The sequence below is a fragment of the Drosophila biarmipes genome, chromosome 3L (genome assembly GCF_025231255.1).
Source record: "Drosophila biarmipes strain raj3 chromosome 3L, RU_DBia_V1.1, whole genome shotgun sequence".
Lineage (NCBI taxonomy): Eukaryota > Metazoa > Arthropoda > Insecta > Diptera > Drosophilidae > Drosophila > Drosophila biarmipes.
Genome location: NC_066613.1, coordinates 10,025,364 through 10,097,452, shown reverse-complemented (window position 1 = coordinate 10,097,452; position 72,089 = coordinate 10,025,364). Strand labels below are relative to the sequence as shown.

The following is a 72,089-nucleotide window of genomic DNA, read 5'->3' as shown; positions in this document are numbered from 1 at the left end:
TTCTGCATTTACCAGAAATAAAGATATTATTTCCCATAGATTGAACCCTTTTGAGGGTCTACAAATGTACAACGGATGTTCATCAAATTTATTATCCAAATCAAATCAGAAATTGACAAATTTCCCATTTGGGACAGCAACTTTCACCACGCGGCTTAACCTTGGGTGCGAAAGAGGGAGTGACCTCCTAACCAACCACTTGAAATATTCTCATGACCTCGAAATACAATTTTCTATGCTCAATACAAAGAATTACAAAGAAAATGATTCGAGGCGATCTGGGACTTTCACACAGAAATTAGCAGGCAGTAAATGCAGTTTAACTTGCATTAGCACAGTGTGACATTTCATCAAGATCCGAAGGGAACAGAGGGGGTGCCGAGTACCACTGACAACGCAGATTGAGTCGCCACGCGCAATTAAACTCGCAACTCGCAAAGGAGTGTGACAAATTTCTACGAAGAGCCCTCTTCAAAGGCATACACTTGGAAAAAATACTCCTATTTCCATTCCAACGTTCAATTTTTATTAATAGCTACAAAAATAGGAAGGCCAAATACAAATAAGTTCTAAAAACTTGTCTACTTATATTTATACTGAATATGTACTGCTACAAATTAATGTATGAATTGAATTGTATTAAGCTGTATAAATGTAAAAAGTTCAATAAAATACTAACTTTTGAGTAATATAATATATATATATATATATATATATATATATATATAATAAGCTCCCAGTTTTTTTCCCAGTGTGCACACACGGTAGTCCCAAACCAACCAGCAACTTAACCATTGAAGCGGCAAAACATGAGAGCAATCACGGATCGAGATGCATATACAGATTCAGATGCAGATACAGATACCGCACGGGCGGCAAGAACTCAGAAGCGGAGACAAATACGAATTCGGCGGGGCGTGAGAACGCCGGCGAAAAAAGGAGCGAACGCGAATGAAGTGAGTAATTAACGCTGCATGCGTTCTCCCTGGAAATTGCGTCCTCCGAGGGTCCTGGCAGCCATTCATCCTGCGCCTGGTCACGCCGATTGACGGTGACATATGCGGGTCGTTGTGTCTGTATTTGAATCCGTATCTGTATCTGCGTTTGCCTACCGATCCAGTCGGCGCGGAAGTCCTTCCAGGTACTCGAGTCCATTAGGCAAGGGTGCGTCCAATTTACATGGCGAGGAATAGAGGTATAGTGGGTCGATATTTAAAAATATTTTGAAGGACAGTGGTACAATCGTTAGGAAGTAAATCTAAAAGATTTAAAATTTTATACACAACCACTCACTGTTATTTGAAGGCAAAGTACCTATGAAAAGTACAATAAATTAAGAATAATTTGATTAATAATTGTTTAAATACATTTTAACTTATTAATTATATTTTTTTGAAAAACAAATATTTTGTAATATTTTAACCATAAATATTTACTTTTAAGGATACAATTTCATAACAGAAAAAAATGCAAATTTGACCTATTTATTAAGGTCAAAATTAACCTTTAATTAAATATAGAAAAAATATAGAAAATATAGAAAAAAAATAATTAGTTAACAAAATTCTTAAAATCTCTCTTTTACATATAAACATTTTTAAAGTTAATACTTTAATATTACGTGTTTCTCAACAGACTCGACCCACTGTCCATTTTTGAGTGGATAAAATTTGTTTAATTGTTTCAACACGCACACCCGAAAATGCCCTTCGGAAGACTTCCTCCTCGGCGGCAGTGGAACATCATCTCCGACTGTCTCTGTTTGTTGTTGTTTTGGTTTGGCTTTTTGTCAGTTTCCTTTTTGTGGGAAGGCGTGTGAATCCCTTTTCTCGGGGTGTGGGTTTGGTTTTAGGGTCAGGCCTCGACTCACACCCACCGAGCGACCAACCACCGGCACGAAATTACCATCAAATGAACTTATCGCTGGCGAAACTATTTTACGCCACTTTCCCAAGTGGATTCTCGTGTTTGGCTTATCGCGGCCGAGGGTTTTGCCCTGTTTTGTCGGTCCGTGCAACACGTGAGGACTGTACCAGAGCCTGGGACCTCGGTGTCAGAGCCTACTGTTGTCGTTTGACATATTGTCACCCAACGCCGGCTATCAACAATTACACGTGTCCCCCGTGTCCGGGTGGTGTCCTGCCGAAATTTGCATATTTTTCTAATTAATCGCATGAAATTTTCATATAATTTTCCCGTCGTGCCTATCAGGCTGATAAAAAGCCTTGCTTTAAATAATTAATAATTGTCGCGTGTCTCTCGCACCCGAGTTCGCGCCCGTGTTGTTTAAATTAATGAGGAACCAGTGGAAAGTAGGCAAACGCAAGGTTACGATTTGATACAGAGAATTTATGATTGTTCATTAAGTTTATAAATAGATTTAATATTTGTTTGGATATGGAAGTGGATAGTACCTACTACTTTAGTAAACATATATTAATTTAGGTCACTATGTTTAGGTGCATCCATCATCAATCCACTCGCTTATGATCCTAAACTATAATTTCTAATAACTTCCTGCTGTCTTTATATATTTTCCAATTTCCGCTAACAACGAATGACAAAATAACCCTCTTTAGCTAATCCCAAAATCGTTCCTTTTCAAAAACCTTCATCCCATTCGGGGATTAATAATGCAAACTAAACGGGACAAAGAAACCTCCCATTGATCTGTCACTTGGCATTATTTTTCCATTACATCTTGTACACTGGCTGTGAGTGAATCAACAATATTTACATTATCCACAAGATAAACATTTGCTGACGATCGATCGATCATCTCGATGAGGCTCTTTTCCCCCATTTTCACACCTAAATTTGAGCCAGACTCGAGCAGGTTGGCCAGGTGTTTTCCGAGCGATTGAAACGAGGTTAAGTCATCAATAAGCCATGCCATCCACCGTATACAAATGAGTCACTCCCGAACCGATTGCGACGCAATTCACTACTAGTTTCGGGGTTCTCACAGTACTTAGGGGGCAGAATTCCCTTCATCCTCCTCCGCGGAGACAAGTTTACATAACCCAAAAACCGGGAAAGCGCTGAAAAGTTCCCACAGAGCCGAGTATCGATGGGCTACATGTGTAGTTGGGACTCCTAGGCGGTTTTTAATGATTTACAATAACAAAGCAACAAAGGGAAGCCTGATTTTCATTGATGCATCGCCAACAGGTGAGATTGAGGGGTAGCGATTTCAATTAAAAGTGACACAAAATGCCCTGACAAAGAAGAAACAATTTCGAATTGCATGTGTGTCATGGGAAAGTTGTGGGACATGTATGGGGAGTCCTTTTTCGGTCCTCGGCAACTGCGTCGCACTTGAAATTTCGTTAAACACACTTGAGAATGTTGAGCGTAGCCACCCCAAATGTGTAAAGCCCTCAAGTGTTTTTTGTGCGAGTTTGTTGTTCATTCAAAAGTTTGCAGGTGTTCCCTGCTCGATACTTAAATATTCGGCTTGTTGTTGCCGCCGAGCACTTGAGCCAAAACACGGGTGCCTCAAAATGCCAATACACTCATCGACATCGATGAGAAGCGGGCCATGCAAATATTCCTTCAAGTTGCTGCAGGGATTTAAGCACAATAAACAAGGAAAGTGGATTTTTGAGGGGTTGCACAGTGGCTGGGAATATGAAACCCGAACTTAGATTTATGTACAACTATGAGTATATAATACTTTTCCTACCACTGTGCGCATTCCAGGGGACTGAAAAAGTTGTGAGTCACGTTTAAAGTAAGGTTGCAGGGTGAAGGAGCGATATCCACAGCAAATCCGCAGCCAGTTGCAAAGCCAAGGAGCCAACTTTCCCTATGCATTACACATTTATTAAACATTAATCTGGGGAGTGCACTGCCCTTAGGGGTTGGGCAAAAAGGGGAACAAAATGAGGAAAAAATCGAGTTCAGTCGCGGACAATGAGGATCGGCACGTTGATGTTCTTGATGATGACTATTGAACTTTTCAAACATGATGAAGTGCTCCGCAGCCCGACTTGCTTATAAGCTATGGCTGCCGCTCCTTCCACCGATCAGCCAAGATGCTAAATGCAAACAATGGAAATCCTTCCCGTAACGGGACCCGGGCCCAGAGCGAAGGGCACCCTCCAACTAATCACAAAGTGCATTTTCTGCTCGCGGCAGTTGGTAAACAGAGAGCATCGGGAAATGGTTAGGGTTGGCGTACCGAATCAAGGTCCAGCTGAAAGTCCATGCACGCAGTTCGAGCTTCGGGACAGTAATGCCAAGTTAGCGATTACCCAGGAAAAATGGATAAGAAATGTAAATGTCAGAAAAAATTAACCTCATTTAAGGAATTTAAATAAAATATTTTTAATGGTAATTAATAAAAGTGGATAGATAAGCAAAAATGTATTTACATTTTTTTCCTAAACAAGAAGGCGCACCTCTGATTCTAGGAGACCTTTCTCGATGCCTTTGGCTGCATTTTCTTCGCGCCCACTCTCCCTCCGCAACTTTCCACTTTTACCATCTCATTTTTTATGCACTTTTCCGCTTGCTTTTCAAGAAGAAACAGCAGCCGGAACAACAGCAAATACTACAAATAATCATAATAATAAAATGCCAAGTTGTACATTTCGCCGTTACCCGTTCTGGCACTTTTCCCTTTCTTTCTGCTCACCCATCTGCCATCTCTTTCACTTCATGAGTCATTCTGCTGCAGCTCGCGTTTGTTTTTTATTTTTGTGGTGGGGTAGGGGGCTTTAAGGGGTTAATGCACTGCACTCGGTGGAAAAAAGAGTCCTTGGCAATAAATATAAAAATCTTTGGGTGTTTAGTGCTGTTGCTCTCAGTTGGTTTATTTTTTTTGTTCATTGCGTGTTTAGATAAAGGAAAGGATTTAGGACCGGAACTCCTCCAGTTTACTACATTGGCTTAAATAAAGGACATTGGGTTAAATGTAAGAGTAGAAAAGGTCAGATTTTGGTACAAAACAATATAATTTGTTGTACTATGAAACTGTCATATTGTTAAATATTATTATATTTAAAAAGTTTATAGATTATATATCAATAAATAGTAGTAAATGAGACAAATGGATGGGAATTTTCGGATGATATACCTAATGTACCTTATGTATAATTTTGTATTATGATGTATAATTTATATTTCAAGTGCAACATTTTTGTTTCAAAGAAAAAGGAAATAATGTAGCGCTGTTGTATAATATACCCAATAAATAATGAATTCAAGAAATATTATACTCGTATTTAATATGCATAAATCTGACAGATTTTTCTCCTGGAAATATTTCCCTGTCCTACAACTTCCTAGCAATAAAACCATTAACAAAACGAAGAATAATGGAAGCTGTAGCGCCGCCCACGCAATAATGGTCCCCATCCCGGAATTCGAAGACCCCGTCACCACCTATTACTCAGTGGACCACTTAGAAAGTGTTTGCAGGCCAGTGACAATCGCAATCATAATAACAATAATAACAAGGGCAGCACACACACTTTTATGGCCTACGGAAGAGGAGAGCGCGGAGATTACGAGTGATTTGAATAAATTTGCAATAAAAAGTGTATTCTATTTTCGAGCTGGAACTGTGCCGACAATAAAACAATTTTGTATGCCAAAACCGAGGCAATTGTCCGGCGCTGGCAGCGTCGGCTTCCCTGGAGCTGAATTGAAGTTTAAAGATTGCGTTCTGGCCAGCAGCGGCAATAATAACATTGTGGTTAAAATGTTGCAGCGGCAACAGCAGTGGGAACAGGGCCATTACAAGTGTCAAAGCGGCAATTTATCGCCCGTAATCATGTGTATCTATAATTGTGTCGGCGAGTGTGGGGCACAGTTAATCATATAAATATGGCGACGGCGGGCGGCGTTTGGCGCTTATTATTTTTGCCTCGGCTGCGATAACATGGCTTCGAAACAACTAGCACTTTGATTTACTACTCCTGCTACACTGCGTGGCGAAAGTTTACAGTGGTTTTCGAAGAATTTAAACCCTTTTCATATATTTATTTTATATTATGTATTATTTAAATATTTTATGGAAGCATTGTTAAATGAAATACCTTAAATGCAGATGGTAAACGAGTAGGGATTTGTTTCTATTCAAACTATTTTTATTATTATCAGTAAAAAGAGTAAATTAAATCTCTTTGGTACAATTTTTTCTTTCGTTAAAAACTTGTGTGATTCCAAATTATTTTATAAGTATATTATATTCTAAAAAATAGAAAAACAATTTATTTTCGGAGTTTAATATTTAAACAGAGAATCCAATAGCGTTATCTTCTTCTAATTCTAACTGTATCTAACTGAAAGTTTTGTCATCACACACTCCCCCGAGGGAGTTAGAGATACGTTGCGCTTGCCAAAACCAAAGCCGAAACCACAAAGTCATAAAATTACTTTCGCGCATTATAAATTTATAGTTTACTTTGGTTCACAGCTTTGGGTGTGAGTTTCTGGCACTCGAGCGTAAAAATTTATTATGCTTATGGATGAAATGATCGGGAAGGATGAGGCTGAAACTGGGCGGAGATTTAGACCCGACTTTGTTGCCACAGCAGCAGATGCTGTTCCTTAGCCATCGCGGACATAAGTCATTTATATTGTAACAAATTGTACGCGATTTGGCGTCGTCCTTAAGACATAACACTTGTACCAGATGGACGGCGGCTGGAACTAAATGTTTTTGTCTCCTTTTGAACTTGGCTGCCTGACCCTAGAGGTTAAATGGCATCTTTAAGATGGCAAGCGAGGTTATCTGGGAAAGATTTGTTGGGTAAAATAAAGCGATGAAAGGGTTGGAGTATCAATTATAAATAAAGAATTCAGAATGAACAAAACCATATGTATCATAATATTTTTAAAAAATTTTCTTGTGTTAGCAGCAAAAAATGTTTTTACTTCATAAGTTTAAAGGCGCGATTCCCCAACGAAAAAATTGCCGTGTTGTATGCCCTCGGTAAATCAAAACCTCAATGAAAAAATCTTCATATTAGATATCCGCAGACAGGCGAAACTAAAAAGCAACAAGCAAAGTATCGCATCTCCTTTCCTCATTTCCCCTCCAAAGAAATCCACCTCTGACCTCACCCCAAACCAAACCGAACCAGACTGTTTGCCATTTACCAAAGTGCAAGGAGATACATCAAGTAGACAACAACCCCCCAGCTACAGAAACTCGTATAGCTACAGTTGCAGATACAGATACAAATAATCGAGAACGAGCAAAAAACGTGGCAGGAAATGCGGGCTTGCTCATTATTTGAGCTGAGTGCGGCGGCGACGACATCGAGTACTTTGCATAAATTTCAAATCTCGCCGGGAAAAAAGGAGCAGTGTGGGAGACTGAAAAGTTGGGCGACGTAAAGGATCCGGGAAAAACCAGAAGCAGATGACAGCCGCACACAAAAGGACATCGATAGCTAACACAGCTGCAAATGTAATGGAAATTGAAGGGCTCGCCCACTCCCTTTTGGAATCCTGCTTCCTGCACCTTGGCTCCGTGTCAAGTGCGGCGGCGATGATGCCAGAGAAGTATCTGAATAAAAAATAATGCAATGATACGGAAAAATTAAAAACATTAAAGCCAGGGAGTGGGAGGATGGCTAAGCGTTAAGAGGGAAAAGATTTGGCTAGGCACAACGAAGCAAAAAGTTCCCTACATCATAGATATATTTTGTTGTAGCTCTTTTCATATAAATATCTAAGACTGTTTTTAGTTACAAGCTTAAAAAATACTTTTCTATTATCTTATTGAATAAAATCTTCAAAAAAACTGTATTCTCTTTAAGTTACATAAAATGTTTTCCATAAAAGCATATATTTTTAATCCTATATAATTAAAGTAGGTTACAACATACTTTCATTAAGTAAGGTTTTTTTGAGAGAAATATGTGTAAGTAACCCCAAGTAGATGGCTAAAAAAATGAAGTTACCCCGTGGCAGGGCATAGGTAATAAGGAAATCTCGAATAGGCGGCAACTTCAGTTCTAATGACACGACCACAGACCAGTTCAAGTTGCCTCGCTCAAATTTATGGCTGCAATTATGGCCAGGGTCTTGCCAGCGTCAGCAATAATTGTGCTTCAAATTTGCATAAAAAAATGGTAAGTAGTTGGAAAATGGGAGATGCGACCCATAGCTTTTTCCCTAGAATTCCACACCTCAACCCTGGACCTTTAAAAATCTGAATCAAAGCTGTCCATACACACCCACTTGCTCTGTCCTTGGGTTCGCTCATCGCTTCAGTTTCAATTGACGTGTAATCCTGCCTCGTCCTTGGCATTTTGCGTGCAGCCACCAAGGACAACTCGATAATGCTCTCTTTTTTCCAGCTCTATGGGTGGCTTTTCCTAGGGTTCGGTGGGTGTCAAAGTCAAGGCGAAAAGTGCGCGTGTAAGGACTTCAAGGACTTCCACTGACACTTAGCTTAGTACAGCGAATATTGATTTAGTTTCTGTTATTTGTTCTCGCTTTTGCCCTTTCTGTGGGTGCTTTTTCCGGGATTTAATTAGCGGTGACAGTGTTTAAATTGAAATAGTAGCTGATTTTGTGGAGAGGAAACTGTAATGGATAGTGCTGGCTATGGAAAAGTTTATGAGTCACTAAGTGGGTAATTTTAGTAACAGCTTTTTCTTATCTGATTAAAGGAATTCTAAAAAAAAAGCACTTTAAACCTAAACCTAATTTATCTATCACCACTGTATAATCTAATGAAATCATTTCCTCCCAGAAACTTAATCAGCTAAACCCCTTTACTAAGTGCTTGAAAATGTATTTCCACGCCAACCCAAAAATCCGATTGATTTGTCTCCGTCTTCGCCAACGAGCAACAGCTGCATACAAAACAGGCGGGTTTTCTATTTTAATTTGGTTAGAAAAGTTTTCCCCGCCCAGGAGGATGCAGACGTATCTTAAATTAGATACAAGACGTCCACAATTGAATGACCAAACAGGCGTCTTTTGCTGCTGCACTTTTCTAATTTTCCCTCTTAAGCCGAGCTGAAATTTCCCCACTCAGGACAATAAAACTTTTCCAGCGCTTCCTTTCCCAAGCTGCAACCAATTGCAATAAAAGAAAACTTATCTTTTGTATATACGTATATAAATTTGTGGTATGCCACAGAATTTTTTGGCTTGGGCGAAAGGAAAGGAAAAGAAAACTTTATGTTGGCTGAGCTGATAAATTCTTGCGTCTCGGACTTGATAAAAAGGCAACGAAGGATGCCTCCTTTTAAGACATTCAATTGAACAAATTCCGAGCCAAAGTTTCCTTGGACTATCAGAGCTCCTCCCGTCCAGCACTTCTGCATAAATTGCATATAATTGCTTTGCCCGGGACTCAGCTCCTCCGGAGATTTATGCGCACATGCTCTGGGTCGGTTTCTCCGTCTCCCTGGTGAAATGATAAAATTTTTATTAAAACAAAAGCTGCATAAATATATTCCCCCCAAATGACGTTTGTTCAGCTGCCCGCTGTGCACTTTTGTACACTGAAAATAAATTACATAAATTATTATAAATTATATATTTAAAAAATGCGTTAGATCTAATAGAAACCTCAAGAGTTAGTTTCTCCTAACTACATATTGTATTATACATATCAAGATATTACCCAATCCTTGTGCACTTTTTCGAGTGTAAACTTCTCCATTGGCAGTATCTTATATGTTTCTTTATATGGCATAATTAGATTTGATGTCCCGCGGTTCATTTGGTCTGCAACTTCGCCGCCTCCCCAGCACTTTTGCTCAGATGGCTTTGCTTTCATTCACACTTTGGTAATCCGCTTTTGCCATGGGTATTTTTATGACTTAATACGTTTTATTTCATTGCAGACGGGACAGGACTGAGGAAATAAATCTTCCGTGAGCGTCATCACCAATTCAAATGTCCTTTCGCTTGACCAGAGCTCAGCTCGGTTTATTTCGGTTCACGTTGGGGTTCCAGTCCTGCGACATTTGTGGCCATTTCCCTGCACTTCCTTGCTCCTGTTTCGGTTTATTATTGACCAGTTTGGCTGGCATTATTATTACACTCACCAATGCTGACAGTTGGCCATTGATTTATTAGCCGTCTTTGGCATTTTCATTCACTGTTTGTGGTCTCCAGTCAGCGTCTTCACAGTGTCTCAGTTGGTTGTCTTTTACTGCCTTCTTCGCGGGGATTCCCCCACCAGGACTCCCGGGATCCTGTGATTAAGGCATTGACAGTTTGCGAGGGGTCAAACCGTCTGGATAATGGGATAAAGAGGCAGGGTTTCGAAGAGTGGAGATATGGGAATTTGTCATGACATTTACCCAAACAATAATTATCTTTAAGGTTACTGAATTTTCCAGGGGTAGTTAGACAAATTATTACAAAGAAGTTATAAAGTTGATTAATAATAATTAATATTAAGGGAAAACATTATATAATAGTTTATATTATATAATTTAATAAATTTGTAGATCCAGCTTTTGTAGATTAGCTTTTGTAAACTATCTTAAATCCAAGTACTTATCCTGGAGTATACACAGGTTAAACAAAATTTTTGGTTATACAGTTTACTCTTTTTGCTTATTATTATATTGCATAAGTGAATAAATGAACTCAATAATCCGAAGGATGAGAATATCCACCGCAGATGGCTCGAAAGGTACCCTTGATGGTATACCGAAACACGATAAATAAATGGGAATTCAAATTAAAGAGGACCGGCAGCTAAATAAAAGTGCCAGAGACATTCCGGCTCCAAATGAGCTATCTAACAGATGCCGTGCAGGAGCGTTTGGCAAATTGCAAAAGTTGCAGACGCACGGGCGAAAAACAGACGCCAGCGCAGTTAAAAGTAACAATAAAAACCGTTTGCAATGTTTGAGATAAAAATTAAAAGACGACGTCATTTAGTCTGAGTCCCACTTCTCCCGCCTCCATATCCAAATATCCACTGGATGCCCCAGAGAGAGATCTGGATGCGATGGTCGCGTGTGTGCTGCCCTTAAATGGCACACAAAATAGACATTAAAACCTACAGCGGTTGCGATACGGTTCCAGAAGTCCGATCCCCACCCGAGACCTGTCCACCCCTCGGTAACTTGGTCTACACCACGTTGACGAGGTGGGTGCACTTCGAGAAATTGGATAGAATTTCAAATGTATTAAATTATATTTATAGTTATATCTTTGGAAAGTAATTTTGGTTCAAGATACTTTAGGTATTCTAAAGATTTTACGTTTTTTTTATTTTATTTGAGAGTACTCTATTAGCTTTTGGCGAAACTACAATAATATTTTGTAAATTTCTTCCAGTGCTTTCGCTTTTGTGCCCGTGATCCTGGCCAGGATTTTGTTTAATTTTATTTGCCCAGAGCTAAATGTAACTTTTATTGTTTTCGGTTTCGGTTTTGGACTTTCGGCTAGGAAGTTCCTTCGTTTTGGGGGCTGGGGACCTTCGACCGTCTGGGGGCCAGTGTCATAAATTCGATTTCTGCAGCATAATTTAAGGCGCTTTGGCATTGATGTTTTGTGCTGATTAGATTTAAGCACGGCACGGGATAGAAGCGTTTTAATTGTTCCATTCGGGGCATTCAGCGTCACCTCATCAGCAGCATTTACACGTAATGGCCTCGTTAAACTGACTTTTGGACTGATGAAATCCTGACAGATCCCGTCTCCGGATACAGGTCCAAAGCCAGATCCGAGACAGCTTCGAAGGGACGCCATTAACTTGCGTTTAATTGTCTGCACTTTTACGAGAAGTGCCAGGGAGCTGGCCAAATTTAGGTAAGCCAAGGAGTGGAATAATCGTCGCCTGTCCAGAGCTCATGTGGCCAAGGAAAATGCCCTATCTTATGGCTTTTAGACAGGCGCTTTTATGGCGGGCCAAGAAGTGACTGGCTGTAAAATGAAGCGAAATGCATTCAGACACCTTAGGAGAAGGGCAATTTCATACTGGCCGATGATGGAAGGATAAGGGAAAGGCTTTCTTTGATGTGGGAAAAGTGATTGTGATATGGGGTGGTGAATGTTTTGGCAGTAATATTGTGGGTTTTGGTGAGGTAAGACCTTTTTTGTTTTACAGAACAATACTACTGTATACTACTATTTTATATGTATATGTATATGTGAAAAAGCAATATTGATTTAAAATAATATTATTCAACATTGCTTTTCTGATACATTTGAATTTACTCATTTGTAAATGAACATTAGCTTTTCTTAATATTTATTCTATATTGAAAGTACATTACTCAGCTAAAAAGGAACATTCTAAAGAAACCTCAGATATCGAGAGTTATCGCTTGTAGGACGTACCAATCATATTTATAGTTACACCCGCATTAAAGTCCCTGGAACATTAAAAGTAATTGCGACAATACATTCTGCTTCATTGTGGGCATTTCATTACAGCGCGGCATTGAATCTGAATAAAGATCAATTCATGTCCCCGGCAATAACTTCTACAGCGACTGCAGTTAAATCATAAGCCGACCCCTATGCCCACTCCCAGATTTCCTATAGGGCATATCCCCTTTCCCAGACGTCCCCGTTCCCCAGTTGAAAAACCTGCCCAGTTGGATTCGTGACCAGCAAAGTAATGCACAGATTTCGTATTTCCATTCGGGAAGTAACAAAAGAAGCCGCCCAGCAGCACTTTTATGACTGGCTGAGCGACTTGCAACAAAATTGAATTTTATGAATGGGTATTTATGAATTTTATTCTCCGTAAGTTATAAAAAAAGCTCTTAGTTCTACACTTTTGGGGTGGTGGGCTGCGACTCCGATGACAAGTCGAATTCCACGAATGAAATTGAACATGACAACTGCGATGAAACTTGTTCTGCAAAGATCCCCATCTAACAGGCGGAACAGTGGAGCAAACAAAATTATTAATGAGAAATAAATGAAATTGGTTCCTTCTTACCATTTTAATATAAATATGTTGTAAAGTTTTTATTTACATTTTTAATATTTTTTAAATGATTTTAAAGCTTTTTTTCGTTTTAAATTATTTTTAAAAACGAACTTTAAATAAATTTAATTTAAGACTTAGTGAAATGTATTTTCAATTATATTCGCATTGTGCCACGGTCTTTCGTTAAATCTATCCAGCTATTAAAAACGCCAAAATGCGACGACATCTTTTGAAGTCTCCTGAAAGTTTCCCATTTCAGTGTTCCCATTGCGATTCCCTTGGTTGTGCGACCCCCATTAGAAATTTCAGCCATTTAACTGCAAGGCAAACAATCGTAAGAAATGCTTTTATATCAGCCGAGAATATAATCCGGCACACAAATTTTTAAGACCTATTCGCCTAACGCTCGAAATTAATTTCGCTAACAATCGAAATGAATGTCAAAGGTGGTGGGATGGTTTTAACGGGGCGGGGAGACATCCTCCAAAGCTCAATGAAGCGCTTAACCATTAAAATCAATCAAAGCAAATTTATTAGGCAGCTACATTGTGGAAGAAAGACAGCAACGAGTTTTTATTGGAGACACAAGTATGCACCATAAAAAGCCCGAAACTGGCAATGAAAAATCAAATCAGCCAAAAACGATCCCAAAAATTATGACCCGCCCAATAAGAGGAAAAACTGTCGAAAGATAAACCCCTTGAAACTCGAGATTGCGGACAATTGTCCCGAACGGTCAACTCTAATTCATACTTTGATGGGGTGTTCTCGAAAATCTCCATCCATAAAAACTTACTTTTGCGTTCGTTTTGCCTCTTTTTTCCGTTCCCCGCTCAAATTCTTTTTAGTGCTGTAATTAAAATTCATTTGTCATACTTTGTAGCTTTCTAAGAATGGTTCAAAATAAATTTGGATCTTCGTCGTTTATGGGTATGTTAAAATCAATTTAGCATTCAGCTCTGACATTATTTTTTTCAAGGCTCTTCTGCAACATTGTGTGGCATAAGGAGATATGAATCTATTAATAAGACTTAACAAATAATAATGGTGATATTATTATTCTTAATAACGGATGCTTTCTTAAATAAATATAAACTGCACTGAACTCAATACAGCATGTTTAAACTTAATTAAAATGCAAAACAAATGTTACTCCTGAACAAATAACGAAAAACACAAACTTATACCTTTCATGCATTTCGCAGAAGTCCCTCCTCGACCAAAAGTTTTGCCTACCCCAAAAATTGTTCTCCAAGATTGCACATTCTCCCTCGTGCCCAACAATTTCTTCGGAAACTTTTCATTTCTGCCAACAAATGTTACCAACAAACGAGATACAAAGGACCCAGCGCCATTCGTCTGCATTTTTCTTGTTGGCCTGCCTCACTATTTGAATATTTCCCCGGACTTTTCATTAGCGCCAACTGTTTGGGAGCGAGAAAAATAACAAAAATATGCAAATTCGGTTTTGGCAAAGTCACGATCTTGGGCAAACAATTTGCTGATTACGCGCCAGGAAGCCAGCCGCGGCAGGATGAGGAATTGTTGTCACTTTCGCAAACGCATTGATAAAATGATTGATTACCCGCAGCCGGCGACGACCCCTTCCTTGCGAAAATGCAAACATTTTGCAATCAAATTAACTCTTTTAGACGCTTAAGCTGAAAAAAGGAATTTATCAAAAATTGTAAATGGCCAAAACCATTAAAATTATTAAAATCATGCTGCCTCGAGGGTTGATTGGCGAAAAAAACGGGGCGTGTCCCTTGAAATTTATCAACTCGCTCGGCCATGATATGCAAAATCACTTCCGCTCCTCGTCTCTAGGTTATTTCTGGTTGCGCATTTGCCGATTGAAGGGATTATTGAGGAAATATGCGTATCTCTTCGCTCAATTGGGTTGGACAAAGTCTTTTAGATTAAAATAAAAAAAGGTTTGTTGTGAAAAAATAAAATGAAAATCAGGTATACCGAATAATAATGAACATTGAATATTTAAAAGGATAATAGGCTTAGTTTCATTAAAAAAAATACAAACATATAAAATAATGCTAAGAAAAGCTGCACAAATAAGTATAGATTGCGTTTTAATAGAAATTTTTTGAGAAATAGATTTATAAATAATTTGTTAACTGTTAGAAATATTAAAAAGGTATGACCTAATGTACCGCAAGAAATTAACCTTAAAAAATTTCACAACAAGGAACAAACCATATCATCATTCTTGTCCATTATGGCTAATTTCTTCCAGCTATCAAAGCACTATTACTCGTATTTTAGCCGGCAGCGAAGAAAAAATGTTCACATATTTGCATGTTCTCAGGGCAGTACTTTTTGTTAGTAATTTTCCCCACTAATTGCCCGCCGACTACTAAGCCCACCCACCGATTATCGCCCACTACCAATTACCAGGTTCCATTCACCTTTTTGGGGGCCAGCAGCGGCAGCGGGCAAATAGCAAACAACAAAGCGACATTGCTTCGAATGGGTCTGGGGATCCGTACTCGGATTCGGATTCGGAATAGGAATAGGAATGAGTATGGGTATGGGTATGGGTCTGGGGCATACGTCAGAAGTCTGACGCTTTGGCGCAAAACGTTATGATTAATGAGTGAATTATGCGCGAATAAACAGCAAAGGCAGCGAAGCAGGAGTCATGGCCTGAGCCAAACTGAAACTTCTCTTTGTCTGGCTTGTTGGCCTGTGTTGTAGATATTCAGTATATATTTAATGCCCTTCCCTAGGGTATTTGTGTTATAATCAGGGGATATTATATATTTGTATTTTAGTAGAAATGTGCAGGAGAATACTTGCTTAAAATTTCCCGTTTATAAAACTTATCAATGTACTTATTTGTGGCCTAAAAAAATATATTTTATTTCATATTTAGTTCTTAAGTTGACTCTCTTATCAATATAATATTATATATGGTTGTGAAAAATCTAAGAGCAAGAGTACTTGACTCTTCGATTTGCGAGTCCTGCCCTTTCTAGTTGTATTTTTTTCCTTTGATGGGTAACATGCCGGCAGCAAATTTGCTCCAGCAGACGGCGGCGCGTAGTTCAAATGATTATGCACAGAAATGTTGTATGAATTTCGCTCTTTTTGTGCATTTTTTGCCGAGCTACCTTTTGAGTTGCACAACGCGACGTATACGCAATAAATCTTGATCCCTTCGGGTGGGAGTCGCTTACAATATGCAAACAGCTGGGTCCTGTTCTGTGTCATTCGCCCACGGCAAAAGGTTCTCATCTTTTATTTATTTTAGATTTTTAATAATCAGCAGCCTCCGATGTTTTTTCGCAACATTTTTGTTTCATGTTTTAACTGCCGTGTTTTTTCGCTGCGCATTTTAATGAATTTGTTGTTAATATATGAGTATACAAATATAAATTTTAGTCCCATTCTTCACGCTTTTCGCGAGACTCTTTTGTTGCTGACATCGCTCTTCCACACTCCCGTTTTTTTCGTCTGTTTCCGGTTCGTTTTTGGGTAAATTTGCGCATCGCTGCTAATTAAAAATTGTGTCTATTTGCATATTTGTAGCTCAGCATCGGCAACGCCCAGCGGCCAGCTTGGACCTGCATCTGAGTTTGGCCTGCCCGCCTGTCTCCTGCAAGCTTTCCCATCCTGAAAAGCCAGGCCATTGACTCATCCACGAATTTGCCCCGCTTGTCTTATGCCTTTTGTGAATTGCATTACCACGGGGAATTGATTTAAAGGGAAGCTACATTATTTTACTCTTTTTTTTAATTATTAGAGAAATATATATTTAAATAGAAATACAAATACCAATAATTGACTTAATATAAGAATAAAACTGTCTAGATCCTATCAAAATAAACCTATTCAATATATTGGTGCAATACAAAATTTATTACTATATTTGGTTCTTGTGCCATTGGAACGGTCTTTGATTTTATGATAATATAATCATTTAATCAAAATCAAAATTATTAAGTTTAAGAAGTATTTTGAACTCTATCAATTTTTTGAGTTTATTTTATTTCTAACAAAAACCAGTTTCATCGTTTATAACGTAATTTATGTTAATTCAGTTAAAATTCAGAGCAATTTCCTCTAAGTGCTTACATTCAACTCCACTTCTCTCTTCATTTCACTTTCTTCGTGACTAATCAATAATTCTATTTAATAAATGTATTAAATTTAATTAGAAGTCAATGCAATATGCAACCCTTCAAAAGGAAGGCAATTTAATTAACCACAAGTTGATAGGGCTCATTGGAAAATGCTACTCACCGACCACCTGTCTCAGAGGTCGAGGAGAGTTAAAGGAACCCCTGGTCCCAAAACCATAACGGCGTCAAATCTAATGACCTCTTTGATTAGTTACCGCGCCCCGGGGACTTTTGAGCGGGTAACGAATGTCAACGCCTCGACTAATAGTCCCGTTAGAGCGGCCTGTCAATAATGCCTAATGAAAGCAGCTGGCAGGAAAAGTCGGGAAAACACCTGTGAGGTGGGCGACTTTCGCCCAACTGTCAGCGTTTAATTTACAGCTGCGGTTGCGTTCACTTCGTGGCAGTGTCAAGTACCAGGGTCAGTTTTAGATTAGTTTTTTAAATAAAAAACTACTCCCTGAAAACTGTGTAATTAGCGTGTTTTATGACTGCATTCCGTGCGCGGAGTTTGGCCAACTCCTTTGGGTATAATTAGGCAACGGTTGGAAAACTTTTTCAATTGCTCTCTGGGCGGTGTTTGCTGACTGTCCCTACCACACTATTGCTAAACTATGACAGGGGAGTGCCACAGATTTGCCACAAGGTTGTGTCCTAGCGACAGAAAATTAAAAAGCGTTATATGTGGGTTGTGTGTCTTCAGTAATATGAAATGCATATAGTATTTTCTTAATTTTCTAGAAATTATATTCCCTTAGTCACTTTTGTCATCTTTTTTTTCTTAAGCTAAAGTAACTTTTTTTTTGAATCCAGCAGACATAGAAACAGGAAGTATACCATTGGTCATAGTTTTGACTCAATCTATACATCTAGTGATTCATATTAAATACTATACTAAATTTATACTTCCAAATTTAGCATATTAAGAGTATATGAGTATGTTGTCACACATAAATAAATTATCAAAATATTCCATAAGATTAACTGAAAATGTAGAGGAATAAATTTCCCTGGGCAAACGATAGCAGCCAGAGTCAAGAGACCCAGCTAATAAATTTATTAACATGTGCGGCTAAGCGGATTAAAATGCGCACCCGAAAAATATCAGCCAGGAGAGTATTTAAAACTCAAACATATTCAAATCCAAGTTTATGGCGGGCCAGGAAAGAGGGAAGGAAAAGCCAAGTCAAGTGCAGACGGGGCCATCGAAAACACCCGTCGTCGTCGTCCTGGGACTCGTAATAATAATTAAGCCGATAACACTCGCAGATTTTGCACTTGTTGGTCTGGTTTGCTCGGCGGTGTTAATGATACAAGGGGCGGGGGCGAGCGGGTCAGGGATCGTAAAAAATGTCTGGCTGAGGCAAATGCTTAATTGTTACACATATGCAAACAATAAGCAACCCCAAGGACCTCCGGGCAGGGATCGAAGGGTCTAATGCGCTTACTGCGGGCACAAATTGCACGTGCAGCTTTTTGCTCTCTGACTCGGCATTTTTTTAGTTAATTCATCTAAAAACACTCCTGAGGGGTAGTTTCTGTGTTTAACCCCCCGCTGACTATATTTTTTTCCTTCCATTTTATGGTTAATATTTATCAACGTGCCAACACGAAAAAAGTGATCAGTTTTTGAGGGGTTAGTTAGGTGGACCTATAGATATATTCAAATGTAACAGATGTTGCTATGAGGGATTCTAATCATCAACTCTGGTATCTTACGGGTATTTCTTATGGGGCGAGTGGAAAATAATGTTGTATCATAGCAATAAATAGTGCGATTATGATTGCGGGGTTCGGGGCTTAGAAGGAGTGGTTAGTGGTTATAAGAATGGATGGTCCTATGATAGCGTAAACAATCCGTATTTAGGAAAATAACATCGATACGTATTAGCAGTCTCATTTCGAACTTTAATATATTTTTTAAAAAATTTTATAAAATGTCTAAGACAATTCTGAATATTAATAAAAAAAATAATAAATTTTAAAAAAATAACGAATGTATTAAGATTATATGAATTGCAGGAGAATGTTAGCCCAACATAAAGTGGGAAAAACTCCCACGAAATCCTAGTCAAGTTATCAGCTGGTGGGCGATCAAAACTAGGCGCCATTAACACATCCTTTTGGGCCAGAATTCCCAGTTCAACGAAACAAAGCTGGCCTAACAATGGGCGCTAATGTCGGGCAATTAATAATGGTCAACAAAAAGTACGCAGAGCAACTGAACTTTTGTGTATTTCCTGCTAATATTTCCTGGCCGAAGGGCAGATAGGAATCAGCTAAAAAGCAAGGATTGCCCGGGGCGGATGTGTGCATTAGCTCGGGCTGGAACAAATACATCATCGAGGCCCAAATGAATCCTTTTTTACCACTCGGGCCCAGACACATGTGGGCACCCATAACTCACCTTTCGGACACCTGACGCCGCCAATTTGCGGCTTTGTTATCGACGTCACTGGTTTTGTGCCTGGCCGGCTGGTTGTATATTTTCCTCGGTTAAAAGTCGGCCAAAACAAACGCTGACATGACATTCCATTAGCACACAATTTATCAAGGGAACGCTTGGTGGTACCTGTTCCCCCTGTTTTCCAGATCTTATCGCGGTCAGCGCGCTTCCTTTTTGGTGGGTCTTTAAAGGGGAAATGCAACCCCGAGCTGGGCAATTAGTCAAAGTTTCCGACATTAATGTCTCCGTTTTATTTATAGTTTCGGTGAGGTCGAAAATAGTTTTGCAGCTCAACGCCTCCCGAAGAACCGGGAAGACGAGAATTTATTCCACCGATCTTTGATAAGGAACCTTTCTGTTTTTTAATTTCGTCGGCACCCTCGCTCGGGCCAGTTAGTATGCTAATTTGCACAGCCTTTTAACGCCTTACGACTGCATTTTATGGTCAGTCAGGTGTCAGAAAAGGTACGACGTGCTTCCTCCAGTCCCATAATTAAGTGTTTAGGCGCCCAAGTAGGCGTAAAACCTTCAACTCAATTTGCATTTCCCACATTTCAATTTGGGAATACTGTTTTCGATTTAGGAAAAAATATACTCAGGCATAAAGAAAACTTTTACGGGTTTTTAAAAGTTTCTTGGTGCGATTTTTACGATTTTTAAAGGCAAAGGTGGGAGGATTATGCAAGGTGTTCCTTTAATTAGTCGATTTAAAAGCCATAAGCCATGCCACCTGACTCGCCATTAGCTATAAAACTTAGCTTTAGGTGTTTTAATTTTGAGCAGAAAATTAATTCATTCAAATTTGGTTGTAAAATAGGTTTTTACGATCGGAAGTTATTTGTTTAACATGTTTTTTTTCGTTGCAGAACTTTTATTATTTTATATTCTCCGCCTTTGAGCTAGTTAACTCAATTGTTATTATAATCAAAAAGAACCATTCTTTTTGACTTATTGGTAATTTGTTATATATTTTGCTACGTACTTTCAATATATTTACAGATATTATAAGTAGTTTAAATTTTTTTGATTGAAAAATTTTTGGTACGTTTTCATAAAATTGAGTGTATAGAACACTTTCTATAAATTATTCAATTTTCATTACATTTCCCATGCAGGCTTCAAACGATTTCGCATTTTTTACAATTACTTCCCCCACCGAAATCCTGGCCGTGCTTAGCTCTCAATGACAACAAATAAGTCTCCTTCAGAATGATTAAATGACAAACATCAAATAAACTGCAATAACAAGTTGCCACCCCCCGGGGAAAGCCCGTAGCCACCCTCTAATTGAGTGGAGTAACCAAGGGCCGCCGATAGGCCGAGAAACAATATGAGCATAATTATTAATTGCGAATAATTTTTCTTAAGACTCATTAAGTGCGGCCGACCAGCCGACGCCTTCGAGGACCACAATCCACCACCGCCCACGCATCCTTTGCCCACTGCTATCCTCCTCCTTTGTCGCCAAAAATGACAAAAGAATTGACAGGACATAAATTAGAAAGTAGCCCCGAAGAGGAGTGAAAAGCGGGGAGGCTGCTGAAAGTGCTGAACAGTGGCCAGCGGGATTAAATGTGTTAAGCCAGCGGATGTGACATTTCTCTTGGTATCACTCAGAAAAAATAAAGTTATATGCAAAATTATGAAATGTCTAAAAATGTAGTCCTTATTACACATGATTTCTAACAGAACCATGAAAAACCTGGCCCGATGAAATGAAACTATTTTATGAAATGATTTTATAATAATATGTATTTTTTCCAGTGTGGTGTTGGGGATTTCCTTCATCTTCTCATGGCTGGTCACGTGTCCACGCGTTTGTCGGCGTGTCTTCCGATTTGTTGTTGTCACTCTGGCGAATAACTCCGGATTTGTTGATCTATTGTTCGGCCTGAAACACTCCGAAATTGCTGAGGTGTGTATGTTGGTGAAAAGATTGGGCGTGTCCATTGATTGGGTTTTAGCAGTGATTGTTCGACAGAAAACCTGAAAGGGCAATGGAAAGAAAGGAAGATCAAATAGTTTTATAGAACAATCTTAGTACTTTAAAAATGTTGAAATATATTTTCTAAGAAGTAGGTATAGGTATAATATTATTATCTTAGACTCTTTTTAAATAGGATTCCAAAATACTTCTCCTAATTACCACCCCCGCCAGGATCTGCAAAAGCCCTACCATCGATTGCTTTCCCAGTCTTCAAAGCCCGAACCCAAAGAGGTATTTTCCCAGCTTCTGATGGAGCTTACAACAATGTTGACCCTACGCCTAAGTGACGCCATTATGGGACACACGTACGTACACTTGCAAAAAATGTAAGTAAATTTATCCAAGCAAAAAAATTAGTTATAAAAAATAATATTTTTCACAATGGTTTGATTAGAGCCAATATCATGTAGAAAGATAAACAAATTATTTATACATCAGAAATATCTTATTTATTTACGGCTCTGTGCAAAATGAGAGTTACAACCCGTAATAAAGAGTATTTAACTAAAAACGTTTAATTAAAATATAATTAATTCTGCTGAAAATTTTAAACTTCCAAATTCTTAAGGATTTTTCCCCGTGTTCGGGTGTGTGCGGTGCACAACGCGTGATAATGTTAAATCAACATTATTTAGGCACCCATGCATGCGTAATGCGTCTCGAAATTGCAACCAAGTCGATGGACATTGTGGGATGGGGTCGAACTGCAAGGGTTGGGTTCGGCAAAGACAATTTCGCAGTCACCGCTTCGAAAGTTTGCATTTAAATTAGGATACAGGGTGTCTGTAACTCCCCCGGCCGGACGATTAAATTTTAGCACCTCGGACAACGGCAAGTAAACTCAAGGAAACATTGTCTCTGGTTTTATGCATTTTCCATAACGACATTCTGTGGCCGAACAGCACCGAACAATGGCCAAACAACACTTGACTTGGGCTGTCATTCAGAGTGACAGGACCTCCCCACTTTCCCGCCCAAATGGGCCGCAAAATGTGCAACCGGAGTCTATTTTCACAATTTCCATGTTTATTTAGCCACGCACGAAGCCGTGCGAGGAGAGAGGTCCTGCGAGTGAATGTATCTTACGGTTTGCTTTGGCATCAAGTGCAAGGTAAATAGGAGATATTTTACGCAAATTCATCAAGTGTTTGCTCAGGGGACGTGGAGGGGTGGGTCCTGAGCAAATGGCATTTATTGTGATTTGCATTTTAACGCTCAGATGCGTTTTTTGTGCAATTGCATTTCAAATTGGTCATTGCCCTAAGCAATTTCGGAGTGACTAATTCTGGCTCTCTGATGTGAAGATAATGGGTTAGAAAAATATATATACTGAGATATTTGTTTTAAATTAAATTAACACTTTATAAGCTAAATTTGGACACCCAATTCTTATTCTTATTAGATCATTTTCTGTTTCCTTGAAGTTTTTAAAGATACATTTATATATTATTAAAAATATTTGTATAGATTTTACAAGGGCTATTATTTTTCCTGTATTTTACCTTCATTTATTGCATGTAACCAAAATACCCAATTTTTTTGCTTGCAAGTTTCAGGCTTAAAGCGCTTTTGATGGCGTCCAGTCCCTCAAACTCATGTTAATTTAATTTATTGACTGTTCCGTAGCCTTTGTCTCAATTTGTACGCAAATTAACCAAAGTATTTTTTTAAAAACACACTGCTGCGAACAAAAAACAAGAAGAGCAAATTAATATATCAATATACAAAGTGTATTGAGTGCAATTTCCATCAAATTGAAAAGAGATTCCCCGCTGCGAGGGCTGCCAGACGCAAACCGACACGACTGCCACCCAAATTGACATGTTTCGGGGCGAGCATATTGTATTTCATATGGAATTCACCTCCCGCTTTTATTCTGCTGGCCACCAAAAAAATGTAAAGGAAAATGCTCAAACGAAATCAGTTGAAAAGCTGGAAAATCTGCTTGGAGTTCTCTGTTTTTCGCCTCCTGCTGATCCTGCTGCTTGTCGCATGCAACAAATTGTTTCAATTAACTAAATTAAATTTACACTCCTGCAGCTTCCATGTCGACAGAACAACAATGGCCATTGAATGCATTTGCCTCGAACGTGACATGACACTGACAGATGCAAAAAGAAGCGAAGGTCCAGGCTCGGCAGCCCCAAAAATTAAGCCCGAGATATCGGATGCGAAGGGGTTGTGTATGCCCATGTGTGTGCGCCGAGGAGGCAGATGAAAATGGCAAACATCCTGCATGCCACGTGGAACACGGGGCCCGACATGCAAATTTATAAAAATTAACTGTCCCAAGTAGGCGCAGACCGAGTGGAAACAAAGTAAATGTGCACTCGGAGAAATGTATTCACGGAATGGAAAGGAAGTCAGACCATTTTCCTTTATATCCATTTTACCTTAAATTAACCATTTTTATCAAAATTTTGAAATATATAATTTTTTTCAGGTCCATTCATATATTTTCTAATAAAGCGAAAGAAAAATATTATCCGTCAGCAAACTTAAGGTGTAGGGCATAGCTTTGCTTGTTCTCTGTCGCAACGCAAATAGTGTACAACAGCAGTCATACATCGAAAAGCTGTTCCGCGTAAACTGCTTACACAAATAAAGGACAAAATGACACTCTAATCCTTGCAGACCGCTAAACTTAACTAAACATTATTCGTTAAATGTAACCCCCACCCCTCATAAATTATATTTCAAACTAATTAGGGAGAGCTGTTCAAACGTAAATACATTTTCTGGCAGTGCCTTACTGCCATTACCCTTCCGCCCTCGACATTGTTGTACTGGCATCAACACGGCAACATTGTTCGTCAATATCAATTATGCGTTCAAATGAATATTGAAGTGTAGCCGCATGCCAGGCCCACTCCTTCCCTCCCCCTTTCCCACCAATTCCACCACCCACTCCCGAAAACACCACAAAAGCCACCGCTTCACTCCCACACACTGAAAAGAGGGCGGAAAGGGGAGGGGCCGAGGCGGCTCATCAAGCATTGCTGGCGAAAAATTGGCAATTGTACAAAAGTGTTAACATGGCGCCGCATCCTGAACAGACTGACCACAGGACACAGGACGCAGGACTCTTGGACACATCCATCAATGCCAGCAGATTTAATCGCCATTTAAATTGTACGAAGGGAGCACACTGCGCGGAATTTATGCTAGGTATTTTTAGTATTACTTTTTTTTTTTAGTCAAGTGAAAGGGTTCAGAATTAAAAAGCTATTAACCTAGATACTAAGAAAAATATTTATCTATGATTTTATTTAAAAACATTTTAAATACCTTTTTAAATTATATGGTTTGATACAATGCTGAAGTGTAGCATGCTAAATATATAATAAATTCGAAAGTAGAGTTAAACAGTATTAAAATATATTATATAATATTATTATAAATATTATTGTATATCTTTTGTTGCCATTTTAGATCGATCCCTGTTCCCAGTGCACTGGAATCGAAAAGAGAGTGGACGCAGAGTGCCCTGGACAGCATTTACTTAAGCGTGTTATCGGCGTAAAATAAATCCCCATGGAGTGGTCAAGGAGGAAGCCGGCCCACTGCAACCGCTCTGCGTATCTGTTTTAGTGTTTTCCAATCAGGGAAACCCGAAAGGACATTGGTCACGTGTCAGCCGCTGGTCAGTTGTATTCTGGCCTGGTCAGTTGAGTGTGACGTGCGTCACATAATTGCAATAAATTAGAAATTGTCAGGCGGCATTTGAAACAATGTGTGTATGCTGGTCACCCCTGACCAAGGCCCCTCTGCGCCGCCAAACAGCCCCTGGAATGGAGTTAAATCTTTGCCGGGCCCAAACAATTTGCGCTCTACAAATTTGCCTTAACGCACCGCCAGCGCGGGTTGCATTTACCTCGGCAAACAAATTTGGCAGCACACGCAGCTCGGCAAAATATTTGCCCAGCCCAGGCCACCGGCCAACTGGACATTAAAAATTAATGCAGCGCGGAGAGCGAAGAAATTGTGGCAACAGGATACGCGGGAAATTAAGACGCACTGGATGAATATCGAGGAAAAATGGGTAGCACTCGATCAGGAAATTCCCTTTATGAGATGTGTCCTTCAAAGATATCTAAAAATATAACATTTAATATACATTTTTAAGCAATTCAACACGTGTTCCCAAAATGTCTACATATTTAGATAGTATTCTACCAATTAGCCCGTTGTACATTATTTTTCCCGCTTTAAGTCGTAGATTTTTTAAAACTGTGCCGAATATTATCATAGAACCAACATACCCTAAGAAATTTTCTTTACCAAACGCAGCAAAAAATTAAATCGGAACACAAAAGGCGAGTCCCGGGAAGTTGTTCGAATAAAATTTTATGATTTTCCTGCAAGTGCACGGCTCTGGAAGGAAATTAATCCCAAAGACAATGAGCGTAGCGACTTAGCATCGGCTCAACATATTTCACATTGTAGCGCGAAGAGTGGGCCACGCCCATAAGTCCTAACCAGGACGGAAGTGCCAGGCAAATGGGGCGCGCCAATAACAGTAAAAACCAATTGCCAATCGTAAGATTTTATAAGACCTTTTCCTTCCGAGTCGGCCTCTTTTTTCGGTTTTCTTTTGCGTTGTGAAAAGTTGATGGAATCGTCAAAGGAAAATTCATTTTCACTTGTCCGAGGGCCAAACAGAATGTCTGCCTTGATTTTCCTTCCCCCATGAAGAATCAAAGTCAATCACCGGCAACAGATTTGGTCAAAACGGAAATGTGTCGCAACGGATTGTGGGTGGTCCTCGGACTCTTGGCCAAATTAGACTCAGACGAGTTGCTTGTTGTCCGAGGAGAAGGACTTGCCTGGATTTTTCTTGATGCGTCATTTGGGACTTTAACAGTAAGGTCAAGTTAAAGCAAAGCATTTAGATGTCTTTAAACCTATAAGATCAAGAACAAGAATCCCTGTGACCAGAAAACTCTCCTCGTAACAGCATTGCCTATTAATTTAAAAAATAGTTTCCATTTTCACTGCCAGAAACAAATCGAAATCAATCAACAATTATCCGTTTATGATTATAAAATTACCACTGACAGACAAAACCGCAGAGAACAAAACCAGGCAAACATAATGGGAGCAAATTGAAAAGCAAGCATGAAAAATGGATACCAAAAGGGGCAAAATCCCAACCGAAACCGAGTCGAAATGAAAGACAGCACGGAGATTACGCTCCATTAACATAAAACCGCAAAAGCGAATCACGAGATCAATTAAAGGCCTCACAGCTAGTCGCGTTATCGATAACTAATGGATCACAGTGGCCCGACAGTTATCAAAACGTTAATGATTCCCAATCGCAGCCGCAACGCTCCGACCCGAATTGTAATTTTTCGTCATGCCAGGGGAAACTCTTTGACAGGGGTCCCCTGTCTTGGCTCGGTTCGGATTTGGTCTCGCCTGGTGTCACATGTCAATTTGTGGAAAACCCCAGGACACTGGGAAAATAAAGGGGTAAGGGGTATCTTTATTAGGATATAATACATTGAAAAACTCACTTATTCATATTCTGATATTTAATTTTATAAATATGCCTTAGATGTGATAGGTACTGTTTGTCTAAACATTAAATGTTTTGGGTGTAGTAAGAAATATATTTATTAGGTAATTAAAAATATTGAAGTGCTAAAAAAGAATAAAATCTAAATGGTTTTTAAGTGTACCAAAATGCCATATTGTTTGAATAATATTCTATTATCATATCATATTAATTGTCATTGCTCAATATTTCATTCAAGGTGGTATATCCTATCGCTATCCCTAATTTGTCATTTTTAGGAACTCCTATAAGCACAAACTATTTTTTCCAGTGTTCTTCCTCAAGGCGACACAGCTTTCTTGAGGGACTGACAGGCAGTCGTCAGAACCCCCGAAAACGAGCTGCACCGCCCAACGTGTTAGAACCAACCATTAATATTAATAGTCTTGTGCGTGCTGTACGTGACTTTTCCACCGAACCCTTTCCTCGGCGGCGAATCTTTGGCAAAACCTCCTTTCTTATCGTTTGATTTGTAGACATTTTATTGCTTTATTGATGCGCTCTTATCAAAAGCGCAGCGTTTTGTTTGATGGATTGTTGTTGGGACTTGCCCACCTTGAGACCTCTTCTCCGAATTCCGTTCCCCCGGGCATAGGTCGTCAGCATTTTATGCTGGTAGCCAGACCTCCATCACCTCGCACGCAATTCGCCTTGGGAAACTTCTCCCTTTGTCAAAATTCCAAATATTTTTCGATTTGATTGGCACTTACCACCAAGCGAAAGGGTGAACTCAACGCAACGCAAAACGATTCGATTTGTTGTGGGAAAATTGAGGAGGGAGTTTTGTTCAGAGTTTGTTTTGGGAATTTCCCGAAACCAAAGGTGAATTTATAACCTAATGGCATGCAATTAAGGAGGATCAATGAGAGGTTAAGAAAGTTAAGTACTTGTGAAAAAAGAGGACCAATAAATAACATAATTTAAAATAATTATATTGAGTTCGCAAGTACTACAAGAAAAATGTCATGACATCTAAATGTTTATTTAAAAATTCAAAAAACAACATCCCAACAAGTGCTGTAAAATTTTATGTGTTCTTTACAAGGATTTATATTTACAAGTCCTTACACATTATACAGGCACCTAAGACCAGCAATAAATAACTAATTCTCACCGAAGGAAAATTCAAAACTTTTGCAGAAAAATATTAAATTTTACGAGCTTAATTTGTGTACGTGCTTAGCTTAGTGGTGCAGCAGGAAGAGATCCCCTCGATTGTCAATTATAGCGATTGAAAAGTGGCCAGCAACTTGAACAAACCAATTTTATTGATGGCCGTGCCGGGAAACGAGGCTGGAACTAATCTCCTTAACAAGGCCAGCATTAGAGGGCTAAAGAGCCGAGTCTCGTCTGCGTCTATTCATATTTCAAAAGAGCCAAGTTTGCGCGACTGGCTGAAAACCTTGCCCCGAATGGCGCCATTAAAGTTTACGATGCTTGGGGCCCGTAAAGTATGCAAAGCTATGCCCTGCTATTTTGTAATAAAGGGTATTCCGCAGACACTTCGCCCAAATGCCCGCCACTTGTGTTGGGTCCATTGTTTTGGGTTCGCCATGGCCCCCGACCAGTGGCAGAGTGCATCAGCTTCGGCCGTTTCTACATGGGTCCCGATCCACATGTGCACTGGAAATCAAACAAATACTTTTTAGGGATTTTTATGTTTAAAATAAAAACGTTTATCCAATGCAAAAATAGTTCTAGTGGAAGAAAAAACTCCTCTATTAGTCAAGTCAGCAAAATAAAAGGTTTGCATAGAGCACCATTTTAAGTTTTAATAAAATATATAAAATTGAATGCTTAGAAGGATATCTAAGGAGATATTTTATAGTTAAAAAAACAACATATTGAAAGTACAAAAACCTTGTATTTTATTCTTAAGCACTTAGTTTAATTATTTTTTATTTATTTATTGAAGAATCTTCTTTACGTTACGTATCGTATGTTATGTAATGTTTTAGGATGAGTTCTAAGATTTTTTAATACCTGAAAAATGTATTTATATTTTTAAATACTTTTGTTTTTTTCTGAATTTTTTTACTATTTGTTGTATATTATTCTAAAACATTTGGCTTAACTATTAATTAATTCATCGAGAATATTTATTTAGAATTTAGTCTGAAAGGTCTCTTTTAACCAAAACCATTTATATGGCTAAAAAAATCCATGAATTTGTTTACTCCTTGTTTTTCCTCCCAGTGCACATGCAGAGATCCATCTGAGCCGTGTCTTGCCGCAAAATGTGTTGGCATAAAATCAACAAAAGTCATCAAAAGATACGCGCGCCTCCACGCCTCCAGCTGCAGTTTCCCATTCTGGGTTTCAGTTTCGGCTGTGGCTGGCAAAACTTTGCATATTAAATGTCATTCGGTAAAGTGGAATTAAGGAAGCGCAGCTCCAGGAAATGCTGAAGCCTGTCACAGCAAATTATGCTGAAGTGCGTCTGTCAGGATGCGAGGCGGATCCTGTGGCTCCACATCCTCCGGCTGCAGAAGATTCTGGCTCCGCCATTGAGCCATAAATGAAAACTAAACAAGATTTTTGGCCAAGAGCAGAAACAGGGAACACAAGTTGCTGCAAATTTTATGAGCTAATTTTAATGAAGTTGTCGAAAGGCCAGAGGAGGGTGTGGAATACTGACGAGTTGATGAATGTCGACACGATGCAGACAAGTTTATAAATTATGCCAGAGTTAAGATAGCGCTGAGAACGTCATTAAATAATTCAATGCTGTCGGAGATAATCAGATTTTGTGAGCGTTTTTTGCACTTCTTACTCCTTATCCAAAGCTAATGACTAACTAGTAAGCTAAAATTCTGTTTCAAGTTCCGCATTTTTCTTCAATTTTTCTCATTAGCCCTTTTTCAAGCACCTGCATGGATTCCTGGCAAGAATATCAATCTACCGATCTACGATCTTGTAATAGCCTTTGTCACGGCTATTAGCCAACCTTTTGACCACACACTGGGATCCCGATCCAAGGATGCTCCCATTAGGAATCCGTCATTAGCGGCCACTTTGCAGCGCTGTGAAATCGTATCAAATGTTTGATTGAAGAAACACAGAATTTCATGCTCCATTAAATTATCGTACGATTTCCATTTCAATAGGCCTCCAAATCAGAGAAGAAATCTAATTAAATTAAAATCGAACTGTTGGATTCAGAGCCTGATCTCTACCCAAGAAGCACCCATGCCCTTCGACCCCCTCCCTTTTCGAACCGTGACGATTCCGATTTGAGTGTCAAATCAACATCATTATTCATTATCAAATACATTTCTCTCTTTCGCTTTTTGGGGTTTTGCGGTTAAAGCAAACCGATGCCGAAATCACAGCTGGAAATATCTTTTTTCGAGGGGGGTGAGACCTGCACTGGGGTTATATTTAATTGAACTTTCCCTGGCCGAGGGGGTTAATATGTTCTAACAAAGCAATCAATACGAAGGGCATAATTAAATAAAACTAATGATGCCAATGACAGACAGCGCTGCCAAGGGGGCTAATGAATGGAAAGCAGAAAATAAATGGGAATGCTAGTGATATTTATATAGGCTTATAAGTGGAAACTACTTATGGATCAACTGGAAAATTAAACGATATACTTTGGAATTTAAACCTGTATGCCTCTTTAACGATGAAAGTAGTTCAGTAAAAATGATAAAATGTGTATGCATACAGACTTATAATTTTATAAATAATGCTAAATAAAATATTAAGTTAAAAATGTTCTAAAAATGTAATCATGTTTTTGCAGAAAGGTGTCCAATAAAATCTATTTAACTTAATTTTCTCATAATTTCGTTTATATATTAGAAACATTTTTACAAACATTTAATTTCAAGGTTTCTAAGAAGGATTGTTCTTAATTCAAGAACACTAGGACATATTCGTTTTCTAAAATTAACCTAACTTGTTAACCTCGTAAACCATTTAATCTAAGATATATAATTGGTAAGTCTAAAGTAGTTCCTATGAATGTGTGGAGCATTAGATTCCACCTCCACTTCCCATTAACCTCCATACAATTGGATCTGGGCCCAGACAGATTTTTATGTAGCGTAACTAAACGTTAATTTATGAGTAGAGCTGCCTCCTCCACTAGACAGTCGAAAGCGGGGCGGAGACTTTCACTGGAGTGCAGGGGAATTAAAAAGAAATTAACACGCTTCCAAAAATGACTGCTTTCCCCTCTCCAAGTGGGTGGATCGAGTGTGTGTAGCCAAGTGAATTTTACAGACGCCTCCGGCCTGGGCCTTTATCTAATTGAGTTTGTTCCTGTTTGTTTGGCTGGTTGCCGCCGTCTTAATTTTAATGCGCTCGTAAAAGCAGCGCAAAAACTGAGACCCATAAAACGTCCGACGAAACATTGAAAATTAAAATAAACACATAAAGAGCGACGCCGTGTCCTCCGATGTGATGCGATGTGATACGCCCGATAACAAGTGTAATACACATATGCATTCCTGATCCTGACCCCTGACCCCGCCCCACACTCGGGGGTTAACCCTGCGCCTATAAATCAAACCAAGCGTGAAGCGCGTTTTATCCTGTGGAAGGAGTCGAAACGGTGTCTCGTAATTTGCATGCGAGGAAAAGTTGTTAAAAATGATTTTAATGGCCGTGCGCGTCACATTTTGCATGCTTGTAAAACTTTTACGACTTATGCTCGCGTTTCTGTAATTTATTTATAATTTTCGAATATGTCTTGGGTTTATTATTATCTGTGCGGAACTTACATAATTCTATTTATGAAACGGACCACAGTTACCATATGATATAATTAAAACCTTTGGGTTTTGTAAAGTTTTCTACTACTGATGTATTTCTTTAAAACAGTTGCAATAGATGATAGCACAATAATTTTTAACTATATAAATTAATATAGGTACAAGAAGTATTATGGATTATATATTTCAATCATGTGTTTTATTTAAGAAAATGTACTTTGTTCTTAATTAAAAAGTCTTCATAAGTATGCATAGTTGCTAACTGAGAAGTCAAAGTTAAGAAGCAAATAGACCAGCAGAAACGCTCTCATCTTAAAAACTAAACCATTGGGAAAACACAAAACTTATAATATGCGTAACAAATGTAATTGGATGCAGTCATTTACCAGTTGATTTCCATTAGAGAAAATAAAAAGTGGTACAAACTAGATTGATAACCATTACTTTTAGAGAACAAAAATTAGTTTAAAGAGCTCTTAGTCATATTTAATAATTTTTAGCAATCGCAGAAATTATTGAAGCAAAAATAACAATGGAAATATAAAAAAAAGGTTCCAATTCTTATACAAATATCCAAGATCTTAAAATTAAGAAATTTTTTAAATCTTTTTAGTATAGTTATATAAAAAACACCCCATTCTATTAGTCACACTTTATAAAATTTGTTTTTTTTAATGCTTAAAGCCCTTTTCAAATTACAGGCGCATTACTTTTAATTTGCTACGCGCGTGTATAAGGAGCCTCTTCCACAACCCATTGTTTCGATTTCCCATTCGCCATGAACCCAAGCAATCTACATTAACAAAGCAAACAAAACTACTCAAGCGACAACAAAAATATGTCATTTAGAAAATTATGAAATACCAACAGGGGAAGCCCCGAAGAAACACTTATCAGTAAATGGAAAATGATATGGTGTGTGTTTGGATATCTGAGGATGATGATGACTTCCAGGGTAGGAAAACCAACAAACGCTAAAAAAGCCAAACAAACATATGACAAGGCCATAAATTAGCCCGCATAGTGGCATCAGGTGGAAAGGCAATGATTGGGGGCGGGAGCTTGGGTAAAAAACTCAAGGCTCAGGGCAAAGTGCGGTGCGTCAGCTGGCCAAGAAACTAGCAACTAAAAGGGGGAGTTGGTGGGAGGATGTGGAAGATACAGGCGGGCAGGCGGGGTCGGGGGCAGTTGAGGTGGCTTGTTGGCAGGCCATAAAACAAAGTGCTGTCTACAAATAATTTGACTTATTCGTGCAGAACAAATCGTACGTCATTTGTTGGGATACTTAAACTTTTCAACTTGCCTGCGCCTACACCGCAAAAAAGTGTCACGGTTTACTAAAAGATTATTGCAATTTTCTTTCTTACAAATTTTAATATTAATAATGATTAAGGGAAGAAATGCAATGAAATATTAAAAATTAATAATATTTATTTTTTCAATAATATTATTTTTCAGAGGATGTGTACATTTTATTTTAATTTATTTTGATCAGTAGCTAATCTAATATTTGTAAGAAAGTTAGGAATGCCTTTATTTCGGCATCATTTAAATTGAAAAGCACTTTTCTCTCTGCACCACAACGCCCATTCCAGGACACCTACTCACCCATTCCCTGGAACAATTGCGCAATTAATGTTTTTGCACAGCGGAGAATTATGTGCGTGACAGTCGCAGACAAGAAGACGTCGATGACATCGCCACCGGGTCTCGTCTCCTCCGATGATGTGGATAGAGTCATAAACGTTGGCTTCAATTTCCAATTGTGCGAGTTCCAAAGCATTTTACGGCTTTACACATGTGCCCTGCCCCACGTCCCACTTTCCACTGCCGTAAATGGGAGTTGCAGTTGACAAGCCAAGTTTTATGGAGCTCGCAGGCTCGACGATATATCCGCGATGATGGGTTCGCTTTGCCAAAATGAAATCATAAATTCCGTAATTAATTTGCATATGCACTTCCCGCTCCCCGGGGATATTTAATCATACCGAATTGGCATCATTTCTCAATTTTAATGGGCCACAAAGCGGGAATTTTGAATGGAAATGAAATTCGTAGATTGCCTCTAAACTAATGAGCGGCTTTGAACACATTTCAAAGCACTATATGAGATCATTAAAATTGGGGACATAACTCAACTTTTGCACTGGCATTTTAATTGCTGTCTGTGCAATAGTTTTCGGTCCTTAAGGGGATGGGGTCCGAGCATGTAAAGTAATAAATTATAATATAATACTAGAAGGATTTAAATATGGCAACGGTAGCTCATCAACAAAAGTATATCCTAGAGTATACATAGAGCTTAAGAAGCTTTGTTCTCAAGAATATAAAATATTGCCCTAAATAGTTTGTTATTGATTTCAGGGCCAGAGTTCATAACCGATTACAACTAGGTTTCAGTCATCATAAATTATGTTTCATTTGTTCAACCTATGACAGATTTTTGTAGTAACTATTTATAAAAATTGGTAAAGGTAAGGCCTTTAGTTTCGAGTTTAAACTTTAAAGCATTATACCTTCAATCCTCTTACCATAGGACATTTGCGATTGTCAAACCCTTTCCTTGGCAGATCCGGGGACAGCACGTCAACAGTCACTTCAGACTACCGAAGCTGGTTTTATTGTTATTCATTAATTTTAATGTTTGTGCAACCTGCGTACTGCGGGTGCCGGGCGAATTGAATTGAATTTCGAGTGGCCAAGTGCCAGAGTCTGGGCGGCCTGCGATAAAGCCAAAAGCCAAAAGAGCCAGCGCGGAGGGCCAATGAAGCTAAGTGCGGTTATGAACCCTTTTCGCATTTGGGCGGCAAACAAAGGACCCGGCAAATGGGTGAGCCAATGGAGCCACCTCAGGATCCCCGTGGCATTTGCGTAATGAAAGTGTGAGCCCGGAGCCGAGGAGCAGAGTTCAATAAACCCTTAGCCAATGTGCACTCAGAGAAATTACTAAGTACAGGCTATATGCGACTTCAAATGGAGGGAGCTACTGACAAGGTACAACACCATATCAACAATAATATAGATTCAATAAAGTAATATTTAAGAGTGATAAATAAGATAGTATTCCGTAATACAAGGTATTTTTTCCTTTTTGTGTAGGGTAACAATGCTGCAGTATAACAAAACCATAATAATCCACCGAAATTGATGCGCCACAAACATGCGAAAGGAAATCGAGGGCAATTAAAAAACATAGAAAATGTCTGTTTATTATTAGAACTAATGCCAAATGACAATCGTCCGCGACGACATCCCTCCACCCGCACTCCGGCTGGTTTTGGGTACAGTTGCGTCCCACCTGAACATATGTCACTTGGGCATTGAGTTGTCAACACAGGCCCCGAGTACCCAGTACCTGTATCAATGTCCGACCCAGGCCAGACTCACTCCCTCGCCCAGTGTATCTTCTCCCCTGGCAGGACGCATCCCCCGGATATTTGTAGCTCAGACGCCGAGCATCCGAACATATGTGCGTGAGGGCGTTGGACTTGTCCGATCCCAAAAACGCAACCATGTAATTTGTTATCCAACAATTTATAATTGCATCAGCAGACACACGCACATGGGGGAAAACAAGATGACTTCGAGTCAAAATTATTATGAAGTAAACATTGGGCTATATTTGGACTGCACTCGTGTCCTAAGTGGGCAGACTTCTGACTCCGACTTTGGAATACTCCCCCCTCGCTATGCCAAACTGTCCGATACAATTTTATGCTATGCTTAACATTTTGAACATTTCTCGGTTTTTGGTTTCTGTGGTTCCCTCTTCTCGCCCCACACCCATTTCTAATTTAATTTTCCCCTTCTCAGAGAGCAGAGCAAGTTTAGCTGATTTATGAATTTTTAAATCAATTTGACAAGTTACTTTTCAGTTGGATAAGAGGTTTTGAGCTGGGGTCATTTTATTGAAAAACATCGGTCCCATTTATTAATCGTAATGAGATTACTCCAATGTTTTGGGTCAATTCCAAGCTTTTAGTGAGCAGTTTTTTCAGAAAAAAAATTTACAAAAACAGAAAGGACCATTAAGAGTTGTATATGGTTACGACTTTTAAAAAAAATTCTCTAATAAAAAGCCTTTGACGGAAACTGCAATTTGCAATGCCTGCAAAATATGATTCCTATATTTCCTGTAAACAAAAAATCTCATTTCCTTTTTGCAAAAAATTACAAAAATCATTTAAAATTCGTCATATGAATTGGCACAAGACTTTTGACATCTACAAGTTCTGACAGCCGTGGAAAATCGTGTGCATCCCTCAAAAATAGTCTTTTATAGTTCCCCCGAAATTTCAGCCTAATCGCTGCTTAAAAATTGTTTAAAAATTCGAAGTACAAGTATCAAAATAATTCCAGGGCGTGACGAAACACGCTGAAATGTAACAACTTGCTACCCGCCGCCTGATCGACAGCAACTTGTGCGGATAGGAAACTCCAGAACAGGGACACGTTTTCCTACTCGCCGGGCGTCGCTCTTTTGACATCTCAAGTGACGTATTACTCAATGGGTCTCTGCCTTTGGTTACGCCTGACAGGGAAATCTAAAAAACTCCCCCACCTCGGGTAGAACTACTAGCACCACCGCCTTCCATCATCAATCTCACAACGAAAATGTTTGGTAAATCTCGGTTGCAGTTTTCGTTGCGTGAAGTTTAAAATGTCGGAGGGCCTTTCGCTTTTCAACTGCGATTACGAAAACTTGATGGAGGAGCGTTGGTCAGGAATTTCATGGGAAAGTGTTATAATTTAAATGGGAGAGGCATAGTAATTGATTTGCAGTTGTGATCGGGGGAATCTTTGGGATTGGTGGGAACGGGTTGGTTTCGCTTCGGGTCGAGGATGGTTTAGTGTCGATGAGATCTGTGAAGTTGATTTAAGGGTTTTTAATTGGGTAGAAAGTGATTGAGCAGTGCTTTGGGTACATATATGACGTATAAGATTATCAATTTTTCAGCTTTTATAAATCTTTTAGGAATATTTTGAATATTTATCAAGGAAATCACTCTACAAAATAAAAATTATCCTATTATATTTTTTTAAAAAAGGTTCTAAATGTAATTTTAAGTTTTACTACTTTTAATATGCAAGTCACTTAAATAGAAGTAAATAATAAATACCACTATTGTAAATAATAAATATCTCTATAACAGATGACTTACATACATTTATTAAATATCCCCTCGAGGTCTTTTATTAACCCAAGCAATCACTCAGAGTCTCATTAGGGTTCCATATTGACCCGGACTTTGAGAAGAAACTCCCAGCCATTTTCCGCTGCCACCCTCATCAAACGCTATGAACCCAACTCACCTCGCTGGGCAAAACTAATTACAAAGCTGGACCACAAAAAGCATCGTGGCCAGAAGGAGAGTCAGGGCGGTCCAAAAAATTGCCAACGGTTCGCTGTTTTTGTCAAGCGTGCAAAAATGTCAGCAAGTAAAGGCAAAACCAGAGACCCCAAAAACAGAACTGAAAACCCAACGAAACCACTCGACATGTCAACTCGAATGGAAAGTCGGGGGGAGGGGGTGCTGGAGGATCGAGCAGGAGTTGGCAAACTTTTTGGCGAGTGACATGAAAAGGACATGTCACACCGTATGCGCACATTAAGTGTAGCCACAATTTATCAAGCCGCATAAATCTAAATCGAGTCTGGGTTATGCTGGTCCAAGCCAGTCGCATCAAAAAGTCAGAAGGCTAATTTGCATTTAAAAGGACCCGAAAGGGACGCCACAACAATGCTGCCAGGCAAACGGATACTCGAATGTGTGTATATTTTCAGCCATTTATTCAATTTAATAAGCCAAGATAAATGAAGGGAAACCTGAGTGGAGCGGACTGGGACGGCGCCTCCCGACTTGTCAGACGTATCCTTCCTTATTTGCATAGTTTTCGTTGGAGCCCTGGCCATATCCCAGCGTTTATCCTTCCCCCGACTGTCAATATGCCACATGTGTGCACTTGTGCACATGGTGTGCACTTCATCAAATCGTCTTCGTTCTGGTCCTGGCTCTGGCCCTGGTCCTGCTCCTGATCCTTGTCCCCAGTCGATATGCGAGTTCTGGCTGAGTTGAGCTCGTATCGCTTACAGCGAAAATGGGAAAAGTTAAATTACTTTTGCTTATTTAGGTTTAGATTTTTGCAAGATATTGCCCTTTGCAGTCAAACAGTTTTTGAATGAATGAAGACAGAAGTTACCTTTATCAAACTTCAACTAATCAAATCTCAATATGCAACATATATAGTATTTTTATATATTACAATTTATTAAAAGAAATTATATTTTTTATATTATTTATGTTTCATTTAACCATGGATAATTTGTGTATATAACTTGCTCTGACAAAATATAGGGTATGTTTATCTTTATCTTGTTCATATTTTAAAACATTCAATTGAACAAGTACAATTTACTCAAGGTGCACTTACATTACAAATAAATTATAAAATACAAATATTTTATTCTTAAAGCTGACATTTTAATATTGGCCCACGCCAGTATCCCACCCACTGCAGGTGACTCCTTTGTTTGGGTCCCCCGGGTCCATCGGATTGGCAAAATTAGCCCATAATCAAATAAGTTAACGAGGAGTAACCAAACTGACAATTGGCGCATATAATTGCCGGGTCCGCCTGCCCTTCGCTAGCCGTGCACCGCAAATACAACAAATCAACAATCAGCAAATTTTCAAACCTAATTACATCACTGAGTCCGGCTTGCAGGCCCCAAACCGAAGGTCCTTCCTGGAAATCACAGTTCCGGGTCCCCGAAGACTGCGGTCGCAGTTCGAGTTCACCGGAGCGTGTCGCAAATGGCAGCCAATAGAGCAGAAAGCACAACTCAAGTGGCCACTGGACGGCGGACGCTCTCCGGAGTCCAGGACATCAGGGTCCTTCGGCCCTAAGAAAACCAGCCAGACGTAAACCCATTTTCGTAGGCGTCGCCCAAGACAAAATTGAGTCATTTCTGAAGCGCTGGCAATTTGATTTTTCAATTGCTGCTAATTAGCCTCGAAGGTCTCTAAACTATTGACAACTTGTCAAACGTGGAAAAGTCCGTCAGTGGTAATAGATAATGACGGATGATAATCGATGGCCGGGGATTGGAGAGGAGGCTTCAAGGTAGGGATGAAATGGTTGTCACTTTCGTTTTAAATATGCAAAAGGTCTAAGAAAATTATAAAAATAATTATACGGCTCTCTTTTCAAAGGGAGTCGAGATATGAATTGTTGAAAGCACTTTTAAGTAAAATATTTGTAATACTAAGGCACTTCATACATATTTTTTGGTTGGATACAAATGATATCCCTTTATTAAATACTTTTTTAAACGCTCTTAAAATCTGTTTCTTTGTATATATGACCGTAACCCTAGTAAATTTAGGTCTGATTCACCCCATTCACACATAATTTTTTCCCTTTTCCAGGCTTTTGAAAACGTACCCCAGCAACCCCTTCTGGCTTTTAGTATAAAAGCCCCGAGCCTAGTTAATGGACACAGAAGCCTATTAGCAACTTTATTCCGCAGTGCCATTGCACCTTGCTGTCAATGGTTTTTTGTACTTTCCTGCACTTTTATGGTGCTGCCTTTTTCTCCTTCTTGTGCCGGCTAAAAGCGGCAAAGTCCGTGCAAATGACAGCTGTCAGTGGCGCTTTTGCAATCAACGAGTGCCTGTCAAACTGACAGCCTGTTGCTCGGACTCTCCTCCGATTTTCCGGAGCCTTTTGCCCCGGGAATTTTTCCGTTCGTTTCGATTTGCAGAGCAACTTTTTCTTGCCTTCGACTTGGCACTTAATTTGCACGTGTTTTTGTCTTCACACATACGGTCAAACGCCTACACACAAAATGCGCTTGGGCTGGGGAGAAAAGTCCCTCTATAGGAGGGGCTCCCCTGCTGCCTGCCCCACCAAGTGCAAAACGCAACAAATGTCATTAAAAACGTGGCATAAAAATATATTTTATGCGTATTCCGCATCTCGGTTGCACCGCTCCCATCCACTCTATTCGATTTTATGCTGCTGGGGAAAGTTTGCTCACTCATTTCCCTTTCCTCGTCATTGTGCTCATTTTATGCTGCATCGCATCGCGGATATAAAATAAAAACACTTGGAAATTATGGGATACTGAGACTGGCTTATACCCTTTAAAAATATTTCAAATTTATTGTATGCACCCAAAAGCATTATGATGCAGGATATTTTAATATTCATTGATGCCTTAACATTTTAAAGAAAAAATATTTATAAACCATTTTAACCTTAATATCAAATAAAATACTTTTTTTTGTAGAATATATTTTGTAGTAGTTTTTGGTATACTAATTAAGGTAAGAGGTTTTTAATAATAGGCTATTATACTTTTAATAATATATATCATCTATATCATTATGGGACTTGTTTCAAGCCAACTTTTGATACTCTTATAGATTTTATTTGGATTTTATTATTTCCGAATCAGCTTATAAGCGTATTGACCCTATATACCCCCTTACTTTACTCGTACCTCGCAAAAAAATGGAAAGAACGCAGAATGGCATTTCGCATGCGTTTTCGAGATTGCGACTGCTGGATTTCTGAAGGTTGAGGCGCTGACGAGGATGGGAACGAGGTTGAGGCTGCTCGCCACTGAGGTTGAATGACCTAGGACAATAGATTTATGCTTGGGGTAGTTGTTCCATCTTGATTCCGATGCCAACTGCCCGCTGTGCTGATTAAGGGCGTTTTTCCATCTTAAAGAAGGGTTTTTATGGGTTATGGGCAGTGGAGTGTGGGTCTGTCCCGTTTCGATTGCTTCATTAAAGGCGGTTTCCTTCTGAGGGGGCCGACTGTACTGGGGACCAATTTCCAGGCAATTTGCAAGCAATTTGATGGGCCAACCTGGTGCACGAGGAGTTCTCCTAATGAGCCAAGAAATTCCCGAGTAACAATGCCCCAAAGTGAAATGCCAAAATGGTACGGATTCGACACATCTGCCAACGACTTTCGGTCTGCCAGTCGACTCTATACGTACGTATTCCCAAAAGCACATTAGGGCCAAGACGAGCCAGGAACTGCAATTTGACTTGGCTTCTTGGTGGCTGCTCTCGCTTCGCCTTCTCTGTGCATATTAAATATAACACAAAATGCATATTAAATAGCATAAGCCACGAGCAGCGAAAGGTGCATTTGGCCAAAATCCTCCGGGATGGCTTAGCCACTAAAACCTTTAAGACTTGACGGAAACGCCACGGTGTTGTAAAATTTTACAAGTCAACTAGTTTGGTGGTTTTCCGTTTTTCATTTCCCGGAATGGGATACGTGAGCATCCGAGTCGAGTTAGTTGGCCCAAGTTTATGAACCCCCGAAGATCCCGGGCTTAAGATGATATTCCTGGCGTATCGAGTGGATTAACTTTTTTAACTGCTGTGCGGAAGACTCCTGTTCTGTGTGAGCTTACTTTAAGGTAAGGGGAATAAATTAAATTGCACCTGAAGTTGCAGTACTGCACTGGTAAACCACTTTATTAGGGGTAATATTAAACATCATAATTTAAAAAATTTAACAAAAAATATATTAATATTAAACCTTTAAACAAGAAAAAAATATACAATGCAATATATTATATTTTTAAATTCTCAGCTAATTTACCCCAACATTTATTTTTCCTTATTTATCCCAGTGCAATCATCAAATGAACTTTTCGGCCTTTGCAGCTTATCAGTCTGAGGTCTCGTCAGTGCCCTGTGATTGCACTTGCAGCTCATTAAAACCCGGGTCTCAGTCTCATTTGGCCGAATCAAGGAAAAACGCATTAAAAAGGACCCGCCAGGACACACTCGCAGAGACAAAAGCAGGGCCAAAGGCTTGGAGTTGGGCGGGAAAAGTGCACTTTGCACATTTGTGCGTAATGATTTTCCATTAACGTAAATTTGAATTAACATCGAGTGGCATCGGGAGCACAGAAAACGTAATTACAACACGTTCACTTCCATTTCCCCGAACAAAAATCTCCTACACCGGCGCAGATTCATTTGATAAATGCCAAATGACATTAACTGCATAAACCTGTGAATCCTGCCGAATGCGAAAGCCGGAAGGCTGGAGGCTCCAGGACGAGCCTGCTGTTTATGGTAATTATTTATTTGCCACAGCCGTTGCCGTTTTGTTGGACTTTTCATCATCGGCCATTAACATAAAATTTTATTATTATGTCACTGCTCTTTTTCGGTTGTCACGTTGTTTGTTTGGCCACTGTTATTGCCTTGGCTGTTTTGGATTGCCTTTTCCAAAATGTTGTGAATAGATAATGAAAGTGTGATCGGGGATGTATTTAAATCTAAGTGCAAACATTTTAAGTATAAACATATAACTTACAAGGAAAATATTTATAAAATTACCAACCAGTACTCTATAAATGAAAAGGCACGGTTAATCCCCCTTCCAGAACCTCAACTCAAATTTTACCGCTGACTCCTAAGCGAATTTCCTCTGCCATTTTCCGCAATTAAACACAAACAACCTGGATAAGTTCCTAATGCCAAAAGCAGGTACTGTTCCGCCACTCGTTTTTAACCACTACGCAGCCGTCTAAATAAAATCCACACCGTCTAATTAAACAAAAGCTCGAGAAGTCGAGGTGTAACCAGCATATATGAACATTAACTTGAAAATAATAAAAGTGAAGTAGCTGTAGGACGCCGTGGCTCGAATTTCATGGCATAATAAATGGCTCGCAGACCGATGCGAAAACTTTCCTCCTCGCCGAGTGATGAAGTAATGAAAGCGCGGGAAGAAAAATTACAATTCACGAGCGCAGCGCAGTTATGAACTTTTTCACGGTGCTAAATAATGCACACGAAAGTGCTCAGCCAGTCAGGGGTTAAGGAAGTGGGCGGGCGGTAGCCGTTCTTCATTAACTCCTCCAGTGCCGCCAGATGATGATGATGAATTTTGTATAAAATGCTTAAATACCTGCAATTTAACTTTTGTCGGGTGTCGTCCATCTCCCCCTGGCTCGCGGCTTAACCCCTCAGTCCCTTAACCCCGCGGGGCTGGGGGTCCAAAAGGAGCCAGTCTCGTCCAGGACATTTCAATATGCAGCTCCGCGTGTTTCCTTTAATTTAAATTGACTTCTCCTGGGGAGGACACGGCGATTCCCAGCGGATTTTTTCGGAGCTCGCCAGCCGGGTCAGAAACTAATCAAAAAGCTATAAAAACTTTGCCATGTAGTGGGTAGCAAGTTGCTTGTGAAGATTTAAGAGTGGTTATTCGGCATGGATGAGGAATAGGGAGGAGATTTACCCTTGGTTTTACTAAATTATAAGGTATGGACAATGAATATTTTGGTTTATATTTTTAAAAGTTAAAATAACAACATAAATAACAAATTTTTGTAGAAAGAATAAATGCCTTAAAAATCCTAAAACTCAAAAGCAATATTTTTAAAAATGTATAGGTAAGGATAGCCCAGAAGGAACTAGTTAATAAAAGAATTTAAGAAAGGAACAAGTGGTTATAAAACTTTCTAGCTTACCTAATATTTGTAAAAATCAGACACCTCAAGAAATATTTTACCTCCACATTTAATTAAAGTTCCCGGCACTCTCATTGCAATTCGCCACATTCTCCAGCCACTTTCCTTAAAGTTCAATATAATTTCACTTCGCAGCAACTGTCACTGCAATTGTGCATACAAGTACACATAATTAATTAAGGAGCTGACACATACCGCCTCCGGCAGCCCTGCGATCCCTGCGAAGACCCCGCATTGTCCTTTTCTTCGCGCAGTCATCATCATTCTTTCCCATCCTGTTGCTAACTGAAATGTCAAAAATGCAAGTGACAAGTGTGAAAAAAGGACGAGCTGAAGAAAAACAAAAGCCAAATGAGGACACACATGCAGAGGAGGTTGTGGTGGCTTTTCCGGGTGGAAAACCCCCCTGGCTTCCGTTTTCTGGGGGCTTTCCACTGTGCCCTCGTTGTCTGCTTGAAGACGCAGCGCGTTCGTGCAAGGCAAAATAAATTGAAATTTTAAAATGTATGAAATTAATTTTTGGCGTCGGTGACTGGGCTAAAAAGCTCCCGCCAACGCCTCAGATGATATCGCATGATTATTTATCTTCTACGCACACTTACACATCCCCCGGCACATATGCAAAGGACGTGGGTGCTGGTCCTTCTCCTTTTCCAAGTCTTGTGTCCTGGCCCTGACACTTGCCAGCACACTTTGTCAAGTTTTTAGTATGTTGTCAGCGATTTCCCACTGCCCGGCCAACACTTTGCCTTTTTGTCTTAGCCCTTTTAAGCCATTTGTCAAACACTTGGCATGACGTCATGCGTGGGTGTGGTCCAAGGGGAGTATTTTTCGGAGATATCTAGGGTATTTAAAGCTTCGATTCGGGCGGTTTACTGCCGCTGGTGTTGGGTGAAATTTACATATAGATTAGCAGCAGCACAGACACATCGACGGACACTTGATGGAGCCTTCAGTGCACTTTGCACGGCCCTCTGCCGATTTTGATGACGATGATGATGTCTGCAGTGCATAAGTGGAAGTCATTAAGGGCCCGGTCGCATCTTGTAAACCGGTGCGTAATCCTGCAGACCCATCCGAAGCGTAGAATACACCGTAATAAATAATTAAAAAAATATGATAACCATGTCTAGGCTTATTAGCGTTAACCTAAATAATATATTTAAAATATTATAATGTCACTACCACTATTCACAATCCTTTTCACATTTGTTTCCTATATCTTATTATAGTTCTTCATTTTTATTTATCTTCTTAAACATACACTCCTGTTTTTCCGAGTGCACGGTCAATTGTTTGCAGAACAGCACTGGCAGCTCGGCATTGTTGCCGTTTCCGTTCCGTTTCTCTCTGGAGCCCATTGTCCAGGGCTTCGAAATCCCCTGACAACACTTTGGCCCTTTCACAATGTGCAGAAAGAAAATTTCTGCGAGCAATCCTTGAACAATGCATGAAATAATTGCACAGACCGGACTGCAAAACCGGGATGAGTGGTGGCAAGAGCGGGCATTCGAGGTCCTTGCAGGGAGACATAATGATGGGCCGCTGGATATTGGCCGATGATGGGCATTAAAACGCGTATGATGAGGCTTAAGTAGTTCCACACACACACATCCCACAATTGGGACTCTTTGGGTGTGCATCCTGAAAAGGGACTCGTTGGGGTTTAAGTGATGCTAACATATTGTCCATACATGCATTTCCCGGGGTTAGGGGGAATCTCCTATGGGATGATGTTTCTTCGCTATGATTACTGTGACTGCATATTGGCTAAATGAAAATCCGAAGCAGAAATTATAAATAATGTTACGGTACGGGAAAGTGGTTCACGGCTGATGGGCAAGGTGAATGCGGATTGAGGTATTACCATCTGTCGTGAATTTCAGCAGGGGGAATAAAGAGATAGGCAAGGCTGGTTAACTGGTTAGCTAACAGGTCTGGTCTTCTATCAATATATGTTCTCTAGTTTAATTGGGTATATTACATAATATATATTTACATTTGCTTATAAACTAGTGAAGTGCAAAAATAATTGGATGAAGTTCTGTGTTTCAGAAAACCTTTTCATGGGAAGCATTAGATGTTCATCTAAAGCAATAAATAGTTTTAAGAAAGTTGTGTCGAATGCACCTAAATATGATCGATTTTAAGGAGTTTGTTATTGTTTCTCCTCTTTTTATTTAAAGTACTTTGACTGAATTACAATAAACCCTTTGGCTCAAATGTCGAACCTTGAACGAAATATCCATTAAGATGTGTAATTAGAATTTTGTTGAAACTTATAGAGAGGGGAAATCTAATGGTGCCCATTTAGTTAACCATTTCAAAACACTTTATTTTAATCGCGCCCCAGTGCATTAAACTCAGTTGTTTGAGAACAATAACCACTTGACTTTCTTATGCTCTTTCACCTCATTAGCTCATAACCGCCAAAAAGTTATAATCGCAGCCCCTACTTCTTGCTAACTTTTCCAGTCCCTTCAAGTTGGGCAAATCGATATCCAGCGACCTTGAGCTTGCCATTTATATATATACAAAATTACAAAGAGCACGTGCTGTCAACTGTGTCAAGAAAAGCTCACCCACTCTGAACCCACAGTTTCTTCGGAGGAGCTGTGCTCCCTAAACGAATTTCATTGTCAAGGTCGCACGCACAAAAGTCGAGGGGCAAAGCTGAGAGTGGGAGGAAACGCCGGCCGGCATGACCTTGGGTCCAATTGAGTGGTAAAAAAGCTTTTGCCGGTAGGGAACTTGTGGCACAGCACCCACAAACGGTGCCCCTCTGGCCTTGGCAATGGCCTTGGAACTTCGTTAGAGCTCCCTCAGCGAAAATGTTACTGGAGGAAATCAGCTCGATTGGCATTATGCTTTCTGCTCCCCGGGAATCCTTTTCTAAAATGTTAAAGTGCCACAGCTTAAGTGACATTTATTGCACATGTTGGACAGGGGAGGAGATTAAAATGGGGACCTATAATAAATAGATATAAAAGTTCTTGCTTTGCTACCATTTTGACCCTTTCCAATTTTAAATTTATATCTAATTATTATTACTTTGCGTAATCAAATAGATCAACTGAAATAAAAGATAAAATACTGCTTATATGATTTATTTTCCACCGTATCTTAAGTAACCTTTTTCGAACCCCCTCTACCCCACCACTGCTTCCTTCGGTTTGCAACTATCCGGGAACAGCTTATCATAATGGATGAGCTGCAGTTCACGCAGGAAAATAGGGGAGCTACTAGTGGAGCAAACAATTTCCAAGGTTAAAATTGTCGTCAGCAGAAAATGTTTGAGGGAGCTGGAAATGATTTAGCGTGAAGGTCAATCCAGTTGGGTACTCTTTGAGTTGGTCAAGTTTAAGGTTGCTAGGGGGAGTCTTCAAGGACCATTTCGTACGAGTTTTGCCATGAGAATTTGGCCTTTAAAAGCTCTTGAGTTGAAGGAGGTTTATCTAAAATGCAGGTTACTGGTTATGAGAGGTTCTAAGTTGAAGGCGACAACAGTTTGTTTAAGTGGAAACAAATTCCTTTAATTTAAGCTAGCTGTATGAGTTCTATTGTTAATTTTATCTTTAAAGCTATTAAATATTCTTCTTAAAAATATATTTTTAGAAAAAATGCCAAATACTGTTAAATGTGTATCAGTGTCTACGTAAGCAGTGTCCTTATAAACAATTGTTGCTTCTACGTTAGAAAACATTTTCTAGAACAGAAATTCGAACTTCGAAATTAGAAATCTGTGGCTGAACTTCCCCTCAAAATGTATAGAGCCCGCTAGACAAAGTAAAGCCAAGTAAACCCCTAAAATTCGAAACGAATTCGAAACCACCCCTCGGAAGCAAACACCCAAGGGCTTACGTTTCCTTTGACGTAACAGCGCTACGTAAAACGCTTTCCCCAATTGCTCTCTCATTTCCCGGTTCTCTCCGCGTTTCCCGGCCACTTTCCCTCCCCTTTCACAGCTCCGCAGTAAAGGTAACAAAGGCAACCGTGTTCTTTGGGGTGGCGTGTTCTGGCGGTGGTGGTGGCACTCGGTCGGTGGTGTGAGGCCCTGTGGTTGGTGGTTCAATTGGTTGGTTGTTGGCATAAACAAAGCACACACACAGCACACACTCACTTCCTGGGGGGTGGTGGCCGTGGGGAGGGTGACACTCGCCGCGAGAGAGGAGCGCTGCTTCCGATAGGAAAGGAGAGAGCTATTTTATAAATGTGCAGCAAGGATATTTGCAGTCAGTCCACGCTGAAACCTCGACCAGAGAACATTGAGTAACAAGCGGAAGCGAAGAAAAGTTCGTCGAAGAGCGACAAGTTTTCCACGTACATTTTCCCGCCAAATGAGTCAGAAAAATTTTGCAAGTGCTTGAGACGAAAAGAAAAGACTTGATAGAAACAAGAAGTGCAAGCAGTGAATGGAATAAAATATTCCAAGACATTATTACAAATATTTTAAAATATATATAAAACGTTTTATATATTTTTAAAAAAATTATAAACTAAAAAAAAACCTAAAAAATATTTATAAAACAAAAACCTACAATGGCCATTGCCTACTTCATACCCGACCAGGCCCAATTGTTGGCCGGAAGCTATCAGCAAAATGGCCAGCAAGCCGCCACGAGTCCTAGGACAACTGCAACACCTGCTCCACCACCGCAGCAACCGCAGGCATCGCAGCAGCAGCAGCAACATCGTCCCCAATTCCGAGCCAACATTTCCGTGCCACTGGGAAGCCAACAGGGATCGATGACCATGTCGGAGTTCGGATGCTGGGATCTCCTGGCCCAGATCTTCTGCTACGCCCTGAGGATCTACAGCTACAACTCCAGCCAGCGACGACCGACGGTCATACAAATATCTTTCGAGATCAGCAGCGGCATTCAGAACAACGACGACGATGATGAGACCGATGCCACCGCCAAGGAAAACTAAATTTGTTTCAATTTTTCATCTGGGTGGAGAGAAAGTACCAGCGACTTTCTGGAAGGGCAGGCTCAATCAAAGCGCATTGTGATTTCTTTTTTGGGTTGGACACACGAGAATAGGGGAGTTTTGTAAAAAATGGGATATTTCCATAACAAAATAAGAAAACTATTTTTAAACTATTTTTGAGAAAAAGAGAGGAAAATTCAAAATTTGTCATCGATTTGCTTAAAGTGATATTGATTGTTTGTTACTTTTTTTGGATGTCAAATTTTCCGTTTTCAGTTTGAGGAAAATGTTTAGATTTGCAAGCAAGGTTTCCCGGTTGGTTCAGAAAACACTTATACTTTACATCATTTTGAGAGCAGCAAGAGAAATATGCGTAATTATCATAAACCTAATTAGTGTCTATACATACGAGTAAAGCCACAAGTATCGTACTCAACTAAAAACTAATTGTCAAATTTTTGCATTTCAACTACTTACATATATAAATCCTAATAATACAGAACTACAATACAGAACCAACAAAGATGCAACCGCAGCAACAAGGACAACAAAGACAACAACTCAATTGTACAAAATAGATTTTAAGCAAACAGCAAATTTTATATGTTTACAAAGGAAAAGAAAGAAAATGAAAAACAGAAGATGTCTACAATCTAGCTACAAAAAATAGAATACAGAACCGCCGAACTAAAAAATAAAAATTGTAAACCGAAATGAAACAAAGCAGCACATTTAAGCAATTTTGATACGAATAATCAAGAATATTACAAGTCGAAATGTATTTTACCATTATTATTGATTTTAGCAAAATTCAAAATATTTTATTTTCATTTTTGGCATTGCAAATTAAACAAAAAAAAATATTTAAATTAATCAAATGTAAAAAACTAGCATTTGTAAGCAATTGAAATTTTTATAAGACAACAAGCAAAAAATAAATACAATTTTATAAAAAAACCTATTTGTGTTATTATTGTACCTTTTCAGATTCCAAATTTCAGTCCCAAAATTAATTCAAATGAAAAAAAATTGAATTTCCAATAATTATTTAGATGAAGGACTCAGTTATCAAAAAATTACCATCTGTTTAAATTATAAAATCAGTTCCCAATAAATATAGATTATTTTCCACTTGGGACAAATTTTTATATACATATTTTGTACTCAATTGTCGAGTCGATGGCCACAGTGGCTAAATTAGTTATTATATTGTAAATGCGATTTATGTAGAATAGCTTATACTGAAATGAAAAATATAAAAAAAATACAAATATTTTTTACTATTCAACATAATCAAATCTGAATAAATAAAAACGAAGTAACATAAAATCATGATTTAAAACCCCCAAAATGTTGTGTCAATTTAGAAAAGAGCTTTATTTAGCTCAATACAATTATCAATATTTCACCAACATATACTACTATATTCTTACTCATTTTGTTGAAGCTAACTACAGTTGAACAAAGCCCCTTAACCCCATGCTAACCCTTTTCAGCCCACAATGGCAAAGGACACCCATTCAGGCAGGAAAAGGAGGAGTAGGCAAACATTTAGTGATCTCTATCGTGAAAACCAATATGTCACCTTGAAGGGAAAACCCATTTTGGTTGAGCGCAGACAGGCTGAGAATTTTCCCGTTGTGTCATGCCAGGCACACTCCGCGCGAAAGGGTTAAAAAGCAAAGGTTACGCCTAACCGCAGATCTCAGTCTGTGCCGCCAATGTCCAAGTCATCGGGTCAAAGGGGATGCGGGTGCACCCTTTAACGAGCCCGGAAACCCATTTAACCCCAGAAATGGAAAAAGTGTAACATCTGTGGCGGCAGCGATCAGCGGCGCCTGATAAGTTCGCCAGTCAAATAATAATTATGCAAACATTTCGGGCCGCTAATTTGCGGCCTATCTTAATTTAAATCGCTCAAAAGCGCAGTGGAACCAGCGCACAAAAAATTGTTTAATTGTCGTGACATGACAATAAGTGACCTGGAAATTAGGGTCCTTCGCCAACCTTTTTTTTCGCGTGTGGCTTGATTTTTGGCGATGATAAGCGAGGGGAAATTATAGGGTATGCAAATGCTCTTATAGTGCCGGTCGCGTGTCCTGGATCGAGTTTTTATTCGGGACTCCTTTCAAATGGAATTCCCTTTTCGCGCCTGCAATTACGGTCAACAGCGAGACAGTTTATGATAACATATTTGTAGTTAATTTAGTTAACTTAGTGCCACATATGCTAAACTGATCAGAGATAGCCAGGGTGGAACTGAATATGGCAGGATATCCATCGAGTCACAGGTTGTTTAAAGAATAAAACGTATTTAGGTGTTTAAAAATTAATAATGAAAACTAGTTTTATTTTAAATCTACAATTATATGTCTATATGACTGTTAAAATTGTATAGTTTACGACGATACTTTAAACAAATTACAACAGATAAACATGATAAAAATTACTTAATATAGCATGTTATTAAAAATTGTAATATAGAAATATTGCGTTTTAAGTAATGAAATATTTGCATATGGTTAAATAAAATAGCAGGCGATCCGTTTCTTGATCAAGAGTAGTCATTACTGGAACAAAGTAGGCAAAGGTAAAGAAAGAAAATACTCGTTATAAAATAATATTTTTCTTATAAAGAAATCAAAATTTCAAAACATTTAGGTATGAGCTAGATATCTTATTGGTGTCGTAAAACAGCGAAGCTCGACAAGTACTTCCACCTGGTAATCATTATGAACACCTTGGAGAAGAACGGTGATAATACCGATTCTTTGGATGGCGAGCAGGATGAGGAAATCCGTCAAGTACTAAACTCTATCGAAAGCTTTGAAGATGTCTGCAAAACGTACAAGTCGCAGAGTGCCCAAGAACTAAGGGCTCAAAACACAAGTGAAATACCGAAGTCTGATCAGGAAAAGGTCAAAACGGGGTCCTCGGAAAATTGCTCTACACCAAAACCAGAAAAAGTAAATTCTGAGGCAGATCCTGATAGCGATTACACCGGGTTTCTTAAGCAGATGAGCGTTCGTTAGTGAGTCACAATATTTTCTTTATTTTATATTTGTATTTTTGATTCCTTGCACCTTAGCTCAAAATTTCGCATAACCTCGGGTCAAGTGATTCAACAGAAAGGACAAACCATGGATTACCGCGACTACAGCTATAACGAATGTGAGCTTTTATATGATTAATTCATAGCAAAAATAGTATGTATGATATTGTTAGGTAGAATATTGGTAAAACATTTGGGTAATCATTAAAAAAAAGTGGCCAATAATATCCATTATCTATTATCTATTCAATCTTCCCATTTATTTCCCGTTAATGCAATAAAAATCTTGTCATTTCAGATCCAGTTGGCTTCCCTTCCTGTAGCTGGCAGTCTCCTGACACAAGTGGTCAGGACTTGAATACTAGAATTCCCTGTGGGCAAGGACAGGTGGAATCTCCATCCTCTTCGACCCAGCAAATGTCCCAAAACTCCAGTTACTATAGCTATGGCCATTCTCTGTCGGAGGTTAACTCGGGATCGGATGAGACCATTGTAAACAGGCCCAGTGGGCCCACTGTGACTACAGGGGAAAACTCATGCTGCTCGAAGGACTCTTGCGGCTGTTGCTGTCGGGTTAGAGATCCTGTCCAACAAACCGGGGGTTGCCACTGCGATCAGGGAAGTCCTGGCCAGGGACAGCAGCTACTGCCAGTGCCCATGGGCGTGGATCCAAGTACAGGATTTCCCATCTACTGCTGCTCGATTCCAGGTAATTATCCTGGCCATCCAACGTACTCCGTGCCAGCCATGCCAATGGATCAGAGCCTTCGAGGAGGCGGTGGCCAACACACTTTGAGTATGGGGAGCTCATCAAGGGGCGCTTCATCTTCTACCGCCGAAAGTTGTCTTCCCAATGGGGCTGGTGCTTCATCTAATCATGATCCGAGCAACTTTGAAATGCAAGACCTCATGCGAAAGTACCAGAGCAATGTTGAGCAGTTTTATGCCTCTGCCCAACAAGGTAAATCAGTACATGCTTCCTATAATGAAGTATAAACATTATTTTTCAAAATACAGGAATTCAACAGTCCTTTGCCAATGCTCAAACTCAGCCATATTATAACAGCTTCCGACAGGGTAATCAATCATTTTATAACAATCCCAATGAAGGTAAACAGTTTCCAATAACGTAATATATATTAACTAACATCAAGCTTTGTTTAGGTTATCAGCAAATGTTTGGCAGTTTTAATACAGGTGCGTGTAATATTTTTATTACTCTATATACATTTAACCTTTGGTCGCCTACCATTTTGTTTAACCTTGGTTTTAGGCAATCCTGCGGGCCCCCCTTACGAGAATACCCAGCAAGCTTTTATTTGCCCTCTGGGCGCTCAACAATATTATAACAACCCTATTCCAGGTATTCAACTAAACTTTACTATAAGCTCCTAATATAAAACAATTTTTATTTAGGTTTCCAACAAAACTTCCCCCCATCGATGGCAATGCTTGCCTCCAATTTCTTTGGAAATAACACGGGCTTTTTTACTGATTCACTGCAGGCCCAAACAGTATATTCCTCTGATTACAAACCCTTTGCTAACGATGGCAACCATTTCAACCACTTCCCCAATGGCTTAGACAACGGTGTGACCCCCGAGTCCTGTCCCATCTGCGGTCCTGCTGGAACCGCTGGCCTGGCTGAGACGGGCACCGGGGGTCAGGTCTATGCCATGGGCGGTGCCTGTGAAATGAACATGAACTCCTATCCCCTGAGTCAGATGAGGTAAGGTGTTGTAAGCCCTTAAAAAATTATACATTTGCTTTAATTAGGAAAGCATGCACTTTATACAAATGCAAAACATATTTTTAAAAAATGATTACTTCTAAAAGTTAATTTATGTTGCAGTTATTCAAGTCCTTATAGCTACGAGATGCCCGAATCCTCCACAAGCTATGTTCCATTAACAAGTATGGCCGTGGCCAGTCCTCAAATTCAAACTAGTCAAATGAGTGGTGGTAACCCAGGTATTTGCAGATTAAATGTCTTTACACCTTTTTGTTAAATTACACATTTTAATCCACAGTGTATCCTCGCTGAGTAAGACGGAAAGCCTTACTTGTGGAACTGAAAAATGGTACTATAATTGGTATTGGCTGAATAAAATGTTGAAATAAAGTGTTTTTTGATTGATTCGGATTAAAAAAAAGGGTGTTCAGATTAAAAATACTTAAATAAATCTAAAGAATGCACAACATACACTCAATAAAGTGTCTCTGGTTTTTATAAAATCACGTTTTGAAAACGTTAATAAATTTAAAAATAATTCTTTTAAATTTTGTAGTTTGTAATAGAAATTAAAATGGAATTTGCTCAGAGTGTCGGATTACTAAATGGGCTTATAAGTCCGAGAGTGCAATCCCATTGGCTCGACATGTACTACTCGGAGCCGTTAACCCTCTTGGTAATGACTCACAACAAAGGAATTTCCACCTACCCAGAACCTGAACTTCGCATGGCATGCACTTTAAGTCCAAGCTAATTACAGTGAGCTAGTCCATTGATTTTAGCAGTAGAGTACACTAACCCGTGAGGGAACCCTCGCACTGAGCAAGCAAACGGTCGACATCAGTGACCCAGTTTTCGTGCAAATGCCAAGTCGGAAAAGTGGAAGGCGGAAGAGGGTCAGGCAAACAACGCCCCCAAATGCGAAAAGCCTGAACACATATGTGGAGCGAAAGTGAAACGCAATATGGCCACAAACGAAGACTCGGCCAGATTCTTGGGACGGGATGGGGTATCTGTATCCATATCCACTTGGTCTGTCCGGAAAAGAGGCAAATCAAATATCAAAGTGCCGACAATGAAAGCTTCGCCCGGTTAATTGTTTGATGTTAAAGACCAGGGCGAACTGAAGTTAAGTTGAGTGAAGCCTTCTTGAGATTCCCGGATTGACATTTACTGCGGACGTTCATTAATCTCATGATTCATAGACCCAACTCCCAGTTGGAGAAATCTAAACTATTCCCCGCCGAAAAAACGTGTGTCAACACCCACAAAACCGCAGGAGGTTGTCTAGGGTCCACAAACAACACGCGAAGGAAAGAATTTCCAAATGATTTATTCTTACGGGGCAACACCTTAAAATTGTGGAAAAGAAAAGCCATGGGTTTGTAACTCCTTCGGTCCCCGAATGTGTATGATTAATTGCCCCGAACGAAATTTGTTTCTGACCATCAGTTGAACACAATTGCGCTTCATTATCGGCATTTTGGCCAGTGACCATCAGCGGCAGTCAATTCCGGTCGACAGTCTCGTTTCTACGTTTCGATTCTACCTACCAATCTGCTTCACTCTGACGCACTGAGAAAATAATAGACTCCGAGAATGCCAAAGAAAATTAATATATTGCGGTTTGAAATGTAAACGCTTAGAAATATTTAAAACAATGTAATATCATTGTGAACTAGAAACTTGACTGTTATGAAACTCATAAACAATTATGATGATTTTTAGAAACATTGATTAACACAATTACAATTTGATTGAAATATCAAAATTTTTTTGTATTTTATTTTAATGATTTAACAATTTTAACACACTTATAATTTATATATTTCTGTATACATTTTCTTTTTATATTTTCTCTATAAATTTCTCTCAATATTTTATAATTTTTTCCTCAGTGCTCTCCTCATCTATTGCCCGGGTGTTGTTGTCAATGTCCTGCTGCGCTATTATTTGTCTTGTGTGCGAGACTCCGACTCGGTATAAATTGGTTTACGCCACTTTTGGGTCATTAACGAAATTGAAAATAGAGACAGACATAAGGAGCGTATTTAAGGGAAGGGGCTGTGGGAGAACTGGGAAAACGGAGACCACCGAGCTCCTATTAAATCAGTGCCACCTATTTGGTAGTTGGCCAATCATTAGACACCAGCGGTGTTTGAACCGTCGGGAGTCTAGGAGATATATCCCTTAGACTTCTATGTATTTGAAACAGATGGTGGGCATCACTTTGATTTATCAGCTTAAGCGGTGGAAATCAACATGGATTTAGCACTAAAACTGTAAAATATAACTTAAGAATAGTAGGTTTGATATCCTATAGATCAATTGACATACCCATTAAATATCTTATGGATTCCTTAACAAAATAATTTCCAAAATTAATGAGTAAGTTTGATAGGTCCTTTAAAACTCCTTAGACAATAAGAAAGTACTCCAAATTGTCGCCCAACATTTCCGAATCCGCGTAACCCTTTTCCAAGCCAACAACTCAATCCGAATCGGTCGGAAGAGAAATCCCACAAATAAAATTATCTCCGCCACGAGAGCGACTCACTTCTGGCCCAGGGATAAACTGAGATAATTTAATCAAGGGCACGACTTCAAGTAGGTAGCGACCAAATGTCCAGACAAGACAATAAAAGAGGGAAAAGGGATCACGTCGCAAAAAGGAGAAATCAAAGCGTAACAAATTTGCAGGGCAGGACTTTCACCCGGGAAGAGAAAGGAAAGTCGAGGACACGCATTGAAGGCAGGCACGTGACTTCTGCGAGGCAGAGTTCCTTTGTTTCGATCGAAAGCCGATTATGCCCAGGGTAGCACATAGGCATTTGCACTTCATTATTATGAGTTATGACGGCACGCAGACTGGTCAAGCTGGTCCTCGGACAATTATGTCACCCCGGGCACAGTTATTACTAGTTCCCAGTCCCTTCCATGCAAATCGATTTGTCGACTATCCATCGATACTTCTTTTGACATCTGAAGGGTGTGACCAATTTGCATCGGCGAACCGGACACGCGTCGCAATCAGATCAAAGGGAGGGGAATCGTAGCTGGGTCCTATGCAAATGGACGGAATCAATAGATGAGCTTGGACAAAGGTCAATCGATTCCACTTAGTCAAATGTCGAGTGCCTGCTTAGCCTGGGAACATTTATCCCGGATCGGAATGCGATTTTTCATGCATTTCACGTCCTCGATTGCGCAGGGCTCTCGGTACAGCTGTCAAGCGCTAATTGAATCTTCTATTAGTCCTCAAACTAATCAAAGAAATGTTTATAATATAATATAATAAAGAGCATAGGTAAATAAGAGATGTATATAAAAGGTAAATGTAAATATAAATATAATATTGAAAACATACAGAAAATTTGAAAAATGTATATCTATTAATCAAACTAAGTATTCCTAATTTAATAAAGAGTATAGTTAATTAAGATATGTGTGTGCATATAAATATAACTTTATGAATAATAAAATTGTAGCACAGAAGCATATTATCACATTTAAATAAATTCATTTGTATCAAATAAACCAAGAAATATGTGTGCATATAAAGATAATTTTATGAATAATAAAGTTGTTGCGCAGAAGCATACTATCATATTTAAATAAATTCTTTTGTATCTAATAAACCAACTAATACATTATTATTAGAAGAATGTCTGTTGTTGACCTCGCTAAAAATATCTGAAATTAAATGTCAATATACAGCTTCCAAACATTGCCTATATTATGCTACTTGAATTCTGCGATCGAATGCCAAATCTTTAATCCCCTTTTCTCACGGCTATCAGCTTGCAAACTCTTTTAACGCACTTCCACTACATAAATTCGCCGGGACTCGAACTCGCAACATTGGCAGTGGGTACCGAACCCTTTGCTAAGTGGCAAACATCAAGGGAGCATCGCTGGGCGTTGCAAATGACGACAAATTACACACACCAACTGCTGGGCCTGTGTCTTCCGCCGGGTATTTACAGGAAATTTGCAAACAATATTGATTTCGAGGCGATCAAAATAAAAATTAATCAATGCACTTTAAAATTTCAAAAAACACACATAAAGAAGCGAGTTCAATGGCGTGGAAAAGGGGAAGAGGGAACCCTTTCATTTCCTTTTTTTCGAGCAACCCTCGGCTGACTTTAAAGTACTCGAAGGGAACTTAACTAATTTATAACTTATGACTGCACGGCCATGGACAATTTTCCATGCCACTACAAAGGAGAGCAAAGCCAAAATTTGACATGAGTGGCGGTCGCTTAGCCGAAACCATGTGTAAACCCCTTCTATTTTTTAAATTTCAAAGCAAACCCCTTCGGTCGGGACATGTGAGTGTGCACATGTCAGCAAGCGAATTAATCGAAGAGAAATGATTTATTTAGCGCTCGGACAGGCGAGTCGCTGCGGTGACCCGGGGAAAGGGTTAGGGCCAAGGCAACCCTCGCGCAACTCCAGTTCGCACCCAAATCAAATTTAAACTGTTTTCAAAACTGCACCTCTCGGCTCATTGATGGGCATTTGTCGGTCCGGAGGGTTGGTCCTGCATTTTGGGTTTATTCTCCGCCGTTTCACTCGCTGTGAGAACTGCAATTTTTACCCGCAATTCACACTGCATTTTTTATTCTTTTTCCATCGAGGGATACCTTTTTCTGTTGTGAGTTTCTTCCTTCAAAATATTTACGACTCCTGATTTGTAATGGCATTTCTTGGCGATTTGATTGATTCGAGTGGGGATGTGTTTTGATGCATTCAATTTGCTGAAAATTTACAATTAATAAAAAATGCAATAAAACCATAAAGAAAACATTTTTACGAGACTGCTCTGTGGGAATCTTTCGCCATTTATAGGGGATATTTTAGGTAACCACCTTTCGGACAGCTGAAAAATATGGCATCCGTTAGATGAGAAACTTTGAGTCCCTTTTGGATATCAAATAAGCTTTCTTTACTATATTTTTTCTTTAAATTTAAACGCTTCATCAACTGTCAGTCTTTGGTTGGGTTTTAGAAATAGTCAAAATTCGGTTGTGAAAATGTCGTACCCCAAGCTAGACAGTAAGGTGTTGCAGAACCTGAAGGACGTAGCCCAGAAGCTGCGCATCCACTCGATCACCTCCACGCAGGCGGCCAAGTCGGGGCATCCCACCTCCTGTGCCTCGCTGGCTGAGATCATCACGGTGCTGTTCTTCCAGCAGATGCGCCTGAACCTGAAGCATCCCCGAGATCCCTCCAGCGATCGACTGATCCTCTCCAAAGGACATGCCGCTCCCATCCTGTACGCCGCCTGGGCGGAGGCAGGACTCTTTCCGGTGGAGGAGCTGCGGAACTTGAGGAAGGTGGACAGCGATCTGGAGGGTCATCCAACACCAAGGTTGAGTTTCATCGACGTGGGCACCGGGTCCCTGGGACAGGGCATCTCCGTGGCCGCTGGAATGGCCTATGTGGGAAAGTACATGGACAAGGCCGACTATCGCACCTATGTGCTTGTGGGCGATGGGGAGTCCGCCGAGGGAGCCGTCTGGGAATCGCTCCACTTCGCCGGACACTACTGCCTGGACAACCTCTGCGTGATCTTCGACATGAACAAGTTCTTCTGCTCCGATATTGCCACCGAAATGGAGGTTTACCGGGAGAGGTTGGATGCCTTTGGCTTCAATGCTTTGGTCTTAAATGGCCATGACATCGATGAACTGGTCAAGGCCTTCCAAAATGCGGCCAACACCAAGGGCAAGCCGACTGCTCTCTTGGCCAGAACCATTAAGGGAAAGGACTTTCTGGGGGTCGAGGGAATCGACGAGATGCACGGACAGCCACTTGGAAAAAGGGCCGAGGCAGCCATAAAACACTTACAGGTAGGTTATATGCCTTAAATGCTTTACAATGATTTAATTCCTTAACTACCATAACTTAAGAAATATCTTGTTGGAAATATCTTCCCAAATAGTTTATAAATCATTCATAATATTCACTACCCCCTGCAGATGATGATCGCCAATCCGAACGTGCGCTTGACGCCCAAAAAGCTGGGGAAGTGTGGCCACGCCCCCGAGGTGAATATCAACAACATAATGCTGTGCAGCCCGCCCAATTATCGTCTGGGGGATTCGGTGGCCCCTCGTCTGGCCTATGGCACCGCTCTGGCCAAGATCGCGGCGGATAACTCCCGGGTGATAGCCCTCGACGGCGATACGAAGAACTCCACGTACGCGGATAAGATGAGGAACGCATTCCCGGAGCGATTCATCGAGTGCTTCGTGGCGCAGCAGAATCTGGTGGGCGTGGCCGTGGGCGCCACCTGCCGGCGACGCACGGTGGCCTTCGTCTCCACATATGCCACGTTCTTCACCCGGGCCTTCGATCAGATTCGCATGGGCGCCATCTCGCACACGAACGTGAACTTCGCGGGCTCCCACTGCGGCTGCAGCATCGGAGAGGATGGGCCCTCGCAGATGGGCCTGGAGGACATAGCCATGTTCCGCAGCATTCCCGGGAGCACGGTCTTCTATCCCACGGACGCCGTGAGTACGGAGAGGGCGGTGGAGCTGGCGGCCAACACGAACGGCGTGTGCTTCATCCGGACTACCTATCCGAACACCACGGTTATCTATAACAACGATGAGGTGTTCGCCGTGGGTCTGGGCAAGGTGGTGCGCCAGAAGCCCTCGGACGAGGTGCTCCTGATTGGAGCAGGGGTCACGCTCTATGAGTGCCTGGCGGCGGCTGAGAGATTGGAGGAGGACTGCATCACGGCCCGGGTGATAGACCCCTTCACAGTGAAGCCCCTTGATGTGCGACTAATCGTGAAGCACGGCAAGCTGTGCAAGGGCAGGATCGTCGTGGTGGAGGACCACTACCAGCAGGGCGGACTGGGTGAGGCGGTGCTCAGTGCCCTGGCCGACTATCGGAACTTCGTAGTCAAGCATCTCTATGTGCCCACTGTACCGCGATCGGGGCCACCAGCTGTTTTGCTTGATATGTTCGGCATCTCCTCGAGAAATATCGTCAAAGCTACGCTGGCCATTATGAAGAAGTAATGTGTTTTGGGGGCTCTGAATTTCTTATTTTTGGAAGAAGAAAAATGTGTCAAAGATCAAAAACTCTCCGATTGGGATAAGTAGCTTCAAATTTATATTATCTGTACCGCAAAAGTTTTCAAACCAATTTTGAGTTCATATTTTAAAGAAATAATTTTAATGACAAAATTGTATTCAACAATAAATATTCACTCATTTTTTAGAAAACTATAGCTAACAAGATCAAAAAAGAGTTGTCTCTACAAATAATAACATATTTAAAAAAGCATACATTTTTTTCAGTAAAAATGTTCAAGGAAACTCATTTATATATACACCAACTACTTGTGAATAACCCTTTTCAAGTGTGAGCCATGACCCTTAATATTACCCCTTAAATCGTGGCAATATTTTTGCCCTACCTGAACTAATGAGCGTGCAACGCGAAATGCGCTACATGCCACCGAAGTTCAAAGAGAAATCGCATTTGGCGAAAATCAATTGGGCGAAACTAATTCAAGGGACTTTACAGCGAGGATCATTGAATGCGTTGGAGTTGGTTTCGATTTCGTTTTCTATTTTGATTTTGACATATTTATTTGGAGTGACCTTTTTCCAGAGGCGCAACCAATTGTTGTCGCCCCCTCTTCCTAGGTTCACGGATTTTAAATGCGGTGTTTATGACTTCCTTTTCAGGCTATTGAATCTGGGAGTGTAAGTTAAAAATGTGGGATTGTATATGGATAAATTCTTCTTTATATGTTTCCTTTCCAAAAACGTTAAATAACTCTCATAAATAGCTCAATTTCTATAATTCAAGTGTCAATAGACGGGTGTCTTGTGGTCGCTTCACTCCAGTTTCTATCTTCATATTCTTTGGCTGACCAAGGGCCACTTTAAAATATCCCTAATGACGTCCGTTGCCATCTAATGTGACACTCACCCATTTACTCATCTGCCCCTGTGGCAGCAGAGATCCATTTATTGTTTTTCGCTTCCTAATCAGTACTTTATATTGTGTGTTGGCTTGGGTCAGGAGCACCACAGGATGTGCCTCTGTGTGTGGTTAAGGGTTGGCCAAGTGGACAAAGTATCCCTTCCGATTCGATCAAAATTTACGATAAATGCTTTAAAAATTCTATACACCTCAAACGCACAATGGCCGTACAGATAGCGGAGAACTTTTCATTTTCTGTTAAGTGAGCATGGCTAACTAGATTGGTTAGAGATCATAAATCCAACAACATGAAAATAGATTAGATGACATCATATGTGGAGTGCCCATTGTTCGTTCCACACATGTGAAGGAGTTGGATTCGAGATTTGGGGGTAGATTTATAAGGGAACGACTGCACCTGCTTGAAAGTCTCCCCTCGCCGCACTCAAATATATCATTTAATGAGGGAAATCTGTGCCACAGAATTTGTAAGCAATTATTTGCGGCGAAAAACAGCCCAAAAAACAATCATCAATCTCTGTCTGCAACTGTTAAAAGCACATGCATTTAAATTAGACATTTAAGCCAGACGCCCCCGCCGGAATTTACATTCCCCAATATTCAAATGGGAACAATACAGAAAGAGCACTTGGGTCACAGCAGAAAAATACCCTCTATAAAATGTTGTATATTTATTATTTAGTGTTTTTTATATTCATTTACAACAAAACATTGATAAATAAACTTAAACTCACACACAAAATTAAAAGTAGAAATTAATCTGCCGCGATTAGAATGTGTATACCCCATGGACTCTAAAAAATAAAAGGTACTTATAAAAGGAGAAGTGTCAAAAGCAAACGCCGAACAGGAGTTTCGCCCGGAAATGCTTAATAGGATTTTTACAATTTTTACTATTTTCCTGTGGAAGCTACTGGTTACCAGTCAGCCCCCCTTTCTTTTCTCTCTTTCCTGCCTTCTGCTCTGTCTTTTTTTTTAATTTTCCAAATATTTTGCCTTTCACCGGATGGAAAAAGGGGTTAGAAAAATGCCAAAAGAGCGCACCCCTGCGTCGCACTGGAAATTCTTTTACACTTTTGTTTTCCTTTTTCCTTGGCGGTTGTTACTCACAGGATATGGTTATTCTTGTTCCTGTTGTAAGGGTTTCATGCACGGCATAACATTAAAATTCAGATTTTGATTGATCATCCTGGTTGAAGCGAATTAGAGGTATGAGTTTGGGGTAGAAGCTGTATTGAGTGTAAGGATTTTTCATGAAAGATGTGAGAGGAAGGCAATTTTAAAGGTCGGATACGTGTCCGCAGTTGGTTAAAGCCTTGTCTAACAATGTTGTGAATGGTGATTGAGGAGAAATTTGCATGTTGATGGAGGAAATTAAAGTGGCGAAAATGTTTTAAAGGACGAGACAAAAGAATGCAGTCTTACATACATTTAACTTCTTCGTTAGACTTTCATGACCCAAAACATTTAATATTATTTATTAGACTATAAAGCTTAGATTGAAATACCTGATGTTTCCTGATGCTTTAAACTGCATTTGCATAAACTCACGAATGCATCCTGTGAATTTATAATCGACCCACATCAGCAGTGGGTAAACATTTATTTCCCTTGCCAAATCAGCTTTAAAATATTTATGCAATTGCCGGTTCCTTGGAAGACACCTTTAGAGGGCGTCACGCTAGCCAAACTTTCCCAGGGAAATTTACAAACATTTGCCCGACCTCCTTCCCCGCTTTCTTTTCGGCTTTCACACAACCGCCGGTAAAATCCAACGAACCACTAAAATATGCATGAGGCGACTACAAAAATTCGATTAACAACAAATGCATATTGATGGAATAATTGAGCAATTCTAATGAACCACAACAGCGGCAGGGCAGAATTAAAAAAAGCCAAACAAATTGCAATTGCCAATGGATGGAAGTTTTTCCGAGGAACCACAATATTTGCATCTGATTGACAACAAAGTTAATTGAGTGTGAGCCGCGCATTTGCATAGAGCCGAGTAAAAACAAACATTTATAATATTTAACTATGATTTTTTTAGCGCTACCGACGTAACCCTTTGGGTGGTTTTGGGGGGTAGAACCATTAATTCGCCTGACAGGCTGAGGTGAGGTGACTGATGATGGGGTGTTGAGTCGACTCGAGACAAGGTGAGAGATCTCCCAGGCCTAAATGTCATTTCGATGAATTTATAATTGGGAATTATGTGAGTTTTTCTATTCGGGATTTACTTTTTTCCCGTTTGCTCTGAAATTAGCATATTTTTTCGCTCTCTTTGGCAGATCCTTTGTGTGTGTATGCGATTTAATTAATGATCTTATGCAAAGTTCGGCTGTGTTTCTGGGATATTTTGCATACATGTGTTGGCAGCTCACTGCCGATCATTAATCAGGTCGTCTAAGTAGCTGCTTGAACTCATTAACCCTTTTGTTCGCCCGACAGCCCAACGAAATGGCAACAAAAGTTTTGTCTTATATAAATATTTGCATTGCCGCCAACCATGAGAACGGAGTTTTCTTGCAGCGCAATAAGCGAATACAAAACGAAGCCGAAGAAACATATATCCTTATTAATGATTTTTTGGATGTCAGCGAAACCTTTTCCGCACTTTTAATTAGTGGAAACCCGACTGCCAGCAACCCCGACGCCTAGAACCGATTTTTTGCCAAAACCCCAACCCGCTGTGAAATCTCTGCCATATATCAAATACTTCTTATTTGCCTCCTATCAAGATGCCCATTAAGTCAATAAGTGGACTCTGATATTATGCCATATTTTGGCAATTGCTAAAAAGAAAGAAATCAAAACGAAAAACAAAGTTTGGCCAAAAGTGCTGCCGCGGCAGACGTGGAAAAACTGCCGGCGATAAACACGAATAAAACATTTGAGGTACATAATGTCAGGCCTAAGAATTATTGTCACAGATTGTTTTCCCCAGATAAGTCCTGAATTATGGGGGCAAACGCAGCGGGTCATAAAAAACACTATTCAGGGAGCAGGGGAATATCTTGGTTATGGGGGTTGCAGATTGCAAAACATTTCGTTTATGAATACTTCCCAAATCACGTACAAAAATTCGCATATTTGAACACATTCAAAATTTTTATTGGCTAGAGATAAAACCTATATTCAGTCTGGCGAAATTATTATTTTTGAGATTTATTTTCAAAAGTTCCCAAAAGTTAAGATTAAGTTCAAATTTTGAGGTAAAAAATGTAATTTTGTAAAGCCATTAAGTTAAAAGATTTTTCTAAAATACATAAGTAACATTTAAAAGAGGTCTCAAAGTCTCTTCTCAGATTATCCCTATTTTTGTCAAGATGCTTTTTTGTTTTAAGAGCAACTTTAAAAGCCTTGTTCTTCCTTATTTGTTCACAAATGTATCAAGTCACCGCTGTCCTAATAATTCATAATTAAAACGAAGAATAGACATGTTTTACTTAAAAAAAAACAAAACCAGTGAATTATGCGGGTAGATAAACAGTAAGCTTCAGCTTAACCCCATCAAGCCGCAAATTAGACCCCGGGCGCTAAGTCACGCGAAAAGAAAAAATGACGAATTGGGGGGATAAATCAAATAATTAATTGTTCCGTAATTCGGTTGTGTGTCCAAACATCATTAATATCTATAAGATTGGACGAGGCCCAGAGCTACTGCACAGATCTTGTTGGCATTAACCCACCACTTTGGCTTCTGGGACCCGCATAAAGCCTTCGGGGCCTCGGTTTCGCAGCCAATTTCAATTAAACGCGCGGATTAAAACACAGAAACCGAGTTCACGGCGACTTTCGCACTTTGTCGTCTCTCCGACAAATTGGGATAAAATGTATATCCATAATGGCATGCATGAATCATTAATTAAAATCATAATAAAGGCGTGGCGAATGACGTCACGTTTTTGTGATTAGCCTCGTCGGGAAACCAAAGGATTGTTGTGGGCTGCTCGGGGGAAAATGCTCTTAATTAGTTTTTCCTCATTTCTTTCCATCTAATGCATTTTGACGATCTGACAGTCAAACGTCTTACGCTCGAATGGGTTTTTGGTCTGGGGGAAAGCGGAAGGAAGTGTGGCGAATTTGATTAATTACTGAATTTGCAGCTAGTGTGTATGAGAAAAATATTTTTATTACAAAATAAAACAGATATGGAAAAGTAGGGTAAAACAATCATTTTTTAAAAGCAAATTATTTCATAAGTTAAATTTACCAGAAGAGTAATTTTTCAAAAATCGACTTAAAAAGCATGTGTCTGCCAAAAGCAACTCTATAAAATTTTAAATAAATCTATTAAATTTGCATAATTTTACCATTCTCTATAAAAATCCGGCACATAATTATTTCTCTTAAAAGAACATAATTTAGGAACATTTTCCGCCTTAAGAAACGAGTTTGAGGAAAGCAAATAGCTGCAAGTAACCAACAGGGGGAAAAAATAAAAGAAATAATTTTATGCAACAAGATCATAAAAATTTCCGCACCATATATACATGACCGTTGGTCATAAATATTCAAATTTCACACACTCCGAAAATTGCGTAGCACTCACAGCATCCCAAGCACGGCATCAATCATAGGGGAAGCCGAAAAGAGGAGGCTCATTTAAAACCAAAAAGGAACTTGGTGTTCGGTGTCTTCGCATCCTGGCCAGCTGACCAGGATGTATTTGCATATAAAAGGCATTTAAACGCAACAAATTGCATGTAAATGGAGTTTTTCCCCACGAACCGAACTCGCCACCACTAATTATGCTCATTCACAGGGCGTTGAGATAAATCTTTGGAAAAACTGTCCCATGTCGGTGGTGGGTCATCCTCGTCCTCGTTTTCGGCCGGCTGCTGGACCGAATGGGTCCTGCCCATAAATTCCCGAATTATTCGTCCTGTTCCCAGGACAACAACGTGTTAATGCCGCCGGAATCTAACCCTTCTGGGATGTCCTTGTCATCGCTTGACACTAATGTGCCGCATTACAAACTGTTGAGCAATTTAATTTAATGCCCAGTACTTTGGTCTCGCCGAAATTCCTGTCCCATCGCGTTGCCCGCTGCTTAAGATTTATTCCAGAAATTTACAGGGCACATTTTTAAGGGTTAAGTTCTTCGCTTTTGCGCTTCGCCGTGAATTCGAATGAATTTATCGCCCGAGTCGCTCTTTTTTGCGGTTTTCGGTGTTATTTTTGGTTCATTAATTGTAATTTTATGGCTGGGTTTTGATTTAATTAAGTTGCGCTGTTCGGGGACTGAGAGCCCTTCGGGCTAAATGAGATGGAATAATGTCGGGGTTCTCTTAAGCATCTGGAGAGATGAGTAGTGGCTGGATTTTAATGGGGTTTGTATGAATATAGGTATGAATTATTTTGTTACTTTCCCACCTGGCATAAACTACATTTTTTTTTTTCTTTTTAGGTATGTATTTTTTAAAGATATTTACATGAACTTCAACTATAACTATACTATTAAAAAAAAACCTTGAAACCGAAAGTAGTTACAAATAGTAAATAGTTTTCTAAGATGCCTAGCTAAGTTTTAAATAGGCTTCCTTAGACGTTTCCACAAAAACAATAGCCGAATTCCTTAGCGCGTTGCAATGCAACAGATTAAACAAAGCCCGACTTCTGGCATTGTTGGCCACAAAAAGGTTCATTATACCCGACCGTCTAATCGCCGTACTAAGATTACCACCGACTGTCAATCAAGTTTATGACTTCTAATGACAATTCACATTTTTGGTTTTTATCGTGCGTCTGTCATCAATAAATTAACTCGATACAATGCCAGAGCCAACACGCGATTGAACAGAAAATCGGAAAAAGCTCAAATGAGCTGCGATTTTTTATTGCCCTCTTCGTCGTCATTTCACCTTTTGTGCACGTCACTGGCAAATCGAATGCGAGTGCCAGCGCAGACAAACTTAATTCCATTTTATTTATTTATTTAGCCATGACAGCCAGGACCGATTCGGTTCAATGTTTCGCATTTTACAACATTATTTAATATTGGCAGATCAGTTTCAGCACCAGTATCCTTCTTTTCCTGGCCAATCGTATCCAATACTATCCCCTCCCCGAGGTGTCATCGTCTTGGCGTCTCGTCTTGCCGTGACTTTTATGCGCAATTGCCCGCTAATGGCCCGGACTTTCTTCTGGAACGTCATCCGCCTCATCATCGCCACATCGCCGTCACAGAATTCTCGGATTGCCAGCGGGCAAGATGCATTTTTCACTTGGCTGTCAACGCAACGACACATCCACATCAGCAGCAGAACATAAAAGTAACTTGCGCCAATCAAGAGGGCAGCTTTGAAAATAAATGTTAACTTTTTAAACCGAAATATATATTTTATATAAATAATAAAATATATATATATAATATTTATAATAATATAATAAGCAATTTAAGGAATCATTTTTTTAGGCAGTTTTCACTTCAGATAGAAGAGTCTTTTGCTTTTTAGAGATGGAATATTCAACGAAAATATTTTGAAAATTCTTACTCAAGATAATGACCATACTAAGACGGCATTATTTCAATAACATTCAACTTAAATATTTCAATATTTAAATTTTTTTTTAGCAGTGACTTAGTTATTCAACAGATTTAGGATTTCAAAATTTATAACATTTTACAGTAATTTCCAACTAAATTTTCCCAAACTTATGAAACAACCTCCTCAGTCCACCAAGCTCTTGGCCAAGTTCCCAGATAAAATCGTCCGTCACTGAGTGGGTGAATGGATGACTTGGCCCACGGCTGCCCAACTGCCAACTCCTCCACCTGTCTGCCCTGATTGAATGACTGAGTTAAAGGTGGAGGAGCTGGAAAACTTGCGGTAGCGCCATATAGTTTGATTATCCTCCAGCTAATCCCGGGCACCCCTGGCAGGTGAGTTCGCTTTTATGGAGGGGGTGTGAATGAAGCAGACACCTTCCCGCACTCCGAAGCGCCGTCATAAAATCTTAATATATGAAATTAAGCTGTCATAAATTCGCTTTAATGCGCTTTAACTTAATTGCCAGCTAGGAAAATCGCAATGAAAATAAAATTACTTCAACTCTTGAGTGCGGCAGGTGTCATTGAAGGAAGCCCGTAAAAAGGACGGAGTGCATCAGGTAGATTATTAAAATATATTCCAGCTACTGCAGCTCCAACTGCTGGAAGCATCCAAATTTATCGCATGAAATATTGAAACTTTAATGTCCAAAAATAAGGGAAAATAAGAAGCTCTGTCTGGCTTTCTAATTAGGGACTGCTCTCAAGTCTTCATTAATAACCCAACTGCGGAGGAGAGGCAATGCTAGGCAAGGCATTAAATCAATTAATTTGAATAGTTGTGCCAACATTTAGAGCAATTTTTCAGTGACAAGAGGCGCGTGTCTTCTGGGGAACCCTTGACACTTGGAAGTTGCCATTGATTTCTGGAGGGGCCCAAAAATTTGTTAAGATTTATGAACGGAACAGATTCGGGACTTGGGGTCTCCGCGGAAGACATGTATATTTTGGGGGAAGAGATAGATACTTGGGTTAAACCAGGAAGACATTGTCGGAGAAGGATAATTTTTAAAATAATAGATACATTTATTTTAGTTTTCATGTTTATACAACATGATTTAGATATTAATACATTTTTATTAAAATGTAGTGAAGAACACAACACAAGGTTAGTATTATAACATTATGAGAGGAAAAAGCTAAATAAAACCTTTTAACTAACCAAGTGGTATTTACTAAACATAACTTTTTTATCTCACACTTTCATTAAATTCTCACGATCCATCTCCGCTGCGCTTCCTCTTTTTTTGGATAGTGCAATGAATAATTTGTTAATTAATCACGTAAACTTTAGAAAAGCATCAAAAACTTGAATTTTTACTATAAAACTTCTTCTTGAATGCAGTTTGCTTCGCTTCTATTTTACCTTGGCCGAGTGAAAGGAGGGGGAAAGATGCTCAAAAGATTTCGGCAAGATTAATGAAGTTTTTTACATAAATCAAGAACAAAAGCAGCCAAAAATCAACATCAAAAGTTCCTGACACATCACTCAGTCGAGGCGGTCAGTCGGTGAATTCCCTTCGGTGGATGCAGCATCCGTTGAAATTTACCTTGGTCATGTCACGGCGAATGGACAATGGACAATGGGTGGCGTTAATAATTCATGTTTCAATTAATTGCCATTTTGTAGCCCTTTCCCGCAGCAGTCAGTCAACACCTTGACCAGACATTCTGTCTGCCAGGGAGATTGATTCCCGGGCGGGTATCTCCCGGATTCTTTGATTCTATGTGAAGTGCCAAGACGAATTTCAAGTTTTTGTTTGCCCTTTCAGGTATTAGGATGATTAATCCCTCGGTACTGGCTTGGTCAGTTTTTATGCGCAATTTGCTGTGATTAATTTTCCTCCTCTTTTTTGGCTGTGATGTGATCTCATGTACTCTCAGCTTCCTTTTCACTATTCATGGGCTTTACAAATGAGTGCACTTTTTGTTGCGGATCAAAGGGTTAAGCTAAGCGGAAGATATGTGTGGATAATGCGGTTGATGCTGGGAAAACCTGTGTTATGTTTATATGCCTTTCAAAAATAATTGAAATAAATACCGCAAACTTTGAAAAGCATTCCCAGCTTACTTAACAACTTGTATAATGACCGGTTATTATCATAATACATTACTCTTCTTAAAGATCTTTATCCATTTTATGACTTGGTATGCAATAAATATTTTGCTCAAAGATCTTTGCCCATAAAATTGTTCATTTTCTGCGCAGTACGTTAGCAAAAAAATATGACACTTAAATTCAATAATGTCTTCAGCATTGACTTTGACATTGAAATTCCCCGAGCTGCCTATTTCTAAATCTGATCAAGTACAATTTCCATAAACTTTCAGGGTTCATAAACTGCCATTAAAAGGCTTAAAGTGCTTGAAACCAAGGCAGTTCCGGCTCAAAAAAATAAAAAGCCAATCAAAAAGCCAGCGGATACACTTGAACTTGAGCTTCGGCGACAGATGACAGAATCCACAGACCCCAAAAATAAAGAAGATTCTTGGGGAAATCGTGCGTGTAACTGCGTAAGCGACGACAACAAAACAATTTACATATTGACAAGGCTGTCAAAGCTTGTTCGGAGCCATTCATTTCGGGGGATTGCGATTTCGATTTCTTTGTGCTGAGATGGCCACAAAAATGCTTTGATATAATGCAATTTTCAGACAGATATGAAGAGCTCCGTGGCTGCTCCATGGCTCCGATTGCATTTGTCAGTTGTCAGACGGCTGTGTAAGGTAATATCCACTAGACGTTCGCTGCTCCTGTCAGCACCTGACTGTGGGTGGGAGTCAAATGTGATTTCTAGTCCCCGAAGTCCCCACCCGAAGAAGTCGAGCAAATGCAGTTTAACACTTGGCAGCCTCCAACCCTTTGCTTCCGCCCCCCAATGTGGCGTGTAACTGAAACATGCAATCCAATGCATCGAAACCCCAATCTTCGTCCCAGCCAACACACACATCAAAGTGGAACTTTTCTATATAAAAACGCACCAGGGGGTCCCGTCCGATTCGGTTCTACGCTCTCCTACGCGATGCTAGCTCCACTGTTTTGGTTATACGAAAATACTCTATCATTTTAGAGAGTCTAATAGAATTAAGGTACCACTTTGCGAACACTTTTTAGGTATGATACATGCTTTTGATGTTAAGAGTATCCGAGATACAATAGAAATTAGGAACTAAATTACTAAAAATTATTAAATATTTTCAATTTTTTTTAGGTTTTAGGTGCTATATATTCAACCACGTTTTATAAGTCAAAATATAAAAAAATAACAATTTCTTTATTGTAAAAAGAATATTTTTATGAATTAGAAAAATTTTGTCTTTCAGTTAATTTTTTTTAAATATTGTAATGTGTGCTGGCAGTATAAATACTTCAGTTTGTTAATTATAAAAAAATTACAAATGCACTTGTTTTAAGAACTAAAATACTAAGTATTTCTTAAAGAGTTTCTTAAATTTATTATTCAGAATAATAATGTTTTTAATAATGTTTCTATCATTCCACATGAGTTTACGTTGGACAAACGACAAGAAGTAAGTGGTTATTATGTTACTTTTAGAGTTAGGTCATCCCGAATTCGTTGTATCCACTTCCACCTCTCGACTGGCTTCCCTTCCTGTTGCCGCACTCATGTCGTGTCATTTGGTGTGTCGCTTTCTTTCAATTGAATTCTTGTATTTTTGTGTGCTCAGCTACAAAGTGCTGACTACTCCTACTCCCTTCCCAGACCATTTCCCAGTCAGATGTGATGTGCTCTTATTTTTCGGCTGGTGCTTCAAACACCGTGCCGACTTCGTCTGGGAGGCCGTGTCCGCCGGCTTCTTCGCCTTTGCCTTTAATTAGCAGGCCGATTTATTTATTTACTTTTGTTCTGTGGGCTTATCTCGCCGACTTGCTCATTATTGGCCTGCCTGGGATTCCTCTGGAAATTCCCATTCATCGACTCTTTTTCCTCTGCGTATTGAATTACATTTGATTTGGAGAGCGAAAAAGAAATTCGGGGAAATTGCTGATGTTGGCTCAATAGAAATGCTTTGTTTTCGGCGATTATCAATTCGATTCGCCGGGTTTCACTCATTTCACTCGGTTTGATTAAAATGTTTGTGGTGGCCGGGAGCAATAAATGTCTAATAAAAATATAATTATTACTCGCCCACCTTTGGTCCGTTCCCAGGCAGTTTATCTTCGGGCTTTATGTGCGCTACACCCTCGCCACCTTATCGCCAGTGTGTGGCTGGAATCCTCGGCAGTTAAGCCACTCCTGCCCATAAATTCTACCAAGTGTATTTTATTTTCCCCAACCTCCCCAGCGCCTCTTGCTTCCTCATCCTGCGCCGTAATTTTATGAGAAAATTTGTTTATTAAGTAGACTTTGATAGTTTTTCGTGGCTAGCGGAAAACTTACTTTAATTTATTTGTTTTTTCTTTCCGGAGGGATGGTAATTAAATGGGTGCGGTTTGCCCATTAGAAGGCATATAAATTTATCCGGCATTAGCCTTGATTTGTTTTCACTTATTCGTATAAGTGTGGAGTGTTTCACATTTTTTCCAAGATTTATTTGTGTACCTTCTATTGTCAACACTTGTGCTG

At 39.7% G+C, this 72,089-nt stretch overlaps 3 protein-coding genes and 1 long non-coding RNA gene across 6 annotated transcripts in view; all 4 read left to right on the top strand.

Moving 5' to 3' along the window:
• LOC122819034 (uncharacterized) overlaps positions 1-5,591 on the top strand; it is an 8,438-nt gene extending 2,847 nt beyond the window's left edge. The window contains exon 3 of one of the 3 annotated variants that reach the window (XR_007763650.1): positions 5,293-5,591. This is a non-coding gene — a long non-coding RNA (uncharacterized LOC122819034). Of the gene's footprint in view, positions 1-39; positions 585-5,292 lie in introns of those variants that run through there. The other 2 variants (XR_007763649.1, XR_006368485.2) reach the window with 2 other exon arrangements.
• Positions 5,592-47,500: 41,909 nt separating this feature from the next.
• Positions 47,501-49,050, top strand: LOC108028132 (cell death protein Grim). The gene has a single exon (XM_017099786.3). It carries the CDS (start codon positions 47,791-47,793, stop codon positions 48,181-48,183), a length of 393 nt encoding a protein of 130 aa, XP_016955275.1. The 5' UTR covers positions 47,501-47,790; the 3' UTR covers positions 48,184-49,050.
• A 1,700-nt stretch (positions 49,051-50,750) lies between these two features.
• On the top strand, positions 50,751-53,357 carry LOC108028094 (uncharacterized). Its single transcript, XM_017099738.3, has 10 exons — positions 50,751-50,773; positions 50,845-51,214; positions 51,272-51,354; positions 51,534-52,196; positions 52,253-52,345; positions 52,400-52,432; positions 52,509-52,598; positions 52,652-52,964; positions 53,088-53,206; positions 53,266-53,357. Exons 2-10 carry the CDS (start codon positions 50,916-50,918, stop codon positions 53,277-53,279), a joined length of 1,707 nt encoding a protein of 568 aa, XP_016955227.1. The 5' UTR covers positions 50,751-50,773; positions 50,845-50,915; the 3' UTR covers positions 53,280-53,357.
• A 4,588-nt stretch (positions 53,358-57,945) lies between these two features.
• On the top strand, positions 57,946-60,227 carry LOC108028090 (transketolase-like protein 2). The gene is made up of 2 exons (XM_017099734.3): positions 57,946-58,825; positions 58,955-60,227. The coding sequence occupies exons 1-2, from the start codon at positions 58,007-58,009 to the stop codon at positions 60,005-60,007; spliced, it is 1,872 nt and encodes a 623-aa protein (XP_016955223.1). The 5' UTR covers positions 57,946-58,006; the 3' UTR covers positions 60,008-60,227.
• Positions 60,228-72,089: the final 11,862 nt, after the last annotated feature.

Coding starts and splice junctions, on each gene's coding strand:
- LOC108028132 (XM_017099786.3), top strand. CDS start 47,791: ATGGCCATTGCCTACTTCATACCCGACCAGGCCCAATTGTTGGCCGGA.
- LOC108028094 (XM_017099738.3), top strand. CDS start 50,916: ATGAACACCTTGGAGAAGAACGGTGATAATACCGATTCTTTGGATGGC. Junction 52,433..52,508: donor GTTTGGCAGTTTTAATACAG/GTGCGTGTAATA, acceptor CCTTGGTTTTAG/GCAATCCTGCGGGCCCCCCT. Junction 52,965..53,087: donor TATCCCCTGAGTCAGATGAG/GTAAGGTGTTGT, acceptor TTTATGTTGCAG/TTATTCAAGTCCTTATAGCT.
- LOC108028090 (XM_017099734.3), top strand. CDS start 58,007: ATGTCGTACCCCAAGCTAGACAGTAAGGTGTTGCAGAACCTGAAGGAC. Junction 58,826..58,954: donor CAGCCATAAAACACTTACAG/GTAGGTTATATG, acceptor TACCCCCTGCAG/ATGATGATCGCCAATCCGAA.